General features: G+C 46.3%; 2 protein-coding genes across 2 annotated transcripts in view; both read right to left on the bottom strand.

Moving 5' to 3' along the window:
• SEC11C (SEC11 homolog C, signal peptidase complex subunit) overlaps positions 1-4,558 on the bottom strand; it is a 15,130-nt gene extending 10,572 nt beyond the window's left edge. The window contains exon 1 of the mRNA XM_027118658.1: positions 4,127-4,558. Coding sequence (XP_026974459.1) covers positions 4,127-4,213 — 87 coding nt within the window. The 5' untranslated portion in view covers positions 4,214-4,558. The remainder of the gene's footprint in view (positions 1-4,126) is intronic.
• Positions 4,559-25,987: 21,429 nt separating this feature from the next.
• Positions 25,988-59,809, bottom strand: LOC113626704 (O-acyltransferase like protein-like). Its single transcript, XM_027118395.1, is given in 15 exon segments — positions 25,988-26,684; positions 26,993-27,054; positions 27,057-27,134; positions 31,473-31,596; positions 32,276-32,327; positions 34,086-34,256; positions 35,280-35,330; positions 35,332-35,391; positions 39,806-39,885; positions 41,313-41,478; positions 47,245-47,346; positions 55,052-55,154; positions 56,043-56,089; positions 56,091-56,220; positions 59,770-59,809. Coding segments are annotated over 15 exon segments (1,392 nt in total). The 3' UTR covers positions 25,988-26,558.
• Between the last annotated feature and the right edge of the window lie 12,280 nt (positions 59,810-72,089).

Here is a 72,089-nt window from a genome sequence, read left to right as displayed (position 1 = left end):
TGTCTGATATATGGCCTCTCCTCTCCAGTGTCAGCTAGTAAAGCTCACTGCACTCCAGCTCCACTGGCGGACTCCGTCAGTGATTCAGAAAGCACACGCTCCTTTCCACTCCAGGACCTTCACCGGCTACTGTCGTGGCCCAGGAGGCTCTCCTTAGCACACCTAACACTCACTCACCTTTAAGTCCTACTTTAAACATCAGTTCCCAAGGGAAGCCCTCCCTGACCTATTAGACCAGGAGTTAGCAAACTTTTTCTGTAAAGGGCCAGGTAATACATATTTTAGGTTTATGGGCCTTATCATCTCTGTTGAAATGACTCAACTCTACCATTGTAGTGGGAAGGCAGCTACAGACAATACGTAAAAGAATGAACATGGCCGAATTCCAATAAAACTTTATTTATAAAAACGGGCAGTGGGCTGGAGTTTGCCAACCTCTGCTATAGACCAGCCTGTGTCCTCCTGCTATATATTCTCACTGCATCCTGTATTTCTTTATACCATCCATCACCTTGATAATTATGCATATAATTATTTAATGCACCTTTCACACTAAACTGTAAGTTCCACAAAGGCAAGGATCATTTCAGCCTTGTTCACAGCTGTGTCCCCAATGTTCAACACAGGCCTGGGAAAAAGTAAGTATTCAGTTTGTTGAATAAATAGTGAGAAATACACGGTGGGCACATATAAACTAGTAGTAAGAAAAACACTAAAATCGCAACAACAAAAAAGAAGTACAAGCTTAAAACTATTAATATTCCAAAGAAGAAACATAAGTGGCGAATAAACAAAGTGTTTAAACCAAATCCTGCCTCCCCCTTGCCCCTTTCGGCCTAGTAAATGTAAAGGTTTTTTGTTTATTTGTGTGTGTGTGTGTGTGTGTGTGTGCGTGTGTGTGTGTTTTAATGCTAATACTCAGAGCGTGGCAAGCATATATTCCAGTGGTGGGGATGCAAGTTGATATAACCATTCTGAAAGCAATTTAGTGTCAAGCATTAGTATCAAGAGGTTGCTCTTGGCCCAGTAACCCTACTTCTAGGAATTCAGTTTAAACCAGTTTAAACCTAAAGGCAGATAGGGAATTACGGCCCAAAGATACTTATCACAGTCTTATTTTTAAAGGGAAAGGGAAATAAATGAGCAACAACAGAGAAATGACTGAGTAAATAACGGCAAATTACTGCACTATTCGAAACAATGAATAAAGAACTTTAATGGCAGGACCAAACACTCAAGACATATTGAGTGAAAAATGTAGGCTGCAGTAGGATCTCCCCAAACTGTTTAACAGTTTATAAAGCAAACACAAGGAGATCCCCCAAGATGCTAAGAGTCTATCTTAGCATGGTGGAATTATGAATGATGGGACTGTCTTATTTAAACTACTTTAAACTACTCTCTAGTCTTTAAAATTCCTATGATGAGCATAGATTAATTTCAAAATCTGGGAGGGGGTAGGGAAGTATTTAAAGGAAGAGCAATTTGACAAGATAGAGGCCGTTAAAATAATCATTTTGAAGAGTGTGACAAAACATGAAAACATTCTGATATGATAGGAAGGAAAAGAAAAGCAAAGCTCAAAACTGTCTCTTGCTAAAATTACAACTGTGTGCACGTATGTAATTTGAGGTAATTTTGTGAAGGTTACAAAAGTGGGGACAAAAGGTGCATTAAAATAACTTATTTGATGTAATAAATGAAAATAGGATAATAAATGTAATTCAAAATTAAAGTTACATACCATTTTTTTAACTCCTTGGCTTAAGTGTCAATAGCAAATTATCAAACTAAATTAAATTCCCAGGAGAGCAAAAAAGGAAACTGGAGTGCTAAACGGACATTGTTCAAGTGTTGGGCTATAATATGTTAAACGGTTGCTTAAAGTAAAATCAGCCTTGCTAGCCACATCAGCCTGAAGCAGAAGTTGTTCACTGGCGTTCACGTTCAAAAACTTCGCCACCTGCTCTGCTTGACCTAAAGGATTTAGTAAAGAATTGTTGCATTATGAACTGCAGCTCTGATTAGGAAAGCCCCAAGGCATGGTTTTCTATAGAGACTGCCATCTTTATACACGTTTTCAAACCATCGGGCTCCACCCTGATAAAAGAAAATTATACAATATTGCCACTTATCTAATAAAGACCACGTACTGAGAATATATTTTCCAGTATGATTTTCTATGCTTGAAAAACTCATTGAGAGGAAATAAAATCAATTCCTAAAAAAAAACTTCTCTGAGCAAGACATTTATTTGCTCAAGAGATAGCCAATTATATAGAAACCTAACAATCAAGCTAACTGCAAAACCACACATCACCCTTCCAGCACCCTATCTTTAAGGGACCTAGTATCTAAGTCTAGGACTGAAATCCTGGAATCTAGAAAATGTAATTTTGATGGAACTACTGACAAGCTGATTGGAAATATACACCCCACATTTCACTGGTGCCTTTTCTTATTGTTCATCTTTGCCTACCAACTCTGTATGCTTGGCACTTAATCATCCCAGCAGAGTTTAGAAGCAAGCTCACAGTCTTTGTCAAGCAAAGATGAAATAGCCAATGTCTACGGGTTTTAAACAAACGTTTCAGACCAGATATTGTGGCTGACAGAGCAGCAGAAATGCCAGTGGCTGTTTTTCTTCCTCTCTTTCTCACTGCAGAAACAAAGAGTCCTTGTTTTTGCATGTGGCTCTTTCCTTAATTAACTGTAAGCAAGGGCAGCAGAAAAAGGAGGTCCCTCTTCCAAGGCTGGTGGAGCGAGCATGCCTGACAAGGTGTCACAGGATGCTATTGTGGAGGGAAAAAGAAAAAAGCAAAAGGACAAAGCTTTAAAAAAAAAAAAAAAGGACAAGGAGGCAGCAGATTTGAGCTTCTGAATTTTAATTAGAAGACTAGCAAAATACAGACAATGCAACCAGCTACTAACGGGCCTTATCACTGAGAGTGGGAATCTACAGAGCTTTCAAAAGGCAAACTGGCTTAGCGATTGACAGATTCACCAGAAGGCGTTCACTGATAGTCTGCAGTCGGTAATCGGTACCAATTTTAGAGACATTTTTAAAACCTACCCAATTAAGTCTAGATTTTTTTAAGTAAAGCTCTACTTCCTGGAGGATTTTCTTGTAAACCACATCAATGTTCAGGGCATTAGCTGTTGGTTTTTCCAGCTAGTGATAATCTCTGCCACAACTCATCTTAATCACAGAAATTCCCAGGAGCTCAACTGACATGCACACCTAGAAGCAACCAGGTTCTCAACACAGTTCATGAGATTCAAGTCACCAAATTCCCCCACGCTACTGCACTAGTCTGAAATTCTACTCGGAAAAAAGAAAGAGAGAGGGGGACGGGGTCGGGCTAAGGAGAGGCATAAAGGAAGTCTTCTTCCGAGGCCCTCTCCCAGAGGGGTGAGAAATCAACTCCAGTTGCCCAAAGACCCCACGCTAGCTGCCTCCGATATTCAAGGTGCTGCCAGACCACGGAATCCAAGAATGAAGTTAGAGAAGACATCTGGAATCCCTTTTGGAACACTGATTCAGTCCACAATGATGGAGCACCACCAGTGAGCTCTCCCGCACGAGGAGTTTTATTTAGTCCCAGCGCCTGGCCGGGAAAACACTCCCCGGGATGGGAAGAAACCGCGTCGGGAGGCATTACTGGACAGCTCCCATCGCTAGGAAGTTCTCCCCTTTTGCCTGCTTTTCTGCCACTTCCATCCGCGGGCAGCCTCCTTCAGGACCTCAGGCCTCAGAAACCCCCCCGAGAAATCTGTTCCCTTTTCCACGGGATGGCCCTTCAAATACGTGCAGAAGGCTGTCACTCGCGGTAGAGTCATCTCTCCCCGCTTTCTCAACCACACGACCTCCAAAGGACGGGGTTCCTATTCTCTTCCCCTTCCGGGCCACGCTCCCCTAATTGCGCTTTTGTCAGTGCAAGAAAGTGCCCACACGTGGGTCTGTGCGGATTTGAACCCAGGGCCTCCGAGAGCCCAGCCTCGGGTCGCCACCGGCCCCAGTCGCGGGGCGCTGTCCTTGCGGGAGCCCCATCCGGGGAGCTCCGACTCCCCGCTGTCTCAGCCGGTCGCGGCTTCCGGACGCGCCCCCCACGCGGGACTCCGTTACCTGGCGCTTGTTCATCTTCCTCAGATCCCCAAAGATGTCCAAGCCGGACGCAGGGAGATGCGACCCCACGGCGCCCGCGCGTACCATGCCGGGCTCTCTGGGGGCCGAAGCGGCCCGCGGGCTCCGGGTGTCACAGACAGCTGCGGAGCACCGGCCAGGCCCCCGCCCAACGGCCTTGCCGGCCACGTGACCTGAGACTCGCTCGGGCGTCTGGGAATCGTAGTTCTGCGAGTCTTAGCCACCAGTGTACCTGGAAGGAACCAGGAGGAAGAAAACTACCACTCCCAGAATTCCGCGCGCCGAAAGCCTCGTCCAGTGAAGACCCAGGGCTCCCAGAGACTGGGGCGACCGGGCTCGGGAGCCTCGTCTGACCCTTGCGAGGGAACCTCGGGGAGCTGGTGATGCTGCATATGGCTCGGCCAGCTCGGGGAAGTGACTGCTCAAGAGCAACCGAATTCCCCAAGACTCTGGTCAGGCGCCAGGAGGACACCTAAAGCCCTCGGTATTCACCTAGCCGTGTATCTAGGCCATTGGATGACTGCGACTAGGGAGGGCGGGGCTTCTGCACTGGGGCAGGCTGTGCGGACTAGGGGAGGAATCTAAACATGGGCTTGGCGGGTGGGCGGGGCCTGGAAGAGGCGGGAATTTTGAAGCCTCCGAGTTCCGCGCTCTGCAAGAGTAACAGGATTTGAAAGCAAGGAAACAAGAGAATACAATGATGTATCCTCTGATCATAGCTGTGTCGCAACGGATGTTAATTGAATGAAAAAATAGCCAATTAATTTTATGCACGAGGAAACAGAAGCCCAGAAAGGTTAAATGACATGGTCAAGGTAAAGTGGCAGAGTCTGGAATAGAACTCAAATTTTTAAGTTTCCAAATACTGGATTATGGTAATCCTGATCCTAGATTATATTTAGTTTATTCACTCACTCATTTATGCATTATTTATTTCATTCATTTATTCGCAAATTTTTTGGAGCATCTACTATGCACCTGGCCCTATTCTAGACACAAGAAACAATGAACATCTAGCAGCGGGAAACATAATAAATAAGTAAGTTATACAGTACCTAAGGAACGGTGATGCTATGGAAGTAGGAAAAGCAGATAAGAGAGAGGAGAAGCTCTGCGGGAAGGGAGCAGGTGGCAATTTAAAATAACCCACAAGTTGACTTACCAGGAAGCTACCGAAACGTACACTTCGGGACACTTCACTTGCAGAGGCCCCTTCCGAAGCCTTGAAGAAAAATGGTCATATGGTTTTGTAAGAGTTTAAAAAGCAAGATATTTGGGACTTCCCCGGTGGTCCAGCGGTTAAGACTCCACGCTCCTAGTGCAGGGGGCCCGGGTTTGATCCCTGATCTGGGAACTAGGTCCCACATGCTGCAACTAAAGGTCCTGCACACGGCAACGAAGATCCCATGTGCCACAACCAAGACCCGGTGCAGCCAAATAAATAAATAAATATTTTTTTAAATATTAAAAAAGCAAGATATTTGAATCGCTATTGGTTGATTCCCATTTCTTTGCATTCCAACTTCCCCTCCATCATACTTCCCTTCATGCTGGAGGGACAAGGAACATTTTGAGGATCCAGCTAAGGAGAGGTTGAGTTGGAGATACATTTAGTTTGGGTTTAGTAGATATATTTCTGTGGTTCATGGCTATTTCCTGTCATCCTTTTGTAGGAATGGCTTCTAGGAATACTACCACCCACTGTACCAATTCACCTGACATCGTGGCAGGAAGTTGCACTAGAGGTGGTATCCTGATATGAGGGTCTCCTACAGCACCTGGCCTTGGAAGTATGTGGATAATAGAAAAGAAACAAGGTTTGAGAGGTATGGAGCCAGAAGCTAATCTGCATAAAAATTTTCCAAACATCAGATGTATAATATACAATTGTCATCAGTCAATCAGGAAGATAGGGTGATCATTAAAACCAGCACTAACTGTTGCTGGAACAAAGATGGTTAGAAATGAAAGTATTTAGATGTGTTCAGATTCTGGATATATTTTGAAGGTAGAGTCCTCAGGATTTTTTGAAAGAATAGATACAGAGTATGAGAGAAGAAAAGAAGTTAAGGCTGACTCCAAGGTTTTTAGCCTGAGGAACTGGAAGGATAGAGTTGCCCTCAACTGAGGCAAGGAAAGCTATAGGCAGAGCAGGTTTGCGGGAGAAGGGTGAGAATTCACATTCGCTGTGACCAACAAACGTGGTGCCCAGGTTTTACCCATCCAATATCCTTAGGGCACATCCTTCAGACTTTGCCTCCATGCTCCTGCATATGTTGAGCACTGGGTAAGGAGCAAAGCAGAACGACATTGAGTGGAAATCCCCAGGTACCTTCCAATCTTGGACTAGTTGATTAACTTCCATGAACCCTTTTCCTTATCCATAAACTAAAAACTACATTGGTTACAGTCACTTTGGAAGACAGTTTGTTAATTTCTTACATAGTCTTAACTATAAGATCCAGCAATCATGCTCCTTGGTATTTACCCAAAAGAGTTGAAAACCTGTGTCCACACAAAACCTGCCCATGAATGTTTATAGCAGCTTTACTCATAATTGTCAAAGAAGCAACCAAGATATCCTTCAGTGGTCAAATGGAGAAACAAACTGTGATACATCCAGACCGTGGAATATTATTCAATGCTAAAAAGAGATGAGCTATCAAGACATGAAAAGATATGAAGGAAACTTAAATGCATTCTACTAAGTGAAAGAAGCCAATTTGAAAAGGCTACCTATGATATGATTCCCACTATATGACATTCTGGAAAAGTCAAAACTATGGAGACAAGAAAGAGATCGATGGTTGCCAGGGGTTAGTGGGGACAATGAATAGGCAGAGCACAGAGGGCAGTGAAACTACTTTGTCTGATGCTATACTGATGTATAATGGACACATGCCATTATACATTTGTTCCAGTGGCATGTGAGACACCCAGTGATCCTCAGCCTCCAACACGTCTCCTCAGCGCCACAAAGGATGGTTCCCTAGCAAGTGTAAGTAGCACTCCAGGGTGTAGCTTCCCAGGGGGTCTCCTCAGTACCAGCTTCCTCCTTCCCAGCCCCAGTCTGTCACACCTCAGAGAACTTCTCCACGATCAGGTGGCATATATCTTAACTCTTTGCCTAGGACCTACGGCTATATACAGGAGTGACTGCACACTGAGGAATAGGAAATACCCAGGTCTTTGGGAGATCACTCTACATTGTCTCTGAATTGACTTTATATTCCTAGAGACCTAAAATGTGACTGTGCCCACAAGTCAAAGTAGGAGCTTATAGTGATCAGGTGATAGACTAAGTCTTAGCTCAAATTTGACTCACAGTGGAACTTGTTGGTGTATGGACTCACCTGTGGTCCATTTCCTCGGTTCTTGGATGTGTATTTGGAAAAGATATACTTCCCCAATCTAAGAATCCCCACGTTCTCTCTCTGATCCAGTAAGGGCCATTATCGTAGGAAGAGCTAAGTAAAAGCCAAAAGAATGTCCCTTCCCTACCAAGATACTAAACCAGAAGCAAAATCCCATCCCTGGGGGAGTTACAGTGATCCAGGCCACCATTAAAGGATTACAAGATGCAGGGATGGTGATATCCATCACATCTCCATTAACTCACATGTTCAGCCTGTGCAGAAGTTGCATGCAGAACAAGAAAAAAGTTTAAAAAAAAAAAGAAAAGAAAGGAAAAAAAAAGAAGTTGCATGGATCTTGGAGAATGGCTATGGACTACTGTAAACTTAATCAGGTGGTGACTCCAATTGTAGCCGCTATCCCACACTTTTTCCATGAGCAAATCAACACAGCCCCTGGCACTTGGTATGCAGCTCTTGTCCTAAATAAGTCTTTTTTCCATGCCAATTTGTAAGGACCACCATATGCAATTTGCTTTTACCTGGCAAGGCCATCAGTATACCTTCATGGTCTTGCCTTGGAATTATGTCAACTTTCCTGCTCTCTGCCATAATGTTGTTTCCAGAGATCTTGACACTCTTGACACACCATGACACTCTGAAAAACATCACATTGGTCCATTACATTGATAAAATTACACTGGCTGGAGCTGATGAACATGTGGTAGTAAGTACCTTTTTTTTTCGGCTGCACCATGCAGGTTGTGGGATCTCAGTTCCCCGACCAGGGATTGAACCCAGGCCCCAGGCCATGGTAGTGAAAGCTCAGAATCCTAACCACAGGACCACCAGGGAACTCCAAGGAAGTAGTAAGTACTTTTGGTGCCTTGCATGTTGCCTCACTCCCTAGAGGGAAAGAGAAAAAAATTTTTCACTTTTGCCATCTTAGTGAAGTTTCTGGAAGTTCAATAGTCTGGATCGTGTTGAGATATCCCTTTCAAGGCAAAAGACCAATTGCTGCACATCTAAACAATTACCATGAATAAAGAGAACAACACTGGGGGGTATTTTTAGAATTTGGAGTCGACGCAGACCACTTTGAGTGTGTTATGTTGCCCCACCTACAAAGTGACCATAAGGCTGCCAGTTTTAAGAGGGAACCATGACAAGAGAAGATTTTGCAGCAACTTCAGCTCCAGTGTAAGCTGCTCTACCACTTAGATTGTATGAGCCAACAGATACAATAATAAAGGGTTATAACACAACATCAAAGTGTTGTGGCAAATAAGAATGCTCTTTGAAAACTCCAGAACGCACCAAAAGAGCATCACAGAGCAGACTTTTAGGATTTTGGAGTTAATGTACGCCCTCCTCTGTAGACACCTATTCTTCTTCTTATTATTATTTTGGCAATGCCCCCCCGGCTTGTGTGTTCCCCAACCAGGGACTGAGGCCCAGCCACGTCAGTGAAAGCGTCAAGTCCTAACCACTGGACAGTCAGGGAACTCCCATAGATACCTACTCTCCTCTTGAGAAACAACTTCTGCATTGGTCCCCCGAAGATCCTGAAAGCCCAACTGGGGTACATCAGTTGACGATGCAGCCCGAATTTTGCATCATGTCCTAGATATTTTATGACCCACCCGAACTACAAGGATAGGTAGGTGCAGCAGCAATAGATTCTCAAGTGGGAATGGAAACTAACAAGATGGGAGAAGTTTCCTGCCCTGAGCTTGAAGTGTAGTCTTCCAACCCCAGTCTCTTCTCCCTTGTTCATTTGTTTTTAATTTATGCTGCAGTGAGTGTATATGTATAGGTGTGTGTCTTGCTAGTTCTATAAGATAAAATGCCTAGAAACTGAATTACTGAGCCAAAAAGTATGAACATCTAAAATTTTGAATTCGTTCCAGAAAGGCTGATTTCTAATTCCATACTATAGAGATTTTAGACAGTTGTGGGCTGTCAAGTTTGGAAGAGACCATAGAAATCACACACTTGAAAGCCTTTTGCCTTTTCGATGGCGAGCATAAGGCTCAGAGAGAGAGATGACTTTTCAGTGTCACACTATTAGCTAAACTTGGAGGGGGCAAAACACTGAGATTGTTGTACTGGGCTTTAAGGAATTATATTTAACATGATGGTCAGATATTGAAATCTTGTCAACCCAAGGTAAAGTGGAGCCCTGAGGCAATTCTTGGTGTGACTCTACAGTCACAGAACGGTCCTACGTTTCAAACAAAACACTCTGTGTGCTTCAGCCATGGGTGGTTTTGGAGCCTTAATCACCCAGCTATTGACCAACTGCTCCATTTAGAATCACAACCTCTAATACTTCAAAGGGATTCAGAATCCATCTGGGTCAAATTTCAACCCACAGGGGGCATCCCCTCCGAAAGACTGGACAACCATCGAGCCTCTATTGAAACATTATTGAACAGCTCCTAAATTCTCTAGGTCTGACAAATCCAAACAGGTACTCCGGGTGGTGCAGCCTGTCCTCTGCTCTTTTCTGCCCTTTGAAACCCCCCCAGGACTGCATGAGCAGACATAGTTCCAGGTGGGAGTTTCAACTTCCAGTTCGTAAGTTCAAGTTGCCACCTACAGACCAATGGTGTTGGAAACCAGTGTCAGCCCTGCACCACGAACACTGAGGAATCTCGGCTCTACTTGTGCTTCACGGAGAGAAATGGGACTCAAATGGAAGACAAACAGGAAGACATCTGACAGATGACTTGGAATCTTGTCAACCCCGGCAGGAACACTGGAGCCTGGCTGGGTAGGAATGAGTCTCATCATCTCAGATCTGAGTCAGCTGCACCTGGTTCATGGTACCAGACACCAGCTTTCTGAGCTGCACTCTGCCTTCACTGCATTCTGCATCTATGGAAGGATATGGCTCAGAAGGACTGCACTGTTACCCAGGGATGTCATCATCAGAAGGTGGAAATCTGGGCTGCCTCTCCCCCCTCCTCAATCTCTCTCCCCCTCGGATGCCTAAGCGCTCCTGTCAAAATACACCACTTCTCAAACTGCCACCCTCTTGTATCCCAGCTGAGTCTTCTGAACGCCTCCCTGTGATTTAAGGTTGTTACAACCAGCCTTGAGGAATTGTATGCTAAGAAATGTGTCAGGAGTAGGAAGGAGAGAGGGTGGGAAGGGGGAGGGAGAGAGAGAGAGAGCAAGAGGGAGAGAAAGAGGGAGGGAGGGAGGGAGGAAGATGACATTCATTAGCCAAAAATGCTCATTTTGATTTATGTCCCCTGTTACTTGACCATCATGAGACAGTGAAATTTGGCTTCTAAGCTTAACTGTATGTTCTATGTTTTCAAAAAAAGCTGGAGAGATGTTTTCTTACATTTGCTACATCTGTGAGGCTGATACGTTCTGCAAGAGTTTGATAGACACAGGAAGCAACCCTCTGTGATGCTGGGTACCCTGGAATAAGACTCAGGAGTTCTGGGCTGTCCTCCTGGCTGTGCCCACACATAGCAGTGTCACCATGAATCACCCATCTTTCTCCTTGGGACACAGTTTCCTCATCTATAGAAACAAAGTTGTGACCTCTAATGTTTTATGGCAACTGTTAAGTCTCACAGTCATGGCTGCCGGGGAATAAAAATCTACATTCCTATAACTTAGAAAAGTTATAGTAAAGCCCCTTTCTTCCTGGTTTGCAGAAACTTAATGTAGTCACTTTGAGTTTTAAAACTAGGTCACTTTGAGATTTTTGAAACATTCTCTCCTACCCACTTCATTGCTTCCCCAGATGGCAACTGAGGTAAGGGACGCATACCCTGAGTTTCAGGAGCGGTTGTTTGCATCTGCTTCTCCCTCTTGATCTGTCTCACACCTGTTCTAGCATCTTTGGAAATGTAGTGTGTCTCATCCAGCCCTTAGATGTGACCTCTTCCACTGCTGAGTCATTGGCTTCTGTCCTCACTGCTCCCACTGAAGTGCCCGTCGTGGCCTCCGGGCTTCATATGCATGTGCGTCACCTCAAGCCCCAGGCTTCTTTGGGTCCACAGTTCGCTCTCTTTTGGTCTTTCTTGGCTAACTTCCTGAGTGCTTCTGACGCCCAAGTGGGTATCCAGGTGAGGCACTTCTGCTCTGGAATTCTCCATCTTAGAAAAAGCATATATCTAACGTTGCTCCACCTTCAGGACTCAGATGGAAGGGGGTAGATGCAAAGACAGCCCTTTGTAATCTCTACTGATTCTCCTCTAAACTTTCCTCTCCATTCTCTCACTTAGAATTCTGAAGGGGCTTCAAAGAAAAATTGATTACGCTAGATAGCATCCCCCTTCATAACTTTTTGGTTTTACATCGGAATGGTAACTTTGATCTTAGAAGTCAAGAATTCACCACCTTAGTCTCAGATTTTGAAACTAACTCACCTCAGTCTCTTATCCCCCAAAGTGGGTAACTCATCTTTGGCTGTCTATGATGGGACAAGGACAGACCTTGGGGAACAAAGGAACAGATTTAAAAAGTAGGACATAGGGCTTCCCTGGTGGCACAGTGGTTGAGAGTCCGCCTGCCGATGCAGGGGACACGAGTTCATGCCCCGGTCCGGGAAGATCCCACATGCCGCGGAGCGGCTGGGCCCGTGAGCCATGGCCGCTGAGCCTGCGCGTCCGGAGCCTGTGCTCCACAACGGGAGAGGCCACAACAGTGAGAGGCCCGCGTACCGCAAAAAACAAAACAAAAAACAAAACAAAACAAAACAAAACAGCACAGTCTCTCTCACAAAGATGGAAAAGGTGACAAGATCAGTGGGAAGAATGAGGCAGGAATTAGAGTGAGATAGAAATGAGAATGGAGAAAAAGAGGAAATTACAAGTGGAAGAAAAAACTCCATTTGCTGGATCCAGAAGAGAAACTCAAGGAGTAGGGATAGCTGTCAAACAGAAAAGGGCCAGATAGTAGTGAGAGGAGAGAAAAGGAATAAAGATGAACAGAAGGGGCACAGTGGCTGTCTGGGGTAGGAACACCCCAAAGTGGTCACTTTCCAGAAAAAGAAACTGAGGCACAAGGCAGCCACACGCCCCTCTGGCAGCGAGAGCCGCAAAGACCTGGAAGGTATCACTTCACGCCGGTGAACGTTCTCATTCCAGGTGCGGGGAGCTGCTGATCGGGAAGCAGCTTCCTTTCGGGAAGTGCTTCGGAATCTTCCCCCTGACTGTCCACAGCGGCAGTCAGCCAGGCCCGGCCAGTGGAGGGAAGAAAGCACACATCACATATCACAGCATGTGCTCCTCTCTTTTGTTTTATTTAAATCCCTATAGGAACAGGAGGCAGATAACCTTTCAATAATCTGAAATCCCAATAAAAAGCAACTCACCCTGAAAAGCACACAGTGTTTGGGAAGGCTTTGGTGTTTAGTAGACTTTAAAGATTTTCATCAGTTCTCCAATTTCTCTGTGTGCATTGGAGGCCATGAGAGGACTAATGTTAGCTGAATAAAAGGTCACTAACCCAAGAGTTGTTTTTAGCCGGATACATTTGCCATAGCAGGGTGGAAAGCTCTGGATGTCAACTGCTGACAATGTTCTAGAGCAGGTGCAACCTATCGTTTCTCACACACCCAGGCAGGGAGCTCTCTTCCTCTACACTTGCTTGAAAATGTTTCTCTTCTCTGCTTTGATTCTTTTTTTATATTCTCACTTTCGTTTTCTCTGTCATTTACTTCCAGCTTCATCTGGCTTTGCACCCATGAACAAACCATTTAAATATGGCTTTGCTGGTTCTTAAACTTGAGTGCGCATCAGACCTATCCTGAGGGGCTGTGGAAACACTGATTGCTGGGCTCCATCCCCAGAGTTTCTGATGCAGGTGGTCTGGGGTGGAAACTGAGAATTTGCATTTCGAGCATGTTCCCGGGTGCTGCTGCTGCTGCTACAGGGACCAGGCTAGAAAGAAGTACTTGCTTAGACGAAGCTCTGCCTTAGCCAGTGTCACTCTGCACTTTTGTATCATTGTGATACCAAGGACAGCTTCATTGTCAATGTTGCAGGACTCCATTCAAGACCCAAAGGTGTACCAATGAAGATTTTAAGGGGGACTGTGGAAATCAGGCTGAGGGCTGGGCAACACCAGAGGGCACCAAGTCTTGAGCATCTGGTCCCAAGTGGTCCCAGAGGCACTTGAACCTTTCCTCGCTCCTCAAGTGGGTGTGGGTTCCATGTTTCCCTGGGTATGTGATATCTCTGAGCTGACCCCCATGGTCGGCTTTGATCAGAGGTCCTGGAACACCCAGAGCAGCCTGGAGCTGAGCAGTTCCCCAAGCCGTCCTCTCACCAGGAGCACCAGTGCCCTCCACGACGTCTCCGTCACCAAGAATGGAGGTCCAGCCAGCATCATCCCTCAGCTCGGGTGGGGGTGGAGGTGGGGAGGGCACATCCAGGCATTTGTCTGATGCAATGGGTATTAAAAGATGCAGGAACTTTGAGGTCAAGTCAGACAGGCAGTCCTCATATTAACGATTGAAAACAAAAAATGAAACATTAGTTTCATTTCAACTTCCTCAGGAAGAAGGCAGTGGAAATCACTGAAAAGACATAAGCTGTTTTCAGTTGGAAAATATCGGATATATTAGGTTAGAAATCATAGATATATTTCCAAAAGGATTAAGTAGAAACCTTATTTTGGTCCTCACGACAATCAAAATTTCCCAGTAGCCTGGAAACCGTGAATCCTCTGATGCTTCTAATTCACAGTTCAAGTCTGCAGTTTTTCTAGGAAGCTTCTGGTGAGTTTCAAAAGGCAATGGAGCCCGGCCCTGTTCCCTCAGGTGCTGCCCTCTCGTGGCCACCTGAACACCTGCAACTAAGGCTTTCTCTTGGATTCTGCACGTCTATTTCTTCAGATCAAAGCAACCAGAGCCCAGGAATTGACTTCTCCCACCAAAGGGAGGAAAGATGATGAAAGTCTGCCATGACACAGACCCACAGGTCTGAAACTGTTGTGCTTGTTTCATAATTTTTTTTTTTTTTTTTTTGCATTACTCGGGCCTCTCACTGTTGTGGCCTCTCCCGTTGCGGAGCACAGGCTCCGGACGCGCAGGCTCAGCGGCCATGGCTCACGGGCCCAGCCGCTCCGCGGCACGTGGGATCTTCCCGGACCGGGGCACGAACCCGCGCCCCCCGCATCGGCAGGCGGACTCTCAACCACTGCGCCACCAGGGAAGACCCATCGCTTCATAATGTTTTGCGAGCAGAGGAGGTAAGAGAAATCATCGAGGAAGGTAATAGTGATTTTTCTAGGCTATGTTAAGAGAAAATTTGGAAGGTAAGAAAGAAAACATGTTTTCATATATGAATATATATGTCTGTTATATCATATATCTATGTTGTATGTATATGAGTATCTGCATGTATCTTACCATGTCCTTCATTTTTGCAAATTATAAATTCCTGCTCAGTAGCTGTTGTGTTGGGCTTTATCACAGAGACCCTCTGTTAGGCAGGATATATTTATGACCAGAGTCATTTATTGCTTTAATTTGCATATTATTTAGAGCAGTGATTCTCAAAATGTGATCTTGGTACCCACCCATCACCCCACAACCCAGAGTCCCCGAGAGCCTTCCAGGGGATCCACAAGGTCAAAACTATTTGCATAATAATACTAAGACATTATGTCCTTTTTTATCCTCCCATTCACTCGTGAGTATACGCTGGAGTTTTCCAGAATCTACACGATGTGTGATATTGCAATAGACTGAAAGTAGTAGACGATAGAAGAAGCAGATATATCTTCCATTAAACTGGACATTACAGAGATTTGCAGAACTGTGACACAATGGCATTCTCCTCACTAATTCTTGGTTTTGAAAATATAGGTACTTTTTCATAAAAATATGTTATGTTAGCATGTAATAAATTTATTGTTGTATTTAAATAATATTAAAAATTTTCAATTTTAGTTTCTAATACAGTAATATCAATAGGTATAACCCTCATAATAAACAAAGGCTCTATGGGACGCCAGATAATTCTGAAGGTGTTAGGAGGTCACGAGATCAAAAGTTTAAGAACCACTGGCGTAGAGGAGCCGTGGGACTGTGGGGTTATTCCCGAATCTCAGTTTGCACACATGTCCTGGGCACTGATTTAATATTCGAGGAGAGATTTGGAAGGCAGAAGTGAGATAAACACAAAAACTCTGCTGCTCCTGTAGTATCTGCTGGAAAACCTCTTGGACCTGCTTGGTTCTCTGTGGCAGCTTCCTGGCCATGGCTTTTCATAGGTGGTTCCCCAGGACCAGATAACTAAGAAGAAGAGGTTGATTCTGAAACATGGCAGAAGACTGATGTGGTATTATAGCCCCAGTCAGGGGTAGCCCTGCAGGACAAAGAAATCCTTGCAATGAGCAGAAGTTCAACTTCCTTAAAGGAGAGATGGTCAGACATAGGGTTCTTCACTAATTCCTGGGCAGCAACTGACCATCTGGCTGGACGATTGGAAGCTTGGAAGCAGCAAGACTAGAGGAAGTATCGACACCGTGTGCGGGAAAGTTACGTGTAAAATCCTCGCAGAATGAGCCCCACGTGTGACAATAATTGACTGTCACCAAAAAGCACCACTGCATATGAGGTCCTTAGTAATCAGGAGAGCAAAGATGTCTGGTACTTTGGATGTCAGCCAGTCTCTCCCTGTGCAGCCAACAGGTCACCTTGTTGATGAGCTTTTTCAGGAGCAAGCACTGAGTTTCTGGAGATAGAGGCGGAAGCAAGGGAGGCATCGAGATTTTGCAGCTCCTGTTGCTCTGGTAACAGCACCGTAGGGGGAGGTGCCCGGCGGCGGAAGCCTCCTGACGCTAGCGCTTTCCTTCTTCTCATCCCTGTCCATGTGGTGGGCGCTGATTTAACATCCTATACCCCTAGGACCACGTTTTGGAACATCCCGCCCCTTAGTGTCAATATCAGCGTTTCCTGAAGTGTGGTCATCAGAATCACGTGCTTTATGATCACCTGCAAACAAGCAGGAATCAGGAACCTGATTTTTGTCAAAATCCCCAGGTAATTCTTACCTTCACTAAACTTTGTGACAATGTAGCCTTGAACAAAGGAAAGCATTTGAGGTCTCTCTCTCTCTCTCTTAACTATATTCTGCCTTCTTAGTTCTGTTTTCCAGTCTTAGGACTTCCTCTTCCCTAGTAACTGGCCCCAGGAATAATCTCTTCTTAGGGGCAGAAGTCCCCCAGCAGCAAGGTGGAGCCTTACACTTCAGGAGAACCATCTGCCAGGTTGGCGTAGCCTCGATGTTCCCGTGAGAAATATTCCCATCCAGGAGCAGAGTGGGTTGAGCCCTAAAGCACCCTCTTCGCCATCGCAGGAACCAGCATCATGACACGGAAGTCAGGCAGCTGGGGAAAAAATGCTGGAGATCTCTGCTAACGAGCCACTCCTCTCTGAGACAGGGCTGAGATTCAGGCCATGCTCAAAGGAGACACAACTCCTAGACTCCCAGCTGGGACGGCGCAGTCTGGGGAGAGAGGAGCTCTCCTTGCAAATCCATTGCAAAGTGCAGAAGGCATTCTCCTGTTCCCTCCAGTGTATAGCTGTCTGCAGCCACTCAGGCAGACACTGCTACTCGCATTCCCATTGCGTCCCTCTGCCGCCAGCTCCCCACCTACTCCTTGATGAAGTCCTGATGATACTTGCTTAAACCTAGACACTCTCAACCTTGTTATCCCCTTCGGCAGGGTCATTGCAACCTGCCTCATTTCTCTGTACCGAATAGTAACTGACAAATCAAATGTCTGGAGCTGAGAATGGTTACTTCTCCAACCAAATGTCTACAGGTCAGGCCACGCCGGAACACAATATTTTGGACCCTTAACATTTGATGATTGGCTAAATAGTGTTTTTTCTAACACTCCCAACAGCAGGCACTGAAGGGTAGAATATCTAGACGGTTAACAGGCTCCTGACCCTTATAAGACAGACCCTTATAAAATCCCTCCTAGGATTTTTATTTATTTGTTTATTTATTCATTCATTCATTCATTCATTCATTTATTTCATTTATTTTTGGCTGCACTGGGTCTTTGTTGCTGTGCGCGGGCTTCCTCTAGTTGTGGCGGGCGGGGGCTACTCTTCCTTGCGGTGCGCGGGCTTCTCATTGCGGTGGCTTCTCTTGTTGCAGAGCACGGGCTGTAGGCGCATGGGCTTCAGTAGTTGTGGCACGTGGCCTCAGTAGTTGTGGCTCGCAGGCTCTAGAGCACAGGCTCAGTAGTTGTGGCGCACGGGCTTAGTTGCTCCACGGCATGTGGGGTCTTCCTGTTCCAGGGCTCGAACCCGTGTCCCCTGCATTGGCAGGAGGATTCTTAACCACTGCGCCACCAGGGAAGCCCCCTCCTAGGATTTTATAAAGTGAGATCATGGGGTATGATCACCCTTCCAGTGCAGATCTAGTTAGAATAAAAGAAACTCCTTCACTGGACTTGGTTGATTGCTCATGTCAGACACCGATTTGCTGTGTGTCCTGAAGCACATTTGCCTCAGGTCCAGTCTCTGTAAAATAAGACATTTCCTAGGATGGGGCTCCTCCATATCTGAGAAGGCTTTCTGAGGCCATGAGCCTCATTTGATGCCAGAGGAAGAATTACCAGCTGTCTAGTCACAAGTGCATCCCATTCCCAGCGCAGATCTGGAAACCACAGGTTGCTAACCTCTTCAAGGCTCCTCTGCGTTTTCTGACCCAGAGCCGTGAAGACCCTGAGCATGTCTGCAGAACCGGGAGGGAGCGAGGGGCCTCCTGGGGGGATGCGGGGACACCGAGCAAAGCTATGGAGGAGGCAGCACATTCAGAGGAGCCCTGGCTTCCCAGGGCTCATGGTAAGACCCTCCCTTAAGCTTCCTTGGTCCTCTTTCTCCTTCAAGTGTTGAGAAAACACAAAATTCCTCTCAAAATCCTCAAGGACTACAAACACGCTAAATCATTCCCACCTTCAAAGCCCGTATCACGCTGCCGCAGACAAACTTCTGGAGAGAATTTTCCATAAACCCCTGAGAGGTTAACTCTACCCATCTGAAAGCCACCAGAACACGGTGGCCACAAGCGTGGGCTCCGGACTCAAACTGCCCGGACTTCTATCCGGTTCCCCCACCTGGCTGTGGCCTTGGGTATGTATCTCCACGGCTCAGTGTCTCCATGTGCAAACGAGGATGAGAGTGATACTTATTTCAGGGTCTGTGTGGGTATTAAATCAGCCTTGGTTTCTGTCAAGTGCTTAGAACAGTACTTGGCATGTCATGAGCCCTCAACAAATATTGCTTATTATTGTTTTTTAAATCCCAGGTTAAGGCTAGTTTCCCAGAAATTCTATCTCCAGCCTCCCACTTAGGATCAGGCTTTCAGAGTTCTCAGGTCCTTGTCATTAGGTACCTGGGGCGTGGTTTATTGTCACCCTCACCTCAGGACACCGTAAGAGCAAGGAGAGCAGAAATTGCACCTGTGCTTGTCAACGGTGTATCCCTGGTGCTTCACACAGTGCCTGACTCAGAGCAGGGGCTAATAAACGCTTGATGAATGTACAGAGGAGTGGGTGAATGAATGCCCCCCGTGTCCATGAATGAACGGAGTCTGCTGCACGGAGCCGGCATCCCCAAATCCCTTCATGAACTCACAATGGCAGAGACCTTTGGCCAAAGGAGGTTCAGGGCTTGAAAGGCTGAGGATGGCTCCCGAGGAAAACGTTTTAAGGACCCTCTTCAGGCACAAGAAAGCTCACTTTGAATCAAAGACTGTTCATGTTTTGGCAAAGTTGCTATTCACTCATGAATGTCATAAATCCAGACTCTATGATGTAGAACCAGTCCTACCACTTATTGAGTCCAGTGGTTCAAAACCACCATTAGTAGGATTTCCCTGGTGGTCTAGTGGTTAAGACTCCACGCTTCCACTGCAGGGGGTGCAGGTTCGATCCCTGGTCGGGGAGCTAAGATCCCGCATGCCACACGGCGAGGCAAAAAAGCAAAACAAAACAAACCAAACCACCGTTACTCATTAGAAAGCTTCAGGAAGTTTTGAGGAAAGTCCAGATTACTGAGTCCCACCCAAGCTGTCAATCTCCAGGAGTTTATCCTGTATTTTTTTTTTTTTTTTGCGGTACGCGGGCCTCTCCCTGTTGTGGCCTCTCCTGTTGCGGAGCACAGGCTCCGGACGCACAGGCTCAGCAGCCATGGCTCACGGGCCCAGCCGCTCCGCGGCGTGTGGGATCTTGGGGCACGAACCCGTGTCCCCTGCATCGGCAGGCGGACTCTCAACCACTGCGCCACCAGGGAAGCCCTATCCTGTATTTTTTAAAAGCACCTCAGGTGACTCTGCTGCAAGCGGCCTACACAGAGCAGCATCTGAGAACCATGAATCTTGTCAAATTCCATCATTTTTCAGAGAAAGAAACAGAGGCATGCTGACACCACATCAGGGTGGAGAGCACGATTTTTTTAATGAACAACGAAGCGAACCGATAACTTGTTTGGGACCAGAAAATATGATACATGCTGTGCCTTTCCAGAAACAGCACATAATACATTTTGGGGCTCATTAGCATGGCAGTAAGGCCTGATTAAAGAGCTCTGGCAGCACCGCCGCCCCTCCTACTGTGATCAGAGCAAATATGAGGTTGTTTGGCAGATTCGGTCAAGTTCCCTCCTGTGTAGGTTTAACGCACTTGGCTTGGGCATATTTACCAAGTTCAACACAGAATGACCCAGTGTTACTTGTCTAAGTGCTGACAGCCCCAGACACGACCTCAGTCCTCCCCACGCAGGAGCTTTGAATGTGAGGGTCCTGGTTTGTGTGAACCCAGCCATCATCACTGTTGTTCTCTAACTCAGAGTTTCTCAACCTGGGCACTACGGACATTTTTTTATTGGATATTTCTGCGATTGGGGTTGGGAGGTGGCTATCCTGTGCACTGTAGGATGTTTAACAGCATCCATGGCTTCTACCCACTAAAAAACAACACAGATGTCTGCAGACATTGCCAAAGCTTCCCTGGAGAGACAAAACGACCACCCTCCCCTATCGAGGACTGCTCTAACCTTACAAATCCACCTTACAAAGAGCTCAAAGAACTCGCAGCAGCATGAGATCAGGAACTTACACGGAAGCTTTTCTCCCCCCATGGAAAAAATACAAAAGAACATTTCTATGGATTTCATGAACAAGATCCGAAAAGTGCAAGCCAAAAGGAAAGGATTGATAATTTTGCGTGCATTAAAAGGTAAAGCATTCATATCCTATAGGAAGTTTCCGCAGCCTGGGAGAACGTATTTGCAGCACAATCGATAAAGGATTAGTCTTCAGAATACATAAAGGACATCTCAGAATCAATAATAAAAAGACAAACACCCGGGCTTCCCTGGTGGCGCAGTGGTTGGGAGTCCGCCTGCCGATGCAGGGGACGCGGGTTCATGCCCCCGTCCGGCAAGATCCCACGTGCCGCGGAGCGGCTGGGCCCGTGAGCCATGGCCGCTGAGCCTGCGCGTCTGGAGCCTGTGCTCCACAACGGGAGAAGCCACAGCAGTGAGAGGCCCGCGTACCGAAAAAAAAAAAAAAAAGACAAACACCCAATAGCAGAATAGGAAAAAGATAGGCAGCCTGAGAAGGGGAAACTCTAAATGGCCAAAACACACATGGAAAATGCTCAAGCCCGTTGGTAGACAGGGACATGCAAAGTGAAGTGATGAGATGCTATTTTAGACTCATCTGGGATTTAACAGTAACTTAACAGGTCAATAGTACCAAGTGTTGGGGAGGCTCTCTGAGTCATAGTGTCTATCCCCAATCACCACTAGTGAAGGTGTAAATTTGGAAAATCACTTTAGGAAACTGTGTGTCGTTATCAGGTAAGGTTGAGTATACATACACCCTATAACTCTGCAGTGACTCTCCTGACTATATACCCTGGAAAACGAATGTATCTCCACGAGGAAACACATACAAGGAGTTGGTTACAAACATGTTTGCAATAACGAAAAACTGAAAACAAACCGATATCTACCTACCAAGTGGTGAACTGCTAAACATTTAAGGCACACATGCACACAACAGAACACCATTCGCATTCAAAGTGATGGGCTAGCTAGGTGTTTAAAGGGGAAAATCATATTTCAAAAGGATATTACGGTATGGATCAAATTATATAGTGTTTGAAAACAAAGTACTATATACCATTGATAGACACATGCATGTTATTAGTAAAAATATAAAAATGTGGGGACTTCCCTGGTGGTCCAGTGGTTAAGTCTTTGCCTTCCAATGCAGGGGGTGTGTGTTCGATCCCTGGCCGGGGAGCTAAGATCCCACCTGCCTCATGACCAAAGAACCAAAACTTAAAACAGACACAGTATTGTAACAAAATTCAATAAAGACTTTAAAAATGTTCCATATCAAAAAAAAAATCTAAAAAAAAATGTGGATGAAACTTGGATGAGAAGGGAGAAGCAAATGGGATGCAGGGAGATCTATCATTGTGCTCACAATGTTTTATTTTTTAAACAAAATAAACACATCCAAAGGAAAAGTGGCAAAATGTTAACCTATGTTTATTAGGCAAGATGGCTATGTGGGGTACCCATTGTTTCATTTTTTAGCTTGTTTGAATATTTGGAATATTTTATATTTAAAAAAAATAAACATTTAAAAATAAATACATCTGGAAAAAACAAAACTACAGAAATGAGAAGTGGATAGTTGCTAAGGGTTGGGGGTGGGAACAGAGGTTGACTATAAAAGAACTCCAGAAATTTTGAGGGGTGATGGAATTCTTCTATATCTTGCGTTTGGTGGTGATTACACAACTGTATGCATTTGTCAAAACTCACAGAAACATATACTTTTATGCTTGAATTTTACTCTATGCAAATTATGTCTTAATTTTAAAAAAAGAAAAATGAAAAAATAGTACCTAATAGTGACAGGAACAACTCTAAATAACACTGTACTCTCACAAGATTAATAGAGGTGAGGACAGAAAGGACTGTCTCCTTGAAGCTCCACCCTCCTCCATACTCAGGGAAGACAATCTTTCCTAGAAATCTCCAGCACACTTCTCCTTACACCTCATTGTTCAGAGCTGAGTCACATGACCACACTTGGACCAACCATCGGCAAAGGCACACGGGAAGATGAAATTGTCTTATACTAAATATGAAACTTTCCCTCTGTCTGGGCACATTGATACTAGAACAACTTCAGAGTTTGTTTTGCAAGAGAGGAGGGGACACAAATGTGGGTAGGTTATCAAAAGTGGCTGCCTCTCAGCCTATATCAGCACAGCGTTGATTTAAATTCCACTTGGGGTCAAGGGACTAAAGTTATAAAGGCTTCTCACCCCTTCAAATGCCCTGGGGCTTCTCAACTTTGAGCTTCCCTGGAAGGGGTCTGGTTGGGTCATTTGGGGGGAAGATTCCTATAAAATTGAACATATCTGAAACCTCGTTGAGAGAGCCTGCCTATCTGTAAAAGAAGCCTCCTGAAAAAAAAACACCAAAAAACTCATCTAAAGGAAGAAAGAGTTGATTCCATCACTGTGTCAACTGACACTTCTTTAACACCAACTGTGTGCCAGTCATGGTGGTGAGGTAGAGACGTACTGGTGAACAGGACAAACGTAAAGAGGAAGTGATCGCCACACAGGTCGCCTCCATACCAGTGGCCATAGACTTAGGGCATCCAAGGGAGACAGACGTATATTAGAAAGAGGGAAATTGCAAGAGCAGTTTCTATAAAAACACGATGAGCGCCCAGCAGCCCTGCGTCAAAGCCTGAATGAGAAAGCACAGATGGCTCAAGTCGGGGCACGGGGATTTATCTGCTTGTGGCATTTGTGGAGACCGTTTGTGCTCAGAATGGACATGGTGGTCCTGAGCACCAAGGCAACTCAGCCCACATCCTGCACAGACAGGTCATGGGAGGAGGCGGCATGCTTTGGAAGGTGGCGTGGGGACATCAGCGGGTGTAGGAGGCTCTGGCCACCGCCAGCAGCTCTCAGCAGCAGCTCTGATAGCAGGGAGGGGAGGGGTGGTGCAGCTGAGGAGGGCCTGCTCATTAAAAAAGGAAATAGCAGAGCCCAGGTGTTCTCAAAACAAGCAAGATGTCCCTGGACTCTCCCGAAACCAGTCAGGAGGAATTTAAGGAGGGCTGAGTTCCTTTAGATCTGCTGGGGGGTGATCCTATACTGTTGATGTGACCTATTTTTATCCACAGGTAGGTATGTGGGGATGAAACACGGATTTCAGAATTTAGGAGGAATTAGAGGAGACACCCATCAATTGACACTATACTCCCTTCCTGCTGCCTCTATAAACTGGTTTGACTTTGTTATTATACACACTTCAAACATACAGAAAAATAAAGAAAATAGTGTAATGAGGTCCCATGTACCCATCACCAGCTTCAAAAACTATCACTAAATGGCCAATCTTGTTTCATCTATCCCACTTCTTCCCAATATTATTTTGAGATAAATACTACATTTTATATCATTTTGTCCATAAATATTTCAGTAGGCATCTAGCAGATAATCACTCTAAAAACACGTAACCACAATACCACTATCACATTAAAAGATTAATAAGTCCTTAATATCATTAAATACCCAGGCAGGGCTTAAATTTCCAGTGGTCCCATAAATGTCATACGCTTTTTTACAGTTTGTTATAGAATCCAAATAAGGTCCACACATTCTATAAATCTTAAACTTCTAGGGAATTCTGGGTTGAAACAAGAGCCAGAACAAAATTGGACTTCTTTATCCCTACTTTATGTTTTGTGAAATTGCAATCGTGGGGAGAGTATTGTTTTCTTATTAAAAAAACGTTCAAAGGCTTTGTTGGTAATTGTTGGAAAGCTGTTTCCAAGGGCCCCGGGTTTCCTGCCTCATAACTAGAAGCACTTGGCAATTGGACTGCCGAGCAATATTGGCAGGCGAGTCATTTCCCACTGGGGTCCATCGGGATCGCAGTGTTCCTTCTGTAAATGTCACCCACCCTCAACTTCTCCTCTGAGGCCTAATTAATTAAGTCAGAGGGTGCAGGTGCCGAATCGGCCACCAGGGGGCTCCCGAGGAACCCAATGAACTTCACAGTCGCCCCAAAAGCCAACTTGGTGCGCGTTTTATTACAGACTGAACACACCCGGGTGGGACTTGGCTTCTCACTCAGGTCAAATTCTGCCAGCAGAGCAGATCAGACCTCGGGGAGATGTGGCTCGTTTCCCAAGGCCGCCTGGAAAAGGACAAGATTAGCTGTCAACTGCCCTGTCAAAGGATGTGGGGTTTGCAGATCTCCTCACCCCAGTGGTCTTCCTTGCAAATCCACTTGAAGGCAAAGAGAGCCTATACAGGGCTTCCCTGGTGGCGCAGTGGTTGAGAGTCCGCCTGCCTTCGCAGGGGACGCGGGTTCGTGCCCCGGTTCGGGAAGATCCCACATGCCGCGGAGCAGCTGGGCCCATGAGCCATGGACGCTGGGCCTGCGCATCCGGAGCCTGTGCTCCGCAACGGGAGAGGCCACAGCAGTGAGAGGCCCGCGTACGGCAAAAAAAAAAAAAAATAAAAGAGAGAGAGAGAGAGAGCCTATACAGATGGGGAGCATTCTGTGCCAATAAGCTCCTGGTAACCCCATGGTTGTTAATAAATCCTTTGATTATTAAGTACACAAAAGGCGTTATTATAAGTGATGTTAGACATATGTAAGTAGGGATGGTCAACATGAAATTACACACACACACACACACACACACCCCAAAAAAGAAGAAATTACACACACAGGAAGGAGCACAAGCCTGAAAACTGGGACATCCATGGTCTCCACTTGGCCTTACAAGTCTCTCCCATCTCTCTACCTCTTTGCTGGAAACCGAGGGGATAGAAGCCACTTACTAGGGTCTCTTCCTTCTCTGTTAGAGGTTGTGTTGAGGGACTGTGTTCATTTGCTAGGGCTCCTGTAACAGAGCACCACAAACTGGCTGGTTCAAAACAACAGAAATGTATCACCTCATTGTCCTGGAGGCTGGAAGCCCTAAATTAAGGTGTCACCAGGGCCATGCTCTCTCTGAGGGTTCTAGGGGAGAATCCTTCCTTGCCTCTTCCAGCTTCTGTGTCTGCTGGCAATCCTTGGTATTCTTTGGCTTGCCAATGGCCATCTTCTCTCTGTGTCTTCACATCATCTTCCCTCTGTACACGTCTGTCTCTGTGCCCAGATTTCCCCTTTTAATAAGGACACCAGTCATACTAGATTAGGGCCATTCACTCCCCAACCTCCATGATCTCATTTTAACTTGACTACCTTATTTCCAAATAAGGTCACTTTCTAAGGTACCAGGGGTTTAGGACTTCATGTCTTTTTCAGGGGACACAATTCAACTCATAACATAGACCATCTCGGGAATTCCCCAGCAGTCCAGTAGTTAGGACTCGACGCTTTCACTGCCATGGCCTGAGTTCAATCCCTGGTCAGGGAACTAAGCCGTGCAGCGCGGCCAAAAAACAAAACAAAACAAAAGCAAAAACAAACAAAAAAACAAAAATAGACCACCTTGTAAAATGAACAAGGTTTGAAACACCTATAATGACAAACCCATGAACTGTGCACACTAGTGGGTCATACCATCCAGGATAAAGTTATGAGGTATCATAATAACACAAAAACAATTATAATGTACAAAACGACATACTGTGATTTTACCAAGAAAAGTGAGCATTAAAACCTGAAGTACATTAAATTCACTACATTTGATGTTCTCCTATGATCACGGATATAGAAAATACATGCAGTATGAGACCCCCAAAATACAGATTTTTTTGCTAAAAAGTTACATTGGAGGGCAATTATTGTGCTACTAAACAGATTAACGCAGAGCTCTTTTATATAGTAAACACTCGGAACTGTTTTATATATTAAAGAACTTGTATACCTTAAACATTCACAAAAATCAGATTCACACTCCTTTTTGGGAACACAAGCCTTCGTTACATAAACAAGACCACACTTGCCTTTACTCATCAGCACCCACAAAGGGCCATCCACTCTTTCGGGTTTTACAGGAAGCTCACGGCCCTGCAGGCACTGATCCCAGCAGGCACCACTTCAGTTCCTGACATGGTTTCTCAATGAACAGCGTCAGGGCCAGCCCAGTGATGAAGGTCGGCAAACAGTGTCCAGAGAAAAGACAGAACTAGAGAGAAAGAGGGGCAGAGTGGACACAGTCTTACTACAAGATTCCTATTGCATTTGGAATAAGTGTACCATCCTGGCTATATGAAACAGATCTGTAAGACAAACAGCCCTAAACTTTAAAGATAAAGAGAAGAAAAGAAAGCTATTATCCTGTGCTGAAGCCCTCCCTTCAATAAAACAAAGAACAATAGGCTTTTGACAAACAAACAAACAGAAAATAAGGTTCTAATGAAGCCAATAGTTTGCATTGTTCCGGGGAGAGCAAATTGTGTTGCTACAACGAGCTGAGAGCTGGGGCTGCCTCACCATGTTGATGTCGGTGTAGTGAATAAGCATCTCCTGAAGCCCATTGTAGAGGATGATGAAGATGGGTGCGCCAAGTAGCAAGCGTAGCTCGTGCTGGCCAGGAAGCTCCAGCTATCCCAGGAAAGCAGCCGGTGCACCAGACCTGGAGGGAATAGGCACCCATTCATGGAGCTTCGAGGCCCTCCCTGGGTCTGGGAAGATGCTGTGTCATCACTGCTCCCTCTGGGTTCTGCCCCTAAGGCTGTGAACTTTCTACTAAGAAGGTCTTTTTCATTATAATTTTTAAGAGCACGTACTGAAACAAACAAAAACAAAAAAAACTCAACTTCCCATTGCAGCAATATGAAAGTAATAATAAGGGACACTAACATTGAGTTTACGGCCAGTTTAATCCTTAGTGGGTTTCAACCTCTGAGCACAAAACATTCCACATATAAAACAAGATGCAAAGTCCCTTTGCTAACCTGGGTTCTGATTCAAGGCGCACAACACGAGCTGCTGGGCCTTGGGACGAGGCTGTTAACATTGTCTGGCCTCAGACCCTTCGCCTTCTGTAACCTGGTATATCTTCTACAACTGGGTGTCCCATATGAGACCTACAAGCTACTCATGGCTATTTAAGTTAAATGAATGAAAATTTAAAACAATGAGAAATCCCTCTCTGAATAAGACCAATGGCTCTCTGCAGTGGGTTGGATAGTGGTCTCCCCAAAGCTTTGTCCACCTGGAACCTCAGAACTGGAAATAAGGGTTTTGCAGATGTAACTAAGGTAAGTAATGGGTGGTGAGATCATCCTAGATTAGGGTGGGCCCTAAATCCAAAGTGTCCTTGTGACAGACAGAAAAGGAGACACAGACACAGAGGAGAGACACAGGGAGATGGCCATGTGAAGATGGAGACAGAGATTGGAGTGATGCGCCCACAAGTCAAGGCATGCTGAGGACACAGGAGAGGATGGAAGAGATTCCCCCTCAGAGCTTCCAGAAGGACCTTGCCAACACCTTGATTTTGAATTTCTAGCCTCCAGAACTGTGAGAGAATCAACTTCTGTTGTTTCAAGCCACAAAAAAAAAAAAAAAAAGAAAGAAAGAAAAGAAAACATCCAGAGTAATCTTTTAAAATCATAAACCAGATCACGTCACATGGCATTTAGAATAAAATCCAGCTTCTTCCCCATGGCCTTGAAGGCCCTGCATGACCTGACCACTACCTTCTTCTCTGTCCTCATTCCCATCTCTCTCCTGCCTTGACCTTTGATCCCTATCTCACTGGTCTTCTTGCTGTTCGTCTCACCCACTAAACATATTCCAGACTGAAGATCGCTGCCTTAGCATCCCCTCTGCCTGGAGTGCTTTTGTACCACATATCTGCAAATGAACCCCTAATCCAGTTACCCTCCCACCCCTGATTTTTTTTTTTTCTTTTAATTTTTGGCCTCACTGCACGGCTTGCAGGATCTTAGTTTCCTGACCAGGGATCGAACCCACATCCTCAGCAGTGTAAGCACAGAGTCCTAACCACTGGACCACCAGGGAAGTCCCAGCACTGAGAAGTTTTAATCGAAGGAGTGACATGGTCAGAAGGTGACTCTTGCAACTCAACAAGACCAGCATGGTCTGCCTTGGCCATGACTGAAGATGATGGAAAAGATGATCTGAACCATCAAAATCCCTTCTTGTCCTGACAGTCTCAACTGAATACATCTTCTTCCTCAAATGTGACCACATGACCCAGCAATTCCACTACTGGGTATATATCCAAAAAAAACCCAAAACACTAATTTGGAAAGATACATGCACCCCAGTATTCATAGCAGCATTATTTACAATTGCCAAGATATGGAAGCAACCTAAGTGCCCATCAACAGATGAATGGATAAAGAAGGTGTGGTGTATACATAAAATGGAATACTACTCAGCCATAAAAAAGAATCAAATCTTGCCATTTGTGATAACATGATGGATTTGGAGGGTATTATGCTGAGTGAAATAATTCAGACAGAGAAAGACAAATACCGTATGATATGATCTATATGTGGAATCTAAAAAGCACAATAAACTAGTTAATATAACAAAAAAGAAGCAGACTCAGATATACAGAACAAACTAGTGGTTACCTGTGGGGAGAAGGAAGGGGGGAGAGGCAAGATAGGGGTAGAGGATCAAGAGGTACAAACTATTACATATCAAATAAGCTACAAGGATATATTGTACAACACAGGGAATGTAGCCAATATTTTATAATAACTATAAATGGAGTATAATCTTTAAAAATTGTGAATCACTGTATTGTACAACTGTACCTTATATAACGTTGTACATCAACTATACTTCAATAAAATAAATAAATAAAATTGTGAAGAAGAAAAGCATGTTCTTTTATAAGTATACTTTTCTAAAGGTCATCAGGTGGACACATTTTTTAAAAATTTATCTAACCCAGCACATCCTACATTGACCTACTAATCAGTCTTGGTATCTTACAGATAGTGTTGGAGATACAAACCTAGAACATCAGTCACACCTATAAATGTGGCTGGCTAATAACAATACACCTTTGAATGATAAATTGCTCAAGAATGAGCCAGAGGGCTTATTCATCATTTGGATTAAAAGAGGTATGTATCATACACACTCAGGCTAATGACTGATAGTATTTACTAGCTCCACTGTACTGGTAAAACTGCAAATTTGTTTCATGTTCTAACTTAACCTAAGTCACTCCTCTCTAATCCTGATGGACATTAACCAGTTTGACCCAGCAGGACTGTCACATTAGACAGGAATACTGTGCTGTTTGTCACCACATCAGAGGTGGCCTGTACCAGGCCAGGGGGAGCAGTTGTTTATGTTCTGAGGCTCTGTCAACAGCTCAGGGTCACTGTCACCAAGTGGAGGTCATGTGATCCAAACAGACACCCATAAATGCAAATACGTCAGTCAAGGAGAACGCAACCCAATTCCTCTTTAACATCATTTCTCCATAGAAGGGAAAGCTTTTTAAATTGAAGTTAGGACTTCCCTGGTGGCGCAGTGGTTGGGAATCCACCTGCCAATGAAGGGGACACGGGTTCGAGCCCTGGCCCGGGAAGATCCCACATGCCACGGAGCAACAAAGCCCATGCACCACAACTACTGAGGCTGCGCTCTAGAGCCCATGAGCCACAACTACTGAGCCCACGTGCTGCAACTACTGAAGCCCGCGGACCTAGAGCCCGTGCTCCGCAACAAGAGAAGCCACCACAATGAGAAGCCCGTGCACCACAAAAAAGAGTAGCCCCTGCTCAGTGCAACTAGAGAAAGCCTGCGTGCAGCAACGGAGACCCAACACAGCCAAAAATAAATAAATAAATAAAAATATTTTTAAAAGAAATTGAAGTTAAAGAACAACTCCCTCATCATTATATACTCATAAAACTCAAGAACAATTTGAACAATCAAACATCTTGGGGGTGGGCGTGGCTAGCGTAGAGAAATGAAGAGCAGGGGCTGTGGGCGGTGCCCGCAGGCCTGGGCTCACTTTCTAGCTGAGTGACCTTCACACGCTGCTTCATCTCCAGGCACCATTTTCCTCACTGAGAAACAGAGCTAATTATAGCTCTACCTGTAGCGGCGTGGCCAGTATTGCCGGAGACCACAGGAGTGAAGTTCTCCACGGGGCCTGGCATAAGCTTGTGCTCAGTAAGCAGGACTTTATGTTCACTTCATCAGGTTTCTCCAGCCACCTTTGCTGAGGTTAACGGGTTTGGGTTCACAGGCCAAAGTTTAAACTCACCCTGATTATCTCCCAGGGGTATAAAGTTGTGTTGCCTCCACCTGGCTCTGATTCCGTGATTTCAGGCCTTCTGGGCAGTGCAGGGCCAGAACCTTTGCTGGGTGAATCCCGCCAGCCTTTCTCTATCATTTGCTGACACCTCAAGCACCTCATGCCAAATAGAGAGGAATGGGGGAAAAGGTCAAGTGACTTGAATAGACATTTCTAATCTGGAGATGATCCCTTTCTTTCCATTTAAGCTCTTTTTCTGCCTGACTCTGAAAGCCAGGCTCAACAGAAACAGTGTCCCCAGTCATCAAAGGGCTGAAGGGGATGTTGCCAACTCTTCAGTCTCTACGCTCAGATGAGGAGACCAAAGCCCAGGCTGGGTGTGGTCAGTACTCTTGTCCCAGCACTGGTAATTTTTTTTCTCACGACATTACCCCCTACCTGTTCTTTTCCAATTTCTAAACTAGCTTCATTGGAGAGGCTGCAAATTTTTCTTTCAGAACCTGCATTTGTATATAAACCAGTGTAAACATCTAAACCAGAATATGTGAGTGGGTTTCCCCAAGTATATAAACAGATGGATGTTTTTTTGAGTCACTATCAGTCATTCAGTAGCAAATAAAAGTCTCTCTGGGTACATATGTTTTCACACCGTCGCCTTTAACAGGCCAGTGTGTGAGCCCGGAGCAAGCCCCGTGCTGCGTCACTGCATCCTACTTCCGTAGCCCTCCTGACGCGCGAACAATACCCAGCCCACGGGGGCCGGTGGAGGGCCTGGTGACGGCAGCAGCAACTGAAGAGGCGGCGGACGCGTCACCCACCGTGTATGCCAGGGCAGCCACTAGGGACAGGGTCGACAGACAGCAAATCCACCGCAGCAGAGCCTGCGCCTACAGGGAAAGGAAAGCCACTGTTCACAGCCCGTTTGGGCCATTGTGTATTTAATTCTTTTTACGCTCACTTTTTGTGTGTTATTAGTGACTTTAGGGGTCTATTTGTAAACCTCAGTCAGTGACCAAATCTGACCGAATAGAAAGTTCAGATTAGCGGTTACTGGGGTGAGGGTCGGGATGGGGTAGGGGACAGTGGGGGGGTGTGGCCACGAAGAGGCAGCACAAGGGTGACCTTTTTGGTGGCAGAGGAGTTCTGTACCTTGATTGTGGTGGTGATGGTTACACAAATCTACAGACGTGCTAAAATTGCACAGAACTATACACACGCACAGACGAGTGCACGTGAAACTGGTGGATCTAAGGTCTATGGATTGTGTCAATGTCAATGTCAATGTCTTGGTTGTGATCCTGTGCCACAGTGACCTTAATACATTCCTGGTGGGGAAACGCAGGTCAAAAAGGTACACAAGATCTCCTCTAGTATTTTTGCGACTTATGGTGACTCTTGAGTCATTTTTGGATGAAAGTTAAAAGAAAAAGGTAATGCTCTAACCCACTCCCACCACTCCTAACCTCCCCTTCTGTTCCTTAGCCAAATACAGCTCCGTGATTGCTTCTGCCCCCTACCACAAATGTGAGCGGCCCCGGCACACAGCCTGTACCTGGGCTGCACCTGTCCCTAGGGACATAAAATGGCGGAAGGAATGGGAGAATGGAGATGTTTCCAGCTCACAGAATAGCCCCGTGAGTTAAATCCTGTTACTGGGCTCAGTTCAAGATCTTAGATGTCACCTTACTTGACCTTTTTAGGCCCAGACCTATCTTCCAAGGGTCTCTCTTGCTTCTTTGTTCCAGTTCTCAAGGTGCTATGATGACATCTACATCAACCTGAACTAGCATCTTATCACTCTACCATCTTGTCTCTAAAGAGAAACTCTCCCCTCCTTGGGTCTCAGGTTCCAGCCCTAGGCCCCGGCTACAGGGCACAAAGTTACTTCCTCAAGGGCTCTCCACATGTCTCCTCTTAGCCTAGGGTCCCTTCACTCTTACTCAGAATGCACACTGACTTTTTCCTACCACGTGGAACATGCCTCAGCTGCCTCCAGCTGGGACTCTGTGTTCTTATTTTCTGGCTTCTACAGTTGGTACTTGGCCTACTCATCCCATCGAAGTCATTCCTCCAGCTCTGCTTGACTTGGGTTCTAGCTCCATGCTCCCTGGTCCTGACCTGGTCCTCTGAGTGGTTCCCAAATGCCCCATCATCATCTTAGGTTTTCCCCTCTGCTCACACCCAGTTTCTCCCTGGGCACCATGAACCTGGACTACGCGAAAGCACCTCTTGAATGGTCCTTTGTTTTAGTCTACAACTGAATTGTGCATTTTCAGGGGAATATAATAACTCCAACCTATAGGAAAATACACATGTAGCACCCGTGTATCCATTCCTTCCAATAAAGCCCTAGCTCCTGTTCCTGCTATGAGCAACACGAGATTTTCCAAGGACCAGTGCCTCATCTCTAGAACGTTTAGGTGAGGTACCCACAAGACCTAGGCAAACCAAGGTAGGGCCTAGCAGTGGGGATTTGGGGTCAGCATTGTCCCCTAATAATGCAAGGGAATTCTTGGCCTTTCTTCCATTGAGAAGCAAATTATCTGTCATTCATTTATTGAGTGATTTCAGAACCAGGTGCTAGAAATTCAGAGGTAAATAAGACATGTTCTGCCCTCAAGGTCTTATGGATCAACAAAAGTCATATGAAAAGGTTTTGCACAGTTCAAGGCCAAGGTAGTATTTTAAATGGATTGCCCTGTGGGTGGATTTGAGATCAAGAAGACAAGAGGCAATAAAACTAGTGAAGAAATCCAAGTAAGAGATGAGACGAGCTTCAACAAGGTCATTTGGAAAGGCTACGAGAGGATGGCAGGAGAAACAACCGGTGGGGCTTGGTGGGTAATCGCATGGGGAGGAGTGGGCAACGAGGAGGAGGCATCCCACCCGTCAGAGCCTTGGTACAGAGCCAGAGAAACCACTGATACGGGGAAACACACCCAGTAGGATGGCAATGGCAAACCCCTCTTCTGGAACTTCATGGTTAGGTGGGTTGGATTTTTTTTTTTTTTTTTTTTTTTTTTTGCGGTACGCGGGCCTCTCACTGTTGTGGCCTCTCCCGTTGCGGAGCACAGGCTCCGGACGCGCAGGCTCAGCGGCCATAGCTCACGGGCCCAGCCGCTCCGCGGCATGTGGGATCTTCCCAGACCGGAGCACGAACCCGCGTCCCCTGCATCAGCAGGCGGACTCTCAACCACTGCACCACCAGGGAAGCCCAATTTTAAATAGTTGTTTCTGGTGGCTGGTATGCTGGGATAGCTCTAAAAATGTGGTTCCCAGAGGTGAACCTCTTCTGAAAGGAGTGAACCTCTTCATGGAAGCACTTACAGAATTCGGTTGCTTGGGTCACACCCCCGGAGATTCTGACTCCACTGGTCCAGGATGGTGCTTGCTGGAAGCATCAGTGGGATTTCAAATCTCCCCAGGTGACTCTCATTTGCGTCTGGAGTTGAGAACCGCTGGGCTACACAGGGGCCAGCCTCCTTCTCGGTCACCTGGCTATGCCCACAGAGGCTGATGTCATGACGAGAAGGGCATGATGCTTCCCTGGTCAAAAGGCCTGGGGTGTAGTCAGTCACTCATTCATTCATCTATTCCATTCACAATGCATTTTGAGCACTTTTGCGCCAGACACGGTTCTGGGCTATTTTACATCAGGAGGTCAGTGAAGGTTGCTCTGAGAAGGTGATGTATGCACAGACACCTGTAGGAAGTGAAGGAGCTAGCGCTGCCAAGATCTAGGTTCTAAAGGAAAGTATTCTCCTGTGAGGGAATGGCAAGTGCAAAGGCCCTGAGGAGGGAGCATGTTGGGTGTGTGGAAGGAAGGAGGCCAGCGTGGCTGGGCCTGAGTCAGCAAGCAGGGAAGTGATAGATGAGGTCAGACAGGGATTCTGCCTTGAGACCAATGGAAGAATTTGAGCAGATGACTGACAGGATCCGATTTGCATTTTCATCTCCTTGACTGCAGCCTTGAGAATAGATTAGCAGGAAATCTTATCAGTTTCTCCTGTAGAAGACTCAGGGTGGTTATAAGGAAGAAGTGTTATATACACCCCCATTGGAAAGGCAAAATAGCATAGTGGATAAGGTCCCAGGTTCAGCTCACAACCGTATCACTTACTAGGCGTGTGACCTTGAAGAGGTAACCCCAGCTTCCTTAAATTTCAGTCTATCTATTCCATAATAGAGATTCCAAGCGGCAGTTCGCCGCTGGAGGAGAAACGCAGTACGGCCACTTGGGGCCGCTCCTTTCCTCCGAGAAGTATTTCAATGGGCAACAGTGAGTTCCCTGTGTTTTCAGAGCAGACCCCCAGCACAAGTTGAAAGGTTCAGAAGTTTGGAAACAAACACGCAATCAACTTTCCCATCAAGGCCGAACAGTTCCCACCCAGGAGTTTTTCCAGGAGCCGACGTGCACAGTGCAAAGAGCCTGGCATCCATACAGCAGCCCTGCCTGGGAGGTCCTGGACAGTCCGAGGGCAGGCGAGGGACAGAGCAGGGTGGGCTGGGAACCGCGGTTACCTTGCTTCTGACGGAGCTGCTACCGGAAGGTTATAAGCCAGTGTGAGCAGCAGAGGCGGTGAAAGATGCCAAGAACAGCGTGGCCCCGAGGAGGACAAGGGTGTGTTGATTTCTGCAAAGAAGAAAGGACGTTCACTTTCCTTCACCGCAAAATGTGTGGACACGAAAGACTTGCAACCTTGGCAATCAGAGGCGCTTCCTGCCAGCCTGCCTTTGAGAGAGGCTGCCATGGGCGCAGCTGTGGCCGAGTGGGGCCGGAGCTGGGTTGGAGTTAGAGAGCCTCAGTTAGCCTTTAGTCTTGACCATTTACTAGCTGCCGGGCCCCGGGCAGGGCCTTGAACTTGAATTTCTTCATCTTCACCCTGAAACTTACTGTGCAGCTCAAAAGGAGACCATGCTTGGGAATCTCCCTTGCCACCCATGAAGCACTGTATGGACAGACGTGGTGGTTGATTCAGGAGACAGGCACAGGTGGGACACAGGGACCCTCCACCCACCCGAACAGAGAATCTGACAGATATCAGGGTGCAGGTACTTCATGTGGAGGTAGGAATAAGGGATGGGGTTGGAATAGGGAAGCAGGAAGGCCAATGCAAAGATGCAGTATCATGGTGGCCAATGCCAGAATGTTCTGTGGAGCCAACTCAAAACTGTCCTGGGGGATGAAAGAAAGAAGCATTTTCCTACTGTCTTCTATACCCCCTTGGGTCAAAGGTAGCCCCACAAAAATTAACTCCTCCACAGTCTGGGACTCTGCACGTGTAAGGCTGAGAGGGTTCCTGAAGGAGTCCCAGCTGTAGTATGTGGGCAGTTCTGGGGCAGGAAATGAGATTTCGGGACACAGGTTCAGAGTAAGGCACTGTTTGGTTGTATCTACTTGGAATTGTGAGGGTTGGGACCAGGAGGCTCTGCAGTGCTATGGAAGAATTGTCAAACATGAGTGCCAAACCAACCAGCACAATCCTGCCTTTAGCAGTCCTATTCCAGTGCTCGAAGTTGCCATGGTTCTTCACAAGGAAGGGATGAGATACCATTTGCTTAACACCACAGTGATACAGGGAGCAAATTATTTTTATCTAGAGTGGCAATTCTAGTTTAGTGTTAATGCTTGGAATGGAAGAGGAATCCTAGCTCAGTGGTGCAGTGATTGACTAGTAATGTCTGCCATGAGTGTGGGCAGGGAAGGTATGGTACCAATGCTGTATGTTTACCGTGCCTTTTGCCAGACCCTCCAGTTCAGTCCTCCTTGAATTACTAGAATTCTGTAAGAGTGTGTTATCTGAAGGAACAAAAGCCCTACCTTTTATACCTCTTTCCATTTAGAGGCTAAATGTAGTAGCATAGTCACAAGTTTGGGTAATGGTGGTTTTTAGCTGAGGAATTGAAATCTACCTTCTATGACAGCCTCTCGGAAAGATGCTGACATTGGGGCCAGGATGCCTCAGTCATAAGGACACTCAAGTAGGTTCCCACCGGGTCTAGAGTGGGGAGGTACTAAGAACTCACTGTCCTCTGTGGGTGGTAAACCATTCAGTCAGGCCATCCAGTAAAAACCCACATCCGCCCAAGGAAATATTTGTTTAACTCCCTGAAGGACTGGAGCCCAAACCATGGTACCTCTTCTCAGGAGTCAGACAGGTCTCCACTACCTACCACTGCTACAAAGACTCTAATAAAAGCTTCCTAATACAGACTATTATGGGCTGGAATGTGTCCCCCCTGCCCCGCACCCACCCGACCACATTCTAAACCCCGGGACCTCAGAGTGTGACTCTATTTGGAGATGGGGTCTTTAAGAGATAATTAAGGTGAAATGAGGTCATTGGAGTGGACCCTAATCCAATATGACTGGTGTCCTTATAAGAAGAGGAGATTCGGACACAGATACCCCAGAGGGAAGACCGTGTGATGACCCAGGGAGAAGACAGCCATCTACAAGCCAAGGAGAGAGGCCTCAGAAGAAACCAACCCTTTCTCCACTAAACACCTGACCAGCAGTCAGGGCATCCTGCTGCCAGTGCACCTCGGAGGGAGCCAGGAGAGGCTTACCCTTTCTCCTTGGCTGGGGCTTCAGGGCTGGCCGAGCCACACACCTGCCCACCTGTACCTGCAGGCACCCGCCATGTCTCCAGAGCCCTTCCAGCAGCCACAGCCCATCACAGAGGGCACGTGCTAGCTCCCATATGTACAATCTCGCTTTCTCCTCTGGCCCTGATGTGAAGTGTATCGTCTCCATCTCACAGACATGAACAATGAAGATGAGAGTCCAGCGACTTACACTGGGTCCCCCAGCTGGTAATTTATCAGTCATGATTTGAACCACATCTTCTGACTCAAGCTCACTATACCAGCAAACTACCTCTGTACCTAGTGGAAGCATGGAACAATGTTTTATAAGTGGTCAGCCAAAAACTCTTCTACATTTGAAGTTAGGAAGCTTCACGTGCTTCAGATATGCATGTAAATAGACAGATCTGCCTTTTTAAAAAGTATTCAATTCTTAGGATACATTAAAATTTGGAAGGACTTCCCTGGCAGTCCAGTGGTTAAGACTCCACACTCCCAGTGCAGGGGGCATGGGTTTGATCCCTGGTTGGGGAACTAAGATCCCGCATGCCGTGCAGCACCACCAAAAAAAAAACAAAACCAAAAAAACTGGATGCATTTTCCTTGCCCAGGATACTTGAGTCCTTGCATGTGGCTGGAGTGGGCAACATCATGGGTCAGCCTGTGATTTAAATGTCTCCTTGCAAAGGGCATTACCAGGTAATCGTGAAACAGAGCTGGTCAACACATATTTGGAATTCAGCTCCACTGCTAGTAATCAAAGACTTACAAATTAGATGTGAAAAATGAATTTTTCTTACATATCTTAAAATAACAAGGTTTTCATTTGGGGTTTTTTTAAATTATTAATAGTCCATATTGGTGATGGTGTAATTAGATGGCCAGAGGACTGAATATTGATACAGCCTTTAAGGAAAGCAATTTGTCATCATACTTCAAAAGCCCAAAAGACTCATGCCCTTTGACCCAGTAATTCTTCTTAAGGATATGCATTCTAGAAATATCAGCGTTGGAGACAAATGGTTACCACAAAAATGTTTATGAGACTGTTATTTACAAAATTGGAAATAATCTAAGTATTTAACACTAGGGGAAGATATAGGTAAACCATAGTTCATGCATGAAATGGAATGTTATACAGACATTAAAAGTATGTTAACTTAAAAAATAAAATAATATGGGAAAATGCTTATATTGTAAAACTATTAGAAGAAAGATCTAAAGTATTTATGCAGAATCCTTTCGTGTATAAAAAACTGTGCAAAATAAAAGATCAGAAGAATAAACATCAAAATATGGATAGCAAAATCACCTCTCCTTAAGTGAGGAAACAGGTCTAAGGTGATTGTTTTTTCCCTTTTTTATCCTAATATTTTCCAATGTTTCTTAAATTGAACATGTATTTTAACAAAAAGAATAATAAATCTTTTAAAATATGGCATGCGCAGTCCACAAACTATAATTCTCTCGTGAATTACTGAGGCCTTAAGAGTTTTTCTAAAACTAACAAAAATTAAGATGATAAACATCCAACGTGGGGAAGCAGGTACACTGATGCATTGCTTGGGACACTATAAATTACTCCACCTTTCTGAAGAGTAATCTCACAATATGTAACAAGCACCGCAAAATTGTTCCTACCCTTTGACCTAGTAATTCCACTTGGAAATAACCCCCCGAGGAAATAAGTACAGAAGAGGAAAAAGTAGCATATGTTCAAAGACATTCGTTGAAGTGCCATTCATAATCATAAAAAATTGGAAACAGGGACTTCCCTGGTGGCGCAGTGGTTAAGAATCCGCCTGCCAATGCAGGGCACACGGGTTCGAGCCCTGGTCCAGGAAGATCCCACATGCCGCGGAGCAACTAAGCCCATGCGCCACAACTACTGAGCCTGCGCTCTAGAGCCCGCAAGCCACAACTACTGAAGCCCGCGCACCTAGAGCCCATACTCCACAACAAGAGAAGCCACTGCAGTGGGAGCCCGTGCACCGCAAGGAAGAGTAGCCCCCACTCCCCGCAACTAGAGAAAGTCCGCGTGCAGCAACGAAGACCTGACGCAGCCAAAAATAAATAAATAAATATATAATAATTTTTTAAAAAATTGGAAACAATCTAGGTGCCCACCATAAAAAATGGTATATAAATCCTGAAACTAACAAGTAAGCAGGTCATGTCCAGATGCGGAAATGTTTCTAAGAACAGTGAAATGGAAAAAACTGAGACCGGATATGACAGACACACTGATTATAACTCTGCAAAAATACAGACTGATTGTGTAGGACAAAGATTAGAGGAGAACTCAGAAGAAGTAAACAGTGGCGGGTTTGGTGTCCTCGCTCTTCTGGAAAGTTCGTTTCCTAAATCGTAAAAGCTGCTTTGCCCAGAACTGGAGACTCTCTGAACAGTTTTATGTAAGAGGCCACACAGGGAGAAACACGTGCTCCAATTAGACTCACTTTCCGTGGATGAAGACGATCACCGGGGTCACGAGATGGAACTGAAAGTCATTGGCAAGATACCACGTCCAGCCGTTGCACTGGAAAGAAACCAGCAAAGCTCACTTCTCTCCTTCATGTACCAGCTCTGCTCCGCATCGGTTCACCTTCCGGGACCAGGAGGAGGAACTCAGCAGGCGGGTGGGCGAAATTTCCATGGGAATAGAAAGGACTTTGAGTTACAGACATTTCACATACCTCATCTCAGCTAATCGCTATAACAATCCCGGGGGAGTAGATATTATTACCATTTTACAAACTGGAAATTCAGACAACTTTTCTCTCTTGTTGAAAACAACAATAATAGCTAATCTCCCAGGACAGTGGTGGGAACTAAATTCCATCACGTTTCACGGATGTAAGGATCAATTATCCTTACGGTGCGCTGGAGTCAGAGGGTCGATGTTGTTCTCTCTTCCTTGCCTTCCTGCCCTCCCGCAACTCCAGGTGGAGAGAATGTGTTCATTTAGAACGGAGGCCTGGCTGCAGGCGAGCTTTTGTGGGAAACCCCAGAGGTCCCACGCATGACTGACAGGAGATCGGGGGCCAAAGCCACCAGGCGGTTACCTGTATTTCTAACTCAATGTGAGGCAATTCCTGCGGGCAGTTCTCTCCAGGGCTTCAGAGATAAAAGGCGCCTTGGCCTCCCCTCCCACGCCCTCGGCCCCAGGGATACCAGACTTATCCAAGACAAGTGACAGCTTTCCTTGTCCCACGTATGGCCCAAGCCAGTCTGACTCTGGGAAAACAGCCCAGCCTCTCCTCCTGGACCCCGTCACAGACGTGGGTCCACAGGAAGGCAGTTAGACAGTGATGTACACCCTGTCGAAGCTGCTGGGCACTTGTGAACTAGAGGCAGCCGTCTGGTTGGCCAGCGGTCATGCAGCCGCTCTGTAGCGATGCTCCTTTCAGCTGTGCTTTCAAGGTGAAAGCAGTGACATGGTTTAATTACAGCTATTTCACTTCCAGTTGCTCCAGACTCATTAGGAGGCAACTAGGGCTTTAAGGAAGCCATGACCAACATATACAGACGTTGTTGCTCTGTCAGATCCTGCTGGGCATGGGATAGAATTCATTCTGGGGAGGGGGTGGTGCCGCGTTCCGTCTCATTACTGGTTCTCTGGGCGGAGATGAAGAAAGTGTCCTTCCCCCTGGGGCGACACGGACCACGACGGAGGAGCGGGCGGCTGTGTCCGGGGCAGGCACCGAGATGGCTGTCCCCCCAGACCCACTCCCCTGCCCCCGCTCCGCTTTCACAGCAAGTGCCCCGTCAGGGATGGTGCCGTAACTCCCACCCCATCACCAGAGGCTAGTCTTCCCACCCACAGCATCACTATTACTCCAGAGAATATGCCAGAAGAAAGCGGATCAGACTCAGGTTGGCTCTGGGAAAGTTCACCAAATTATGTGAAGGGAGACACTGGATTGCACCTCTCTGCCGTTTCACGGCCAATGACTTAAAACTCACCGCATCCTGGACCGACAGGAAGTTATCTAGCAACAGCAAATTCGGCCACCACGCTTGCTGGCCGTTCTCCAGGTGGAACTCGGGCACTTCCCAGACGGGTCTCCAGGGCACAAGGGAGAACAATCTAACCGAAAAGCACGCTGAATACAGGTGAAGAGGCTGCAACCTGGCAGGAAAAAGCTGGGCGAGAGGGTGGCTCTCCACAGAGGTTCCATTCGGTCCCCCGGGTGGGCACATAGCGGTGACAGATAAGATGTTCGAAAACAGATTGTACTGCGTGGGTGACCACCTCCCCACACACCCCCCAAACCTGCATACATTTGTGGGTTCAAAAGCTTTTCTTGAGCAACTGTCATGTGCTGGCGCAGGTGCTACTTATGCAAAACTACTGTTATTCACGGAGCAAGTCGTACGTGTCAGCCACTGTGCTAGGAGCTTCCTAAACCTCAAAATACTCCTGTCAGGTAACTATGACCTCGATTCTACTAATGAGGAAATTATAGCTCAGAGAAGTTTGAGTCACTTGCCCCAGATGGTCCAACCACATAGCAGTACTGAGATCTGACATTGTGGCGTGCTCCTTCCACGAGGTCTCCCTAGATGAAAATCACTTTCCAGTCTCCCTCTTCTCCTCCCTCCCTTCCTCACTTTATTTCTTCCTTCCTCCCTCATACACTACCTGCTTCCAAGCAGGATTTGCAGCAGCTACAATGATGATGAATAAGGCACTAGATGTCTAGACCGGAGCTGTTCAATAGAATATAATTGGAGACAGGTCGGCCACTTGGTTAACATTTTCTAGTGGCCACATTTTAAAAAGTCAAAAGTACAATTCACTTTAATAACATACTTTTTTAGCCAATATATTCAAAATATTATCATTTCAACAGATAACCGATATAAAAAAATATTGAGCTATTTTACATTATTTTTCTTTTACTGAGTCTTTGTTTAGCCGCACCATGAGGCTTGCGGGATCTCAGTTCCCAGGCCAGGGACTGAACCCAGACCACGGCAGTGAGAGTGCAGAGTCCTAACCACTAGACCACCAGGGAACTCCCTTACCAAGTCTTTAAAAGCCGATGTGTATTACACACTTGTAGTACATCTCACTGGTCCACCCGTGTCTGGTGGCCCCTATTGGACACCGTGGGAGGCATGTGCAATTCTGGCGTGGATTCTGGGTGGGCCTCCATCAGAGCCCTCTTTTTTTAAAGAACATATGTAAGACTGCAGGTCTGTGCAACAAGGATAGAGCACGTGGCCCAGCAGCACCTCTGAACATCTCGGAAGGGGCGTCAGGGCCTGGGGTGGGGTATGACAGACAGGGAGGGCAGGGCAGGGCTGCTGGAGGAGCAACCCCCCGCAGAGATAGGGGTCAGCACCCTGCCTCTGGTCTGCACCCAGACCCGGACCTGTGGGACTCTTCTCCTCCCCACAGTGATGACATCCTTCACAGAGAGCGCCAGGTGGGCGGGGGAGTGGTGGGTATTGGGGAACAGAGCTGAAATTGCTGATCCGATTCAGAGAGAAAGGACGCCAGCTATGCCAAGATGCAACTTCCCAGATCAGCTCAGGCGACAGCCGCAGAGTCCTCACTGGGTCCTGGGTCCTGCCAGATGAGGCATCTGACCACGCTGCTTTGCAGCTGCTCCCACAGGCCTCAGGCTCTCACCTCCCGGCCTCCCTTCCCACCATGTGTCCCCTCCATCTCCCAGGGAGAGGAAGTCAGCCCCCTGCTCCCCTCTGAACCAGAGTTCAGGTCAGATGTCCTCAGGAGAGGGCAGGGTAGAGGCCAGTGTCCAGCCCCAGGCAGCCTCCGAGCTGGGGCCAGTGGGGGTGGGTGGAGGTTGCTGGGTGGACTGTGCCTGGGGAGGTACAGGGGAAGGAACGTGAAACATGAACGTGAAACATGATTTCTAGTTTTGTCTAAGTTTTTCACACTGAGAAAATCATATAATTTCTCCCTTTGCTCTTCTGTGGAAAAGGGGGCCGATGGTTCCCTAAATTCTTCTAAGAAGGAGGATGGTTCCTGCCTCCTAAGATTTTCTGAGAATCAAAGGAGATCGATAAGAAAACTGAAATGTGGGAAGCGTCATATAAATGTACATGCGCTTCATTTTTGTCCGACCTTGAAGTTTTAAAGTCAAAGTGGGTTTTCAAAGACTAAAAAGTGTGACACCAGCTAGTGTCACGGGGGTGTGAGAAGCAGGCCTTCTCATACCTGGCTGGTGGGAAAGTCCATTGGAAGATATCCATCAGAACGTTAGATGCACAAAATCATGGATTCCACTTGTAGGAATTTACCCTGCAGACGTGCCCAGACAACTGCGCAAAAATGTATAGACTTTGCATCATCGTCTAAGATTGCAAAAAACTTGGAAATTACCTTCATGCCCATTCATGGGGACCGGTTAAATACGTGGTGGATGGGCCACCCACATGGCGTCATCCCAGGCAACCTTAAAATCAGTGAGGTGAGCCCTTTCATGCAAATATGCCAGCACTAAATCATTAAATAAAAAAAGCTATGCGCAAACTAATGCTGCATTCAGTGTAATCCTATTCATGGGGACAGGGGACGGGGTGGGGAAAGTACGTGTAAACAATACGTGGAAAATCCCTGCAAGAATGAATTCATAAGAAACTGTTAACACAGGTGTCCTGTGGGAGGTAAGACTGGAAGGGGTGCCTTTATTTTTAGTACATGACCTCTGTTTTAGTTAGACATTATTATCAACAATTTTTTTAATCTACTAAACTAATTTTTAACATGTGGCTCCTAGTTGGAATAATCACACAGCTGTAAGGGCCTGGAGCCTCTACTCTCCTCGTTCCCGTGAGATAACATCTGTAAGGGCTTACGCCTAGAAACTGGGTTTTCGCCTTTTCTATAACTTGCAGTAGCCCGCACTTGGGCCCCCCTCTTCTGCCCTCTCCCCAGTCTATTCTCTGCCCTACAGACCTGGGCCATCTGCTCCCCTCCCCTCCCCTCCCCTCCACCTCTCTGCCCTCATTCCTTCTGTTCTCCAAGACACTTGCTCCACTCTGGCACCTCTGGGCTCTTTGAGATTCTGCAAACACATCAACCACGGCTCCCACCTCAGGACATTTGCTCTTGGTTCCCTTCCAGGGATCCTTCTTTGCTCATGGAAATTTTCTTGCTTAGAACATTCCTTTAATTCCTGCAGGGTCCTCGATAAATGTCACCTTCCTTGACTAGCTTTCAGGAGTAAGACCCTCTGTCTTTCTTCCTTCTCCAAATTATCACTTTGTGGCTCTTATCATCACCGACCTATTATGAATGGATTTGCATATTGCAACGTAGTGTTGCATATTTGTTTGTTTATCTATTGTCTATCTCTAGTCACTAGACTGTAACCCCCATGCCAGAGGCACTTGCACGGCTTCTCAACTGCTGAATCCTCAGAGCCTAGAACGGTGCCTGGTACATAGTGGACCCTCAATAAATACAGAAAGAGCGAGTGAGCAAATGATCTTACTTCCACTCTTGTTGGAGTTAAAAAGGCAAGTAATAAATCATAATTGAGTAAGAACAGTGAGTCTTGCCATCATGAATGAGAACATCAGAATAGCTAGGAGCAGGGCTGCTTGTTCACTGGGTTTACCTTAAAGAGGGTGTTTTAAGGTTGGGGATGCTTCCCTTACTTTTCTTTTGTGTGTGTGTTCATTTTGTTTTATTTTTGGTGTGTTTGTTTGTTTTTTTAGCCACACCACTCGGCTCGTGGGATCTTAGCTTCCCAACCAGGGATTGAACCCGGGCCCTCGGCAGTGACAAAGTTTTGTCCCGGGTTGGACTCACTCCCTTCCTGGCTCCCATCTGGCACTCTTCCAGCGCTCCCCATCTCAAGAATTCATTACCATCCTCCATGTCGTTTGAGCTGGAAAATCTGAGTGTCCTTGATCGGCCCCTCTCCATTCCCACTGCCCATCGCCAGTGCACATCCTGCAACAAGTTACTCACTGGGATCCTCGCCGCCATCTTTGCTCCATGAGGCCTCACCACCTCACCACCCCCCCCCCGCCCTGTGCTCCCTCTGCCCCCCACGACTGCTTTATCTGCCTAGTAAAACACATTTTGCTCTTCAATCCGCAGCTCCAGGAGTTTTCTTCTGAAGCAAGAGTCCCAGGCAGAACCCACCAGGCCATTGGATCCCACACCCCAACCCCTAACAACCCATCTTGGCATTTATCACTAAGAACCCTTGACCTGCATGCCAGTCCCTCTCCTCCAGAAGATCACAGGGCAGGACAGGCTACTCAACCCAGTGCCACGTGCCCAAAAGATATTGAAAGAGTAAGCATTCCGTCAAGCATTCAGAACGAGGACTAGATTTAATAGAGCTTGGGGCACGTGGGATCTCCTGCCGCGGCACGCAGGCTCTTTGTTGTGGCACGCGGGTTCTCTCAAGTAGTGGCGTGCAGGTTTTTAAAATTTTTTCTCTCTATAGTTGTGGCGTGCGGGCTCCAGAGCGCGTGGGCTCTGTAGTTTGTGGCACTCAGGCTCTCTCATTGAGCCGTGCGGGCTCAGTAGTCATGGCGTGCGGGCTTAGTTGCCCCTCAGCATGTGGGATCTTAGTTCCCCGACCAGGGATCGAACCCGTGTCCCCTGCATTGGAAGGCAGATTCTTTACCACCAGACCACCAGGGAAGTCCCTATTTTCATTTTTGAGATGAGAAAACTCAAGCACAGAAAGGTTGAGACACTTACTCAAGGTCACACAGCTGGTAAATGATTGAGCCAGAATGCAAGTCCAGGCAGACCAGAGTCAGACCCTACCTAGTCCATCTGACGAACCCAGAAGATTGTTTCAAATCTTCCCTTCCTGTTTTGTGACAGTGCAGTGTAACAAGAGAGCCATGGCCCCTAAGTAATGAGATCTGGGCTCAGCAACAAACCATGATTTAGAAAGTATATAAATGAAGGGTTTGGGTTACATGAGTTGAAGTTCCCTTTTCTCCTCAAACTTCTGCTGTCTCATTACATCACTGCCACTCTGCTATCCCATTGGTTCCATATTCTGTCCCAATATTGTATTCCTTTCTGCTCCGACCAACCACACATTAGTTCTGCTTGACAGTGGAATGACCATCGTCCCAAGCTTCAAACAGCCCCTCTCCCAGTTGTATCTTATTCTATTTTTATCATTACCATTAGTCTCTTATTTACAGGATCCAATTGCTATTAATTTATATGAGCCATACAAATTCTGTCGAACATAGATTCCATGAGAATCTGACTGTATGTTTATTGAAACCTGCTGTCCATCAGCTGAGGAATAAGGGTGTTTTTGCTGGTTTAATATAGTTCAAGTTCTATTAGGACAAATACCATGAATAAGGCTTCCGTGGTTGCACAGTGGTTAAGAATCTGCCTGCCAATGCAGGGAACACCAGAGCCCTGGTCTGAGAAGATCCCACATGCCACGGAGCAACTAAGCCCGTGCACCACAACTACTGAGCCTGTACTCTAGAGCCCACGAGCCACAACTACTGAGCCCGCGAGCCACAACTACTGAAGCCTGCGTGCCTAGAGCCTGTGCTCCGCAGCAAGAGAATCCACCACAATGAGAAGCCCGCGCACCGCAACGAAGAGTAGTCCCCACTCGCCGCAAATGGAGAAAAGCCCACGTGCAGCAATGAAGACCCAATGCAGTCAAAAATAAATAAATAAAATAAATAAATTTAAAATAAACTAAAATAAAATCTAAAAAAAAAAAAGTACCATGAATACTGGTATCTACCACTGGCAAAAGCCATTATACCAGCAAGAGCAACCGTATTTAAGGAAGAAAATTATTTTTCTCAGTTTATTTTTCTTGGAAAATTCTTTCAAAAGAGGGTTAAAGACTAAAAATTAATAAATGATTACATAGCAACAATGAATTAAGAAGTTATATAAATAACCTACTTTGTAAGGCAACTGAGAAAGTATCTGAGTATGATTTTAGGGGTTATTCCTTTGTCTGAATTCCAATGCATCTTTAAAAAGGACCTTGCACTTAACCAGCCACTGAAAGAAAGAGAAGAATAGATCACAGGAATGATTTATCAGTGATACAGTTCATGGGTTAATTTGGTTGTCTCTCTCAGGACACAGTAAGTTACGCTGCAGTAATAAAACATCTTCAAGTCTTAAAACCATTATGTTTTTTTTCTTGTTCATGGTACACGTCCATGGCCAGTCACCTTGGGCTCAGCAACTTCCTCACTATGGGAGGCAGGCTGATGGAGCGGCCACTAACTGCTAGTTCAGCAGTGACCATGGCAGAGGACATAGGACAAGAGCGTTCTGGAGGGCCTCAAGTTAATAAGTAAATGTTCTAGCCCAGACGTGACATGCTTAAAGTTGTTAGCATAATAGTAAGACCAGGTACTACTCATGCGTCAAACCTAGTGATGGAGCCCACCCAACCATCATGGGGCCAGGAAGTGGAATGTTACCAAGTACCTGGAGGGAGGAGAGCCAGAAATACTTGGTGATTGACACTAATAACTACCACATTGGTCTTTTGAAGTAACAACATCAAGGCTTTCCATTTCTGTAGTGTCACATCATTTTCAAAGCACTTTCACTAATGGTGTTGGTTTTGCTTCTCCAGCCATACCAAACAACTCTGCAGTAAATGTTTGTTGAGTGAATGACTGAATAGATGAATAAACAGCCCTGCTAGGCAAAAGGGAAAATATTACCATCCCTGCTTACCTAGTCAGGAAATTGAGACTCAAAGACTAAGTGGGCTGCCCAAGATCCCAGTTAGAATTCTTCTTAACCAACGTATCCTGATGACAAATTCATTACCCAGAACGTTCAGCTAAAGAAACTGAGGCGATGCCTTTGGGTTATAACTTGATGGTAAGCAAGTATGTGAGTGAGCTTCCCAACCATTTTTTCCCCAGTTTTGTTGAGTTATTATTGACATACAGCACAGTATAAATTTCAGGTGTACAGCATAAGGATTTGATTTACATATGTCATGGAGCAATGATCACAATAAGTTCAGCAAACATCCATCATCTCATAGAGACACAAAATTAAAGAAATAGAAAAAAAATTGTTTTCCTTGCGATGAGAACTCTTAGAATTTCCTCTCTGAACAACTTTCATATAAAACACACAGCCGTGCTCATTATGCTTACCATGTTGTACATTACATCCGTGGTACTTATTGGTCTCATCACTGCGAGTTTGTACCTTTTGAGTTTCCCAATCTTTTGATACTTATAGCGATGACCCTTGTGGGTGTTTCACTAAAGAACAAACGTGTTGGACTTCCCTGGTGGCGCAGTGGTTAAGAATCCACCTGCCAGTGCAGGGGACACGGGTTCGCGCCCTGGTCCAGGAAGATCCCACATGCCGCGGAGCAACTAAGCCTGTGCACCACAACTCCTGAGCCTGTGAGCCACAACTACTGAAGCCTGCATGCCTAGAGCCCGTGCTCCACAACGAGAGAAACCACCACAATGAGAAGCCCGTGCACCACGACGAAGAGTAGCCCTCGCTCACCGCAACTAGAGAAAGCCCGCGTGCAGCAACGAAGACCCAGTGCAGCCAAAAATTAATAAATATATATATATTTTTTTTTCTGTACGCGGGCCTCTCACTGCTGTGGCCTCTCCCGTTGCGGAGCACAGGCTCTGGCCGGACGCGCAGGCTCAGCAGCCATGGCTCACGGGCCCAGCCGCTCCGCGGCACGTGGGATCTTCCCGGACCGGGGCACGAACCCATGTCCCCTGCATTGGCAGGCGGACTCTCAACCACTGCACCACCAGGGAAGCCCAATAAATAAATTTTTTTTAAAAAAAAGAACAAATGTGTTTCCCCTTGCAAAATAAGGCTGTGTATGTGTTGGGCAGGATTTGGAAGGGATCAGGGAGGGTTGGAGAATGCCTTTATTCTCTTCCAGCAAGAGTTTCTTTAGAGATGCAGCAATTGGATTCACTATAATAGGAACAAAATTTATAGAGACATGTAAAAGAGAGCGCTGAGTTGAGGAAGTAGCACAGCCAATTCTGATTCCAGCCTCCTCTTAATTTCCGGAAAGAATGAATCAGGGTCTCACTCTGTGTGCAGGCATGCACCATCCTAAGTTCACAAAGACAGAACAAAGAGAAAGCCTGGCAGGAAAACACACTCTGAACAAGAGAACTCGTTCCAGGAGGCTCAAAAGACCCAGTGACCTAAACAGACTGGGGAAGAATAAAATCCTGCAACACAGATGTATGAAGTCAGCCTGAGAGATAGAAAAGGATTCCAAAACCATCACCAGTGATAATCAGAAGTGCTTAGTATTACCATGTAAATATATTAGTGACAGTGATTAAGACATAGATTTGCCATGAAAAAACATTATGTTTCAGTTCTGATTCTAACTTCCCTAGTTGGGAGGACTTGGGCAAGTGATTTCATCTCTAAACATCAACCTCCTTATCTGTAAAAATGGGCCCGATATTGCTTCCAACTTTATAGGTTCATTGTGAGATTTGTATGAGATAAAAGACTTTAATCTCTTAGCACAATGGCAATACTACGTATCACTGTTAGTAATATTTCCATTGTTCGAATGAAAGTTTTATTTAAAAGACGATGTGCACTTTCTAAAGTAATAAAATGAAAATTGGAAGGGGAAAAGAAAAAACAGTTACTGAGACTGACAATGAGAAACAGAAGCAAATAGGAAAAAAGAAACGTATGTCGTCTCTTGCACTGTGTCAGGATCTGTTGGCTCCCACTCTGCCACTCTCAGCTTTTCACGCCAGGGCTGGCACGGCGGTTCTCAGATGTTAGCGGGCAGCAGCATCACCTGGAGGGCTTGTTACAGTCAGAGTGCCTGATTCAGTGGACCTGGGGTGGGGTCCGAGAATCTGCATTTCTGACAAGCTTCCAGATGATGCTGGAAGAGACCATATTCTGAGGAGCACTGATAAAAGCAAGCACTCCCTGGGCCCCAGACTGAGCCCAGGGTCAGGTAGGTTATCTTTATAATAAAAACGGTGCTTTTCTGTAGTTTTCTTGGACATCTGAAATCTCTGTGGCCTTGGCCTGTGTTGTAGATAACTCAGGGCTGACCCAATGGCTCTCTGTTGTCTCTGATTCCCACTGATGGCCTTGGGATGACCAGTGGCCTTTCGTGCCCTTCATTCTTCCCTCCTAGTGACAAGTCTCCAGCTTGAGTTTTGCTTTGGTTCCAGCCATCCTGATCTGTCCTCGCCAGCTCCCCTCCGCGGACTTGGAGCTCTGCCAACCAGTCCTAGCCAGCCTAAGGCGTCCTTTTCTTGTTCTTACTAGTCTCCTTGCAGGGAACAGAGCTCTGGTCTTTGAACTGCTGTCCCCTGGGCGGACCTCCCCACCCTCTCCAGAGCCTCCCACCCTGCACTTGGACTTCAACTGCCTGGTTAGACCCAGCTATGCCCTCTTGGAATGTCTGGTGCCCAATGGTTCCCATATCATGGCCTTGTTCAGTGCAGACGGTGGACTCTGACCCTTGCCCGTCTGGGCTACTCTCTGTTGTCACTCTGGCCACCTCCGAGCACGAGCTGCTGCCCTAGTGGTCAGGTCTCAGCTCATTCTGTGCCCTACTTCCTCTGCATTACCCCCAAGAACCTACCGCGCCAGAGTCATTAAACAAATAAGAAGTCATTTCGACAACTACTTATTGAGCAGTACTAAAAGCCTAGCACTGCTTTAGGCGCTGATAACAGCAGTACCCAAAGCAGAGAAATATCCTGCCTTCTAGTCCAGTGGCGAGAGACAGAAAATAAATATATAAATATATAAATAAAGTGGCATCTATAGTCTGTTAGATAAAGAAAAACGATAAATCAGGACACATGAAGTCTTATATGTGGAATCTAAAAAAATGCAACAAACTGGTGAACATAACAGAAAAGAAGCAGACTCACAGATAGAGAGAACAAACTACTGGTTACCAGTGGGGAGAGAGGGGAGGGGCAAAATGGGGTGGGGAAGGGTGGTACAAACTACTGGGTATAAGACAGGCTCAAGGATGTACTATCCAACACAAGGAATATAGCCAATATTTTGTAATAACTGTAAATGGAAAGTCACCTTTAAAAACTGTATAAACGTTTTTGGGACTTCCCTGGTGATGCAGTGGCTAAGAATCCGCCTGCCAATGCAGGGTACACAGGTTCAAGTCCTGGTCCGGGAAGATCCCACATGCTGCGGAGCAACTAAGCCCGTGCGCCACAACTACTGAAACCTGCGCACCTAGAGCCCGTACTCTGCAACAAGAGAAGCCACTGCGATGAGAAGCCCGCACACCACAACAAAGACCCAACGCAGCCAAAAATAAATTAAATAAAGAAATAAATTTATTTAAAAAATTGTATAAACATTTTTAAAAATTAAAAATATATATAAAATAAAATAAATAGAAAGGACAAGGAAGGCCTGCTGTGAAGGTGACATCTGAGTAAAAACCTGAAGGAGGAGAGGGAGCAAGACACCAGGAGAGCAGAAAAGTAAGTGCTGCAGAAAATGGACGGTTATTTGTAATTCCTGTTTGGGAGCTACTTCTTACCTAAGCCAGTGGCTCATACACATTTTTTTTTTTTTTGAGAGGCCTGCGGTACACGGGCCTCTCACTGCTATGGCCTCTCCCGTTGCGGAGCACAGGCTCCGGACGCGCAGGCTCAGCAGCCATGGCTCACGGGCCCAGGGGCTCCGCGGCATGTGGGATCTTCCAGGACCGGGGCACGAACCCGTGTCCCCTGCATCGGCAGGCGGACTCCCAACCACTGCGCCACCAGGGAAACCCTGCTCATACACTTTTTAATGTCATGGACTTGTAAAAAAATTTTTTTAATGAGGCACGATCAGAAGATGGCTCTGTTGTTTGGCCAACACCAAGCTCTCCAGCACCCATCAGTACGTGCCTTCCTTTTTGGCCGTTCCCAGCATCCTACATAGACATGTCCTTGAATCGCCTCTCTTTAATGACCTCTCTGATCCCCACTAACCATCTGGCTCCACTCCCCAGTCAGCGACTCCACATCCTTCCATCCTTGCCCCGATCCAGCCAGGCTTCCTCTTCCATCGTTCCACGGAGGCACTGTGGACAAGGTCACCAGGAGACCTTCATGTTGCCAAAGGCAAAGATCACTTCTTGGCATATTCAACTCCCCCAGCGTGAGCCCCGTAGACCACACCCTTCCTTCTTGAACTGCTCTCTTCTTTTGGTTTCCTTGTCCCTGAGGTGTCTTCCTTGTCCTCCCATTTCACAGGTCCCTCATTCTCAGACTCCTCTGGGGCTCCTCCCCTTTTTCCCAGCTTCTACAGATTGGGACACCAGAGGTCCTAGGATTCAGTACCGAGGCTTTAAATTCTGCATGGACCCCAAGGACTCCAAGATTTCCATCTCCAACCTTGACATTTCCACTGATCTCCAGACATACACAGAGAACTGCTTACTTACCATCTCTGCATGGATGTCTAAAAGGTCCCTTTATCTTAACTTGTCCAAAAAAGAAAGCTTGATTTTCCCCTCCAAACCCTGCTTCTCCAGTGTTCTCTGTCTCAATGAATACCATCACCACCTACTCAGTTACCAAAGCAAAAAGCAGAAATGGTCCTCAACGCTTCTCTTTTTCTCACACTTCACATCCAATCCATCAACAGGTCCTAACATTTCCACCTCTAAGACATTTCTTGAACATGACCTTGTCTCTCTATTCTAACCACGACTACTGCAGTCCAAGCCTTATCATTTTTCATCTGAAATATGGCAAAAGTCGCCTGATCGACCTCCCTGCTTCTGTTCTTGACCTTCTTAGGTCTATTATTAACACAGGAGCCAGCGTGATTGTTCTTAAAATGCCATATCATATCACTTTCCAAATTAAAGCAATCCAGCAACTCCCCAGTCCGCCAGGACCCATGTTCAAGCTCCTGAGCGTTGCTGCAAGGTCCTACACAGTCCAGCCCTGCCTGTCTCTCCTGTCTTCATCTCTTCCACCTTCACCATGCTTCAGCCTTCCTCCTGCTCCTTTAACAAGGCTCTCCCTCTCTTGCCGTAGACTTTGGTACTAGTTGCTCCCTCTGCCTGAAACTGTCTCATCCTGATTTTCCCATGGCCGGCTCTTTCTTGCCATTTGGGTCTCAGATCAAATAGCCTCTCATCAGACAAGCCTTGTCTGACCTAGTCTAAACAGCTACAACCCCCTGTTCTATTTCTTTCCTGATGTTTATTACTATAGATTGTTTCTTGTTTATTTATTGCCAATCATGCGCGTGCACACACACACACACACACACACACACACACACACAGACACACAGACATAAACGGAGGCCCCGTGAGAAGCCCTTGTTTGTTTTACCCGTTGATGTATCCTCAGGACCTAGAACAATGCCTGGCAAATAGGCATTCAATAGAGCACGGTTGGATGGATGAATGCTTAGCATTTAATACAAATAGCTTCCATCTGCCAGCACCATCTCCCTACGAAGGAAGGGGTATTTAACCCAAAGGAGGTAGAGGCAGGCCAGCACAGTGGCCAGAACACAGACTCTGGAGTCGGATTGCCTGGGTTTAGACGATGGGTCCACCAGGACTATCCTCTTTAGCCTCAATTTTCTTATCTTTAAAATGGAGATTTTGGGCTTCCCTGGTGGCGCAGTGGCTGAGAGTCCGCCTGCCGATGCAGGGGACGCGGGTTCGTGCCCCGGTCCGGGAAGATCCCACGTGCCGCGGAGTAGCTGGGCCCGTGAGCCATGGCCGCTGAGCCTGAGCGTCCGGAGCCTGTGCTCCGCAACGGGAGAGGCCACAACAGTGAGAGGCCCGTGTACCGCAAAAGGAATATGACTCACCCATTAAAAAGCAGCGAAGTACTACACTTGTGCTACAACATAGGTGAACTTCAAAAACATCATGCTAAGTGAAAGAAGCCAGGCACAAAAGGCTACATGTCATGTGATCCATTGATATGAAATATCTAGAACAGGTAAATCCTCAGACACAGACAGCTGATCTCTAAAAACTGGAGGTAGGGGGCACTGGGGAGAAACTGCTTAATGGGTATGAGGTTTCCTTGGGGATGATGAAAAGAGATAGAAGTGGTGGTTGTACAACACTGTAAACGTACTAAATGCCACGGAATCATTCACTTTTAAGTGGTTCATTTTATGTGATGTGAATTTCACTTCAACCAGAAAAAGAGCGAAAAAACTGGGGATTTTATTATAACAGTTGTCCCTACTGTATAGGAACATTATGAGGATTGAATGAGGTAATGCTGCAAAGGACTTAACACAGTGCCTTACATTTATCAAACATTTAAGAAAATCTACCTCTTAGTAGTTAATTTAAATAAATATAGCTTTATGTAATATCACAATATTTTCTTATTTCTTCACATTTCACCGTAGTGAGAACTGACAACTTGATCATGACTTTGCATCACACCATGAGCCAGAATTTGAGAACCACTGAAATAAACAATTTTGATAAATAAAATCACCTTTTGTAAAAGGCCCATTTTAGAGAGCCATCCTAAATCATTTAATAAACTGAAGATATGAAAGAGAGGAACTGGTGACAACAGTGCTGTCCAGAGATGCACGGAAGCAAAGGCCAAGGTGAGTCCACGTGAGCCATTCAATTTTTCTCACTAAAGTGAGAACAGCCACACCTCCACATCTACACATCCCCAGACAAGCAGCCACAAGCACTACAGCAGAGAAAACACCATTTTACCTGATCAGGAAAAAGGTGTCGACGCCGAGATAGAATGGGCCACTCCGAGAATCAAGGTACAATGGAGTTTTAAGGACTCTGGCTTTCCATTCAAGCACATTATCTGTAACAGACATAAAAAGCAATACCTTTTTATCTAACAGAAGAAAATCATGTGATTTATCTTTTCAGAAGAAGCAAGAAGAACACCTTTAGCTTTCAGCTGTATTGAGAGGGTTTTATGCATCCCCGTAATTCACTTAAGAGGAGAACTTGGATTGGGAATAAGAGATGGTGAAAAACAAACAAACAAACAACAACAACAAACACTTCAATCAGCTATACTCCAATATAAAATAAAAAGTTAAAAAGAAAAGAGAGAGAGAGGCCGTCTGAGGTAGCTAATCGTAACCGGGGCTTTGCGCTCCTTTGTGCCTCTCCAGGGCCAGCAGCGCCCCTGGGGCTATAGCAGCATCACCTGTTTCTCATGGTTCAGATCTCCTGGGAGGATCTTCAAACCACGCCGGGAAGCCCCTCCCCTCAATTCTGATATGTGTGTTTGGTCCCCACTTAGAGAGTTCCACTCTGTTGATGGGAGTGCGTCAGGAGTATAGCAGCAGAAAGAAAGTCGAGAAAACACTGATTTCACACTAGTGCCCAATATTTATTTATATTTGCCCATTTTTCCAGGAGAGAAGAAAAAAGTTTCTGGATTTATTCATCATGATGGGAGGGAACCCAGCTCTTTGGACGATGAAAATACAATACTCAGCGATCACTATTCACCTGGTAATCAGGTGCCTGATTTACATCCAAGAGGAGATAAAACAACCACTGGACACTGGCCTGGAAAACTCATTTATGGGAAGTCGTGGCTCTGTCTCTAAAACAGAAGGAAGGCTGCTCGAGTGGAAGGCTGCGGCCTCCCGCCCTAGGGCCCAACGTGATCCCCCTACACAAAAGCTCCTCTCTTCCTCGACGGCTCATGTAAAGATTCCTCGGCATTCCACACCCAAAGACAGCCATGCGGTCATCTGACCGGCGTGCCCAGACACGACAGAGGAAGCTCAATTATCAGAGGCCGTTCAGGGCAGAGCACGTGCTTCCTGGCATCTCTGTGGTCCAGAGGGCCGGCACATTCTTCTGCCAAGAAAAGCATTTCAGAGCACGGTCCATGGCTCCTAGAAATCCTGGGCAGGAGCAAAGGTGTCACTGTCCACCCTGAAAGCCAGACCAGTCCACACGCTGCCCCACAGACAAGAGGCAAAAGACACAAACGAGTGATCCTGGCCGCCACACGGACGCTCCCTCCCTGCGACCCTGGAAAGCTCAACTCAGTTCTCCGTGGTCCCCTCTTGATCTATCTGTGGACCTTTGGACTTCGTCTCCCTCCCCTACGAACCTTGACTTTCCCTAACAGTCTTGACCTGAGGTTGGTGACCCCAGTGTCCCGTACAGAATACGCTCCCTGAGCTCGGTCCCCAAAATGCCAACGCCTGCCACCCCCCGACCCAGTGCTGGTTTACAAAGGGTTGAGGCAAGGGAGATTTAGACATCGTTAAGAAATGACATGCTCCATAAGGCCAGCGTGTCACTTGAAATGGCGTCCCCAGTGCTTTCCCAAGAATGGATCTCTTGCCAACAACATCTCTACCTGTCACGGTATGAAAACAGAGCGGCAGGTGGAGCGGAAGGTAAGGGTGCAGACCTTATCATTAGTTGGACACGCCTGGCTCTGAATCTAGCTGTCACGTATTAGCTCTGTGACCTCTGGCAAGCGAATTAACTTCTCTGGCCTAAATTTCCACATCTGCAAAATGGGAATCGAAGTAGATCTTATAATCATGGGATTATTGTGAAAAACAAGTAAGATAGTGTCACAGCTACTACCACTCACTCTTTTAAGCCCTATTGCTTTAAGAAGGGTGAATCCCTTCTACTTAATTTATTCCCTTTAATTTAAAACAAATTTGACTTGGCTCGTCCTGAGAGCCAGTTAAGTATCTGGAATTGTGCAACGGGAGCCTCCAAAACTCAAGCCAGCTCCAAGAGACTCGTTTCTTCTCCAGGACGTAGCCGGGTGCCTTAAACATTGTGGGTGGAAGAAGTCCTTGCAGAATTGAAACTTATTCACAATAGAGATCTGGCTTATAACCAAGCTCTGGAAATCTAAATCAATTTCTTAAATGGAAGAGCATAATTAACTAGCATTTTGAGGTTCCAGCTGTGAAGAAGAGTTCTTCCATTGGCGTCGCTCTCAGATGTGTCTGCCTGAAGGCACGAAGCGCACCCTTCCATTTAGAAGAATTTTCTCTCCCCAGGAACTGGCATTGTCACAGCACAACCGGCAGTGTCCTTCCTACACCTCGTATCCTGGCTCCCCTCGGTTCCCCGAGAAGCCACAAACTGCGAAGCAGAGTCACGGGGCCTGGCTTTGCCCAGTTCTGCCCATTCCTTTATCTCTCTGAACCTCTTCCCTCACTTTTAAACCGAGCACATTTTTGGCAGGGCTGTTGTAAGGATTCAAGAACAATATTTGTCCAATATCTGGCCCGATGCCTAACTTGGCGAGCAAGAACTGAATACATTTTGCCGTCATTATTTTTTTTTTCATCTAAATTCTACTTGCGGGTGAACTTAACTAGCAGTAGCTATCAGATCGTCTGAAAATAACTGACCTATAGAGAAGACAGCCTTTCTGAGTTCCGTTTCGCTCATTTGTAAATGGAAAGTATCGCAAACCACAGGAGCACAGGGAGGGTCAGGTGAAGCCATGCATGTGGTTACCTGCGTGGGGGTGTCTGGACCGGAAGCTTCAGCATCACCTGGGAACTTGTTAGAAATGCACAGTCCCAGGCTCCACCCCAGACCTACAGAATCAGAGTCTTAGGGGACAGGGCCTGGGAATCTGTGTGGTGACAAGCCCTCCAGGTGATTTTAGTGTTCACCCAAGTTTGAGAAACATGGGTGTGACAGTGCTCCGAATTTCTGAATTTTCTCAGTGATTATTACTGTGAGCCCACTTTAAGCAACAGACCACAGAGTAAGAGCCCTGGGGCCAAAATCCATAGCTATTTACTTCATGAAGACGTCCTCAAAGTTCACTGGTATTTTTCTCATCTAAATAGTAAACAACAGGCTCACGTAACCGGAAACCATTCTAAGCAAATGCAATGATTATTTGGAGTATAAAGAACTAGGAATCCGAAATACCCTATTTGGCTCTAAACATCTAGAAGACACAGTGGTCTTATGTTGATTTGACTTCCTGGTGAGTGTAAAAGTAGAGAGAAAAAAATTCTGAACCTTAGGGTCTCTCCATCTTGATTATTTCCAAACATTCAGGAATGTGGTATTTTACTCTGATGGTATTAAATACAAAAAAAAAAAAATTGTTATAGCAATGGAACCCAGAAACCCCCCATTTTGAGACCACAGTTAAATGTAGCTGCTGAAAAAGTTAACACAACCTTAGTGTCCCGATCAGGGAGAGCCTTATTTTGGGTGAAGAACTTAAAGTTTCAGGGGCTGATTCCTAGAACCATAGCAGGTGTGTCTGCCTGTGATCTTGTCTTAAAATGCAGGCTCTGTGGGTTAGCCTTTCACCCGATGATAAGCAATGGTGAATTTGGGTGACTGTAGGCTCACCCTCAAGCTGACAGTTAGAAGCATGTGGCAGGACCCCGGAACCCAGCTGACCTCAGCAAGGTCAGTCTAGAAAGAGGTCTTGACCAATTAAAGCCCCTATCCATTCCTCCCTCTCCTGGTTTAACTGGAAGAACAAGGAAAAGAGGAACGAATTAGGAGGAGGTGAGGACACATTATCTCATTGAATTCCTTCAACAAATCCCATGAAATGTCCCCATTTTACACATGTGGAAACTGAGGTTCCTAGAGGTCAAACAACCCGACCAAGGGCAGAGTTAGAAACCAAGGCACGTTTGCCTGGGGTTTGCTAAGCATATGCTCTTTCTGCCAAGCCCACCCTGGAACCTTCTAGATGGCTGCCAGGGAGCATAGAGAGTTCTTGAACCACGTGAGGTGAGAAATAATGGAGAGGTCTGAGGCTTGGGGGAGCCCATCAAAACAGTCCTCAACATCTGACAGGGTCGTAATAGAAACAAGAGAGTAAGTAGATTTATTTTCTGAGACCCCCAGAGGGCAAAAACCAGGGCCCAAGAGTAGAAATTATAGGGGAGCAGGGATTGCCGCCGTGCAGAAGCCTGACGATGAAACTTCCCATCACGATGGGTTCCGAGGGCTTCCGATTTGGGAAGGAGGTTGCACAGGGACCTCTAAGCCTTCTCAGCGCTTATATTATATCATCTTTATACGAACATGCTTTTGCTGTTTTTCTCATTGTTGGGGTTTTTTGTTGATGTTGCTGCTGTCTTTGTTTTTGCCTGAAGATCCAAATAGGATCTGATAAAGTCATCACTGTGCCTTCCCCACTGGATGTGTTCCCTGCAGCTGCTTGAGCGCATATTCCTATTCTTCTGGTCCAGTCACTGAAATTTTGTTTTGTTTTTTTCCCTCTCGTTGGAGTAAAGGAAGGACAATCGCGTGGACCTCAGAGGCTCTGACAAAAATTATTCCACATCTTCTAAAATTACTTGCATGTGAGGCTATTGTTGTTTCAGAATGTGTGTGTGTATTTGCCTTGCCATATGTGCAAGTGGAAATAAAGGTAATGCTCTTGACTTTTAACTAAATCACAACCCGCTGTGACTTATCCCTACCCAGCCTGTCACTACGCCGTGCCAGGTTGTCTATTTCCATTGTAATCCCCTCCTGTTTTTGCACAGTCACTCCCCTGGCTTCAGCTTATATGTAAATCATTTACCTCAGGAATGCCAGGAAGGTTCTGTGAGTCATCTGTGTAGCTGTGACACTGAAAATAGACATCGTGCTCATGGGATGGTCCCTTAGAGGATTACCATAGTGCAACCCAATCTCTGTTCTGACCTAGACTCTGAGTTGCACAAAAACACACTGGATAATTGCAGCTAAGAAAGAAAGCAGCATTTTCAGCGACCTTGCCTGAACACGCTGATGCTAAACAAAGACTGAACTGTGAAGAGTAGAGACCCAACCTTCACTCCAGCTTTTAGAAGCTCTCGGGCATCACTAGACCCCAGCTCTGCAGGGATTATTTTCTAATAGCGTCGTCATCTAAGTCACCTCTCATGAGCGGTCTTGAAATAATAAATACCTATTTTTCCCTCTGCTCGGGGTTCCTGACAGTGAGGGATGGGCAAGGCAATCAGTCCGTTGGATTGTGTTTCTTTGCTCACTCCTCACCCGCTCTCTCAAAGGCAGACTCCCGTAAGTGGCCGAATGCGCTCCGTGTGTGGGTGATGCCTTGCGGTCTGACCTCCACCCGGTAACTGCCACGTAGACAGTTCCAGCCAGAGGAAGGGTGAGGCCCAGCAAGGTGAGGAACCTGCAGGGAGATGACACACATGTGACCAAGCCTGACCTCACCCCAGCACCACAGTACCACAGTAAGATGCAGAGAAAAGAACCCAGGGGAAAAAAGCCCTCTCCAGCCCCCTACTGAAATGTAGGCAAACGTTAAGAGGCTTAAGGGTTAGGAGTGGCTTTCTAAGAAAAGATAATGAAAGAAATTACAAAGTCAAAGATGAATGGATTTCACTAAAGTCCTTATTATAATTGTAAAAAAAAAAAATCATAACAAACAAAAAGCAACCAACACATTGAGGAAGAGATTTGCAGCTGATATGACTGAGTCACATCCTTCATCTGTAGAATGAACTTTAAAAAATCAGTAAGAACCCAACTAACACAGACATAGAAAAGGGAGTGAAGAGTATGAATAGCAGGTAGACTTAGAAAGAAAAACCCTTATTACCAATTTTTTTTAAATGTAAAGTAAACCGATTTATGAATCTATCAAATTGGCACCAGTTTTCATAAAGGGAGCTTCTGATGCTGGTGGCAGGGTAACGAAACAGACATGGGCATCTCCTACTGGGGGCAGAATAATGAGGTTTTCAGGAAACCACCTTATAAAAGATCCGACCTCTGGGCCAGCAAGCCTACTGCCATTAGTTTGTCCTAAGAAACAATGTCAGATGCAGCTAAGACTTGACAGGCAAGTTTGCTGAGGTGTTTGGGGAAGAAGCGATGCCTCAAATAAAAGAAATTCATCTTCAGTGTCACATGATAGGAACAGGAATATCTGGGGATGGAATACATTTCTCAGTGATCCCCAAAGCCCATCACATTTGGGTGTGGCTGGCTCCCTCTGGAACACGTTTGAATTTTCTTGTTTAAAGTAAATGGTGGACTTCCCTGGAGGCGCCATCTGTCTGCCAATGCAGGGGATACGGGTTCGAACCCTGCTCGGGGATGATCCCACATGCCACGGAGGAAATAAGCCCGTGAGCCACAACTACTGAAGCCCGTGCACCTAGAGCCCATGCTCTGCAACAAAAGAAGCCACTGCAATGAGAAGCCCGCGCACCGCAACGAAGAGTAGCCCCCGCTGGCCGCAACTAGAGAAAGCCCGTGCACAGCAATGAAGACCCAACTCAACCAAAATAAATTAATTAATTAACTAAATTAAAATTCACCTTTAAAATAAATAAATAAATAAAGTAAATGGTGCTCAGACATCATTCAATGAATGAAAATGAAATGGCCAAGTGTAGCTAGTGAGCAAAAGTTGATAAAACAGTCCAATGTGCACATCCCAGCCCGGTACCTGAGATGCCTATACTCACAGACACATGGCAACAGACATGTCCAGGGGGAATAATCCAGTAGCACATCTGGCCACACCCCCACCAGATGAGGAGAAAGAATTTATTGTAAAGACGGGGAGAGAAGGAGCCAGAAATGAAGCATTTCTGAATCTTAAAATATCTACCAAGAAGAAAAAAAAAAGATTGTATTAGCAACACTTTACTTCGCAATAAATACTTGATGCTTTTCCAAGAGCTTTCATATTTATTATTTCAAAATCAAACTTTGACATTAAAAAGGGCAGCTAGCTTTTAATATATCTGATTTACACATGGGGAAATTAGAGCTCAAAGGTGCAGAAACTCACAGAATTAGGAACTCTTAGCCCAGCTGGAGGTGGACCACGGGTCTCCTGAATCCTCAGCCTGCCCGGGCTCTGCATCGTTTCCCAGCACTCAGAACTGGGAATGGCAATCCACAAAAGCCTCATTGCTGGCTCAAATCTTTCTGTGAGCAGGTCTCCACAAGAGAGATATATGCGACATGAGATGGGAAAATAGGGTGGAAGGCACAAGCTGGGGAAAGGTGCTGCCTGATATTGAAGATAAGATGCACCAACTTAGGACACAGTTAATTAGTCACCACGAGAAATAGTTCGTAAAGATACAAGTGGTAAGACTAGGCAGCAGAGGTCTCAAGCTTTAGCGTGCCTCAGAATTACCTGAAGGGCCTGGTAAATAGACCGCTTCCCGCCTCCCCTCCCTGCAAGCTCTGAGCCAGTAGGTCTGGGGTGGGGCCAGAGAATTTGCCTTTCTAACAAGTTTCCAGGTGTTCCTGCTGCTAATTGGGGTGCACACTTTACCAGACCAGGGGACTTCCAAAATCTCAGCAAAGGATGGGGGGCACAGCGTGGTCTAATAAAATAGCAACACTGGTTATAAATAACAAAAAACACTGCTGTGTATTAAATGCCCACTTGCTATGAGGCAGGTCTTGTTCATTATTTCTACTTTGTCAACATCCCTATAAGGAGCTATTATTTACCTTATTTTACAGACAAGGAAAATTCTCCTCAGATAAGTTTATGAATTTGAGCGTAGTGGTTAAGAATACAGGATCGGGGCTTCCCTGGTGGTGCAGTGGTTGAAAGTCCGCCTGCCGATGCAGGGGATGTGGGTTCGTGCCCCGGTCTGGGAAGATCCCACATGCCGCGGAGCAGCTGGGCCCGTGAGCCATGGCCGCTGAGCCTGCGCGTCCGGAGCCTGTGCTCCACAACGGGAGAGGCCACAACAGTGAGAGGCCCGCGTACCGCAAAAAAAAAAAAAAAAAAAAAAGAATACAGGATCTGCAGTCTGGGAGCCTGCATCCACCTTTGACAATCTGACCATGGGTGAGTTAGTTTAATTGCCCTGTGCCTCAGTTTCCCCCTTGGTAAAATGGAGATACCTACTTCACAGGGTTGTTATGAAAATGAACTGTGGCGAGACTCTAAAGCACTCAGAAAGTACCTGGCCTTGAGTGAGAGCTCAGTAAACGCTGGTTGTCTTTATTATGATTGCTGCTGAGTTGCAGGGCCAGAGCTCACCCCAGGTCTGTATGAACTTGAAGGATGTGGTCTTTTTATCCCCTCAAGCTACCTCATCTCACCACACCACTAGACTCACATTCAGGAGTTTTGGGTTCAAGCCACCTTGCTGTGTGACTCTGGGCAAGTCACTTCAGCCCTCTGGGTCTCATTTTCTCATGTATGTAATGAGGAAGGGTGGGTTGGACACAATATATTCTCATGTCCCTTCCACCTCCAGCACCCACTGTTCCCATGAGTGTGACCAGAGGGTTTCTGAAATGTCCAAATAGGGCACTAAAAGGTTAAAAATGTGTGATTCCTTGTGAGTCTTATTGTCACCTGTTAAGGGTGGAGACAAGAAGCAGGAGATGTTGGGGATCCTCAGCGCTGGCCAAGAGTAAGGGAGCTCCATCAGGGGATCCCTACGGGGGACACAGCAGCAGAATTCCTTTATCCAATTCCAATCACTTTGAATTGCTCCCCGAGCTACTTCCTGGTAGTATTCAATATTTTAATTTCCCCAATAAACTCTCACCCTGAAACAAAAGTGTACTGACAAGCTGACAAGTCTGTTCCCCTTTGAAGTTCTATTCTAATTTTAAAAGAATCAACTGGAGTTTTGTTTTTTCAGTGAACCGCTCAAGAGCCTCTGGCCGGTTGATCAGGACCCCAGCCTGCGGACTCCGGATGAACTGAGAAAACCAGCTTCTCTGGCCTGCAAAGGAAAGCCCAGCCCTTGCCTGCGGTGACCTTCTGCGGACATCCTGCAAAGCCACAGCCACCATAACCTTCCTTGTCACCTTTAACTGCACAGCACATATTGGAGGTCATGGGAAGATCCCAAGTCAAGATGTAAACGCTTCGTAGTTTATCGACACTATTGAAAAAAACTTTTTTTTTTACTTTAATTAAGGGCCCTCTATGCCACAAAGTGTCCAAAACAACAGAATTAGGAATAAAATGATAAACTATACTTCTGGGCTTCGAGATTACATTTTCTTCACCTCCCTTTGTTTTTAAAAGTATGTTTTTTGTTAGATCTGAAGCCTCCCTTTTCAAGAAGCACAGGATTCGCAGCAGCTGGAAAATGTACCCCAGTTGTCCCAAATCATACTCTTTCTGCGTCTAAATCATAGGGGAACTGCCTCACTGGCCCCGAAGCCGATGGAAGCAAGTTAGAATAGACATCACCTCAGCTATCCCGGAGGATGCCCTGTCCGCACAGTCAGCAGTTTGTCTGTGGATGAAACCTGAAGCGTTGGGCAACAGTGTCCAGACTCTGAAGGACACGGGAGACCCAGGACCTCACTGCTAAGCAGGCAAACCTGGAAGGTGATAACTTCTTCATCCATGGGGTGAACACTGCCCCCCTAACCCCAAAGATATTCCAGGCAGTGTACTAACTAAATGACATTCCTGGCTCTGCCCCACTCCATCACCATACCACCCTGTAGTTTGGCAGTGACTTTTAAACCTCTAAATAGCTCTGGCCCAACCAAAAACCCAGAATAGTGCTGGAAGTGTGTGTGTGTGTGTGTGTGTGTGTGTGTGTGTGTGTGTGTGTGTGTGTGTGTATACATGTGTTGGGGGAGATCACAGAAAGGGTTAAGCATGGTTACACTGAAGGCGTCATCAGCTTAGGTCCCCCAGACACTCAGGCTCATCCCTTCTACCTTGGGCCTGGGTCGGGAGTACATGGGGGCTTCTGCAGGATCCCACCCCCTCCCCTCCAGCTCTGGTCCCACCCATTTTCCCCTCAGATGCTCTGTTCCTATACTACCAACTGCCTTATGGGCAGGAGTATGGACAACCTAAGCTCCACCCCCTAGGCCCACCCCCACTGCAATTCCCAGGTCCTAGACACTCAAGAGTGCAGACTGGAAGACAAGGGGCAGGCTCCAGGTGGGCAATGTCCCATTGGCCCTGCAGCATCTCATCCCATGGGGAGGACACAGCCAGAGGAAGGCCAGAGAAGTGTGGCGTCCCTTAAATATGGAGTCCAGGATAGGACCCTGCTTGGCTAGGTCTGAGGGCTGCATTGCAGGCATCACTCCCCCTTCCTGCAAAGTGCCTCTCATGTTGATTACAAGACTCCAGGGAGCCTAAGGGTCAGAAGAGCAGGACAATGAATAGAACATAATTGAACCCTAGAGGTCCAAAATCAAGTTCAAAGGGACTTGGAGAAGAAACTGTTATGGACTGAATTGAATCTCCCACCCCAAATTCATATGTTGAAACCCTATCCCCCAGTACCTCCGAATAAAGTTAAATATTCCATTGACGTGGGCCCTAATCCAATCTGACTGGTGTCCTTATGTGAAGAGGAAATTTGGACACACCCATGTGTGCGCGCAGAGGAAAGACCACGTGAGGAAACAGCGAGAAGGTGGCTGTCTGCACACCAAGGAGAGAGGCCTGGGAGAGACCAGCCCTGTGACACCTCGATCTAGGACTTCCAGCTGCCAAAAGATGTGAGAAAGAAATTTCTGTTGTTTAAGCCACCCAGCCTGTGGTGCTTTGTTAAAGCAGCCCCAGCAAACTAACCCAGAGACTCACCAAACGCTATGCTCAGTGGGGCAGTACTTGGGCTGGGAACCAGGCCAAGACTCTCAGAATTGGACTGCACATGGACGGTTGGGCTCCCTGGGCTTGTCCAATGTCACCAAGTGACCCAAGTCAATGTCCTCAGGTCCCAGGAGCACTGAGAGGAAGCACCCATACCTGAGTCTCTGTCCTGCCATAGTAAATAAAACCGACTGGCAGCCCCTGCACATTCAATCACCCTTAAGTGCGCCAGATTCCAGGTCTACACAGGGAAATATGAAACCTTTGCTTGAAACCAAATAAATGATCTGTTTCCAAGATTTCAGCACACCCCACCCTCCAACCTCTGCACTAACATAGGCCAGCTCAGGCACCCCTGGTGCGCAGTGGTTGAGAGTCCGCCTGCCGATGCAGGGGACACGGTTTGGTGCCCTGGTCCGGGAAGATCCCACATGCCGCGGAGCGGCTGGGCCCGTGAGCCACAGCCACTGAGCCTGCGCATCCGGAGCCTGTGCTCCGCAACGAGAGAGGAGGCCACAACAGTGAGAGGCCTGCGTACCGCAAAAAAAAAAAAAAAAAAAAAACCATAGGCCAGCTCAAGCCCTCCTTATAAATGTTTCCTTTTTACCCAGCATGGCTCTCCCTGCCCCCATTGCCTCTCACCCCAAAGCTCCTCTCCAAGTGTGCCTGCCCCCAGCGCTCAATGTGAGACCTGAGCATCTCTTTCCTGACAGTGTTTCCCAACAGCTCAGGCACACAGACGCTTCTTCCTAACTAATTGTAGGTTTCCCAAAATGAGTAACTCCCAATCCTTTTGATCCTCCCCCAGCACACACACGTGATGTCTCACACAAAGGCCAGATATTAAAGTGCTCAATAAATATTTCCAGAATTAAACTGAGAACAGAAAATGGTATTCTGTGAAATGTTTTGGGTTCCTTTTGAGTCCTTAGTTGGAAAGGCACTTCTGGGGGTAATTCAAGTTATTCTTATTAAAATAGGTCCATTTTCTCAATCAGTGCTCAGGGAAATCCATGAGAGATAGCAGTGGGGCAAGAAGTCAGCCCTTGCAGTGCTAACACCATTGTTCCACTATCTAGGCCTCCTAATTCTAATTATAGTAGGCAAAGTGAGTTGCAGTCGGCCTCACAGAGCATAGGAAAGAGAACAGCGCAGAGGAGCGAACATGCCACCCCAAAATGTGTCTCTTTGGCACGCAGATTATTTCAAGCTAAAGACAATCAAGGCGCAAAAGTCTTAGGAAGAGCCTTTGACCTTTGTCCTAACTGCCAAGAAGAATGTAGATAGGGAACTTGTTCCAGAGAGGGATCATCACCATAGATAACTATAGTATAATAGGAACTAGGGGTGTGGACAGGAAGAAACCCAGCAAAGTCTGTTAAAATTCCTCTCTGTGTCAGTTGTCTCTGCAGGGCCTAGCAAGCATTTGTTTACCAAACACCTGTCCTTTTTCACCTTCCTGTAAATTGCCTTCCTTCCCTTTGAAGCCCCAAACCCCTCCCTGATTCTCCTCTCAGAGGGCACATAAGCCTCAATGGCCTAACTTGTCCCATAGTCTCCTGGAGCCCCGGAATGTCCGTAATCAAATTTGATTTTCTCCTGTTAATCTGTCTCTAAGTCACCACCTTCCCAACTCCCTGTCATGGTTAAAGGACCTCAGATAACCGAGCCAAATGAGCAGCTAGGTATTAGGTAGTGTTCTGGATTGAATTGTGTCCACTCCAAAAATTTCAAACCCTAACACCCCTCCACCCCCGCTGCCACCCTGGGAACTCTTGAGTTTGGTAACACTGCCAAGGTGACCTTATTTGGAAATAGGGTCTTTGCAGAGGTAATCAACTTAAGAAGAGGTCATGATGAAACAGGAGGGAAGGGGGCAGGGCACAACATTTAAAAACATGACACAGGCATAGGACATGACAAAAACTGGTTAGAACCAACTAGGTCCAAGGTGGCAGAAGATTTGACTTCCAGTGGACCTTAAGCCTCATTATACAATATTGTAATACATTAGCATAATCTAAGTGACACACCCACCAGCGCCAGGACAGTTCCGTAGCCAACCATCAAAGATCAAAAAGTGGGCAGAGGCCCAATTCCTGGAAATCTCCACCCCTTCCCCAAAATACTTGGAAAAATCTTCCCACTCATTAGCCTATGAAATTACCCAGCCCATAAAAACTAACGACCCCATATTTCGGGGCCTCTCACCCTCTGAGATGGGCCACGATGGGCCACACTCTGTCTGTGGAGTGTGTTTCTCTCTAAATAAACCCACTTCTTACCTATCACTTTGTCTCTCACTGAATTCTTTCTGAGAGGAGACATCAAGAACCTGAGCTTCATTAAGTCCTGCGACCAGGTGTGTGATCTCAATTAAAAGACCATGGGTTCAAATCCCAATCTGGGTTCTGGCCGGGCTTGAGTCCCAGCACTTGTATTCAAGTCCCAATCTGAGGTCCATGGTTTGATTACTAGGTGAGGGTAGGTTCTAAGTCCAGTGTGACCGGTGTCTTTACACAAAGAGGGAAATTTGGACATAGAGAGACACACAGGGAAGAACACTACCTGATGATGGAGGCCAGATGGGAGTGATGCCTTGTAAGCCCCCCAGTTGGTGGTACTTTGTTACAAGAACCCTAGGAAACAGAACACAGTAAGTGATGCTAAAATACACAGACGTGAATTGTTAGGGAACTAGCCTATGACTAGGTTTGGGATCATCACACCCAAATCTTATCTAGACCCTCTGGTGCTCCATATTTTCATTATCAGGAACTCAAAGTCTGTTGGTTGAAATTTTATAACATCCTATGGCAGCCACGCTATGCAGTTTTTTGCCTAAAAGCAGTATGTTCTGACCTGCCCAGAATAGTCCTTCTCTCTGCTACACCAGGCTCATTTCTTCTTGGCTTCTCTGCCAGTCTTCCCCTCATGTTGACTCCTACCCTCGCAATCTAGATGAAAAAATCTGCACAAACAGCTACTGCTGGGCTGGTTGCCTCCACATCTGTAATGGAAATATTGGCAACCCATCAAAAAGCTTTAAGGGCGGGCTTCCCTGGTGGCGCAGTGGTTGAGAGTCCGCCTGCCGATGCAGGGGACACGGGTTCGTGCCGCGCTCCGGGAAGATCCCACATGCCGCAGAGCGGCCGGAGCCTGTGCTCCGCAACGGGAGAGGCCACAACAGTGAGAGGCCCGCGTAACGCAAAAAAAAAAAAAAAAAAAAAAAAAAAAGCTTTAAGGGCTAGCTGACAAATCCTTTCCAGATGGAGACCTCTTCCCCTGGGCACAGATGCTCCCATTGCTATCTGCTGCCGCTGTGTAGAAGCTGGATAAACACCTTGGCAGTGAGGACTAAATTCCACTAATACATTCACCCAAGTCAACTCTGCTCACCTTAATCAGGGCCCTTTATTTTTCTAATTCCTCAGAGAGAAATCATCAAAATATCTTTGTATTGATAATAATTTCCAACCTTCCATTTTATTCTAATATCAACTCTAGCTAATAAGCTTAGCATGAGGCAGAAAAACTAGACTAACAGATGAATCTCTTAAATAATAATGACCGTTAACTCATTAGAGAGTCATTTATTCACTTGCTATACTAATATAATAACAACTCTGCAAGTTTTTCTTTGTTTCTAGGATATTTATGGCTTATTCAACAAGAACTGAAATTTAAATTTGATATATAACAACTGGCTTTCTCTTTTTTTGTTTTGTTTTGTTTTCTTTTTAATACCACCTGAAATATTTGGTTTAGATAGAGAGGTAATGTACCTGAAGCTGTTGGGATAATCATAAATTCAGAGGACAATTTAAGGTTATTGAAAACTAACTGCAGGCTTCCCTGGTGGCGCAGAGGTTAAGAATCCGCCTGCCAATGCAGGGGACATGGGTTCGAGCCCTAGGCCAGGAAGATCCCACATGTGATGGAGCAACTAAGCCCGAGCACCACAACTACTGAGCCCATGTGCCACAACTACTGAGCCCACACGCCACAACTACTGAAGACCACACGCCTAGAGCCTGTGCTCTGCAACAAGAGAAGCCACCGCAATGAGAAGCCTGCGCACTGCAACAAAGAGTAGCCCCCGCTCGCCGCATCTAGAGAAAGCCCGCGCGCAGCAACAAAGACCCAATGCAGCCAAAAATAAATAAATAAAAATGTATTAAAAAAGAAAAAGAAAACTAACTGCAATATCAACACTTAAAAGAGGCTTTTAATACCGTGTGTGATATTGTGATATAATAAGAAATATATATTTGGTCTTCATCCCCAGTTCCTGGTACAGAACTCCTAAAGCCTTGGAATTTCCCAAGTGATGGGCCGAGAGGAGCATCTGTTGTTATTCATTATAAGCCCCTTTCAACCACACTTGAGTTTAAGCTAATAACGTGACTCTTGGAGGAGAGGGGCTAGTTGTCAGAGGAACCAACCATGTGATTAGAGGGTTGGGAGTTTCAGACCCATCCCCAACCTCTGGGGAGAAGAGAGGGGCTGGGGATTGAGTTACTCACCAATAGGCGGTGATTTAATCAATCATGCCTACATAATGGACCCTTCATAAAAACCCTTAACAAAGGGGTTCAGAGAGCTTCCAGGCTGATGAACACACTGGGGTGTTGGGAGGGTGGTACACACTGAGAGGGCGTGGAATCTCTGTGCCCCTTTCCACATACCTTGCCCTCTGCATCTCTTCCACTTGGCAATTCCTGAGTTTTATTCGTTATAATAAGCCAGTAATAGTAAGTCATGTGTTTGCCTGAGTTCTGTGAGCCATTACAGCAAATTATCAAACCCGAGGAGAGGATCCTGGGAATCAGGATCAGAGTCATGGGAGCCCCTGATTTGTAGCCAAGTCGGACAGAAGTAGCGGGTAACCTCAGGGCCCAATACTTACACAATGGGTGTCTGAAGTGGGGAGCAGTGATGTGAAACTGAGCCCTTCATTTGTGGGGTCAGCACCACCTCCAGATACTTGGTGTCACAATTTCATAATGTGAGGAGGAAACCCACACATTTGGTGTTGGAAGTTTCTGTATGTAGAGAAACAATGTCTTCCTTTTAATGTGTCACGTTAGTTCTTATTTGGATGGATGACAAGAATAAGTACAGAAGACACTCGCAGTAAAAATTTTAGGCTTTAAAGCTCTTCCTTTGAAAATTTTGAAAGACTTCGAGGAAATCTAACCAGTTTCCATGTGGACTAAAATGTTTTCATTCCACTTGGCTAAAGTCAGAAGGAGACTGTAAGCCTGCAGAGAGTTGGGGCCAGACTGAACAACATGGTCTACCCCTCTTTGTACAGAGGAAGAGGCTGGAGCAGGGAGAGATTAAGTGATTTGCCCAGGATCACACAGCTGGGAGGTGCAAACCAGGACCAAATGCTGGCCGCTTAGCATTAATCCACCACAACACATTGGCTTCACACGATCCCAGTTTAGAACGTCTTTCCGGATTTGGCACCTGACTGATTTCCACACATGGGCCACAGCAGAGAACCCTCACAATATGGAAACCAGATACCATCCAGCTCCTTCCTTCAGACGTAACCAGGCAGCTGAGGCTGATTAAGGCAGTGAGGGAAGATTAAGTTTAAAATGTTATCACATAGGGCTTCCGTGGTGGCGCAGTGGTTGGGAGTCCGCCTGCCGATGCAGGGGACACGGGTTCGTGCCCCGGTCCGGGAGGATCCCGCACGCCACGGAGCAGCTGGGCCCATGAGCCATGGCCACTGAGCCTGCGCGTCCGGAGCCTGTGCTCCGCAACGGGAGAGGTCATAACAGTGAGAGGCCCGCGTACCGCAAAAAAAAAAAAAAAAAAAAAAAATGTTATTACATAAAGATTCAGCTCCTACCTTCTCTTTAATGTCTTTCTCCTCCTCTCCACCCACTCCCAAGACCCCCAAACTCTTATTAGTCTCGGTTTATTGGATTTAGCAGGATGAAAGTTTGGTTCAATCCCAAGAGAATGGCCAAGAGGCTCCAAGGGGCTGGGGGTTTTCAAACTTGATGCTGAGACAACAGGTTCACTGGGTATTCTATTGGACCTACCCAGCCGAGACATCTCAGTCACATCTTCTTCAGCACAAGAATTGGGGACACACACGCCCACGCTGTAGTCAGCTCCATCCTGGGGACACAATGCCACAATGTTCTTTAATGTTAGTATTCATAGAATATATGCACAATCGTTCCTAAGTAAGGCTGC

Source organism: Aethalodelphis obliquidens, unplaced genomic scaffold, assembly GCF_003676395.1.
Source record: "Aethalodelphis obliquidens isolate GAN/ISIS:26980383/991018 unplaced genomic scaffold, ASM367639v1 scaffold19, whole genome shotgun sequence".
Lineage (NCBI taxonomy): Eukaryota > Metazoa > Chordata > Mammalia > Artiodactyla > Delphinidae > Aethalodelphis > Aethalodelphis obliquidens.
The sequence above is the reverse complement of the archived record's forward strand: the minus strand, read 5'-3'. Positions and strand labels throughout refer to the sequence as shown.